Genomic DNA, 72089 nt, shown 5'->3' on the forward strand with positions numbered 1-72089 from the left:
CGTTTAAAGAGTGCTATTATTAATAAATTGATAAGGTATTTTTCCATCATATGGAAACAGCTCACATTTCTCACTACATGGTATCTTTTGCTCCTAAATACACATTTTCCTTTCAGTAGTATTCAGTAGTATTTCCTTTCAGTATAATTAAAAAACAAATAATAAAGAGGGAAATGCTATTTTTTCCATTCTTATCTTGATTACAATTGGGTCTATGCAATGCTTAAATCCTGAAACAGAGGTGGAAGCTTGCCATATTTTATTGCACAAAATATTCTCCAATAATTTAGTAATGCATATGGTATTAATATTGGTATTAATAGTTTTATTTAACTCATATCCTACCTTTCAAACAAAATAGCTCACAACAACAATCACAAAAAGTTAAAATATAGTTTCTTTTAATGTCAGAAATCTATTTGTATAAAAATGTCTTTGCCCATATCACCTCTCTGATCTAGTCACTTGCCACATCCTTGAAGATTTTCACCAGGATCTACTTCAAGATGGCAGAATTATAAAGACCCCTGTCCATCTCCTCAGGTGAGGCCCTAACTCATCCCAGATAACCTTGCAAGATAAAATCCATGACTTCTACTGAACATGTCAGACTTAGCTGAGTGAATCTGAGTGACTTTCAACAAATACTTTGCAGTATCCCACTAAATTTTCTTCTGACCTATCCTTTCCCAACAGGTCAAAAAGAGGAATGTGAATAGCAATCTAGTAAAAACTGAGAGCCATTGCTATTTTGCCATTTTATTAGTACACTGAAGGTTCAGATCTGAGCTCTTACTCACATTCACACTGAATCTTTCTCCAGCGTCACTTTAGGCATCTTTTGCCATTTCATTTTCCAGAGTATCCCTCCTCCAATACCCTGGATTAGTAAGCATGTCCAAGGCTGCAGTTGCCTCCAAAGCATAGCAAGTGACACAATTCTTAGCTGAACTGCCACTGAAAGTTTGGGCAAAGTCTCCAAGCACCCTCTAGAACCCAGAGGATCCTTCATATATTTGGGGCAGACCAATCTTTGAATCCCCTTTATGGATTACTGCCTTGTCATGGCAAAGGGGCTTGTGTAACTCAATGAAGCTATAAGCTATGCCGTGCAGGGCCACCCAAGATGGACAGGTCATAGCAGAGAGTTCTGACAAAATGTGATCCACTGGAGAAGGAAATGGCAAACCACTCCAGTATCTTTGCCATGAAAACCCCATGGACAGTACTAAAAGGAAAAAAGATATGACGCTGGAAGATGAGCCCCTCAGGTCGGAAGGTGTCCAATATGCTACTGGGGAAGAGCAGAGGGCTAGTACTAGTAGCGCCAGAAAGAATGAAGCGACTGGGCCAAAGCCGAAAGGACGCTCAACTGTGGATATATCTGGTGGTGAAAGGAAAGTCCGATGCTGTAAAGATTTTTTCTCCATAGGAACCTGGAATGTAAGATCCCTGAATCAAGGCAAGCTAGATGTAGTCAAAAAAGAGATGACAAGACTGAACATCGACATTTTAGGAATCAGCGAACTAAAATGGACAGGAATGGGTGAATTTAACTCAGATGACCATCAGCTATACTACTGTGGGCAAGAATCCCTCAGAAGAAATGGAGTAGCCTTCATAGTCAATAAAAGAATAGGAAAAGCAATACTGGGATACAATCCCCAAAATGACAGAATGATCTCAATTCGAATCCAAGGCAAACCATTCAATATCACAATAGTCCAAATCTATGCCCCAACCACTGGTGCTGAAGAGGATGAAATTGACCGGTTCTATGAAGCCCTACAGCACCTTATAGAATTAACACCAAAAAATGATGTCCTTATCATCATGGGGGATTGGAATGCTAAGGTAGGAAGCCAAAAGATAACCGGAATAACAAGCAAGTTTGGCCTTGGAGTACAAAATGAAGCAGGGCACAGGCTGATAGAATTTTGTCAAGAGAATACGATGGTCATAACAAACACTCTTTTCCAACAACCCAAGAGACGGCTCTACACATGGACATCACCAGACGGTCAACATAGAAATCAGATTGACTATGTGCTCTGCAGCCAAAGATGGAGAAGCTCTATACAGTCAGTAAAAACAAGACCAGGAGCTGACTGTGGCTCAGATCATGAGCTTCTCGTTGCAAAATTTAGGCTTAAATTGAAAAAAGTAGGGAAAAGCACTAGGCCACTCAGGTATGAACTAAATCATATTCCTGATGAATATACAGTAGAGGTGACAAATAGATTTAAGGAATTAGATCTGATAGACAGAGTGCCTGAAGAACTATGGATGGAAGTTCGCAACATTGTACAAGAGGTAGCAACTAAAACCATCCCAAAGAAAAAGAAATGCAAGAAAGCAAAATGGCTGTCTGAGGAAGCTTTGCAAATAGCTGAGGAAAGAAGGGAAGCGAAAGGCAAAGGAGAAAGAGAAAGATACACCCAATTGAATGCAGAATTCCAGAGAATAGCTAGAAGAGATAAGAATGCCTTCTTAAATGAACAGTGCAAAGAAATAGAAGAAAACAACAGAATAGGGAGGACCAGAGATCTCTTCAAGAAAATTGGAGATATGAAGGGAAAGTTTCATGCAAAGATGGGCATGATAAGGGACCAAAATGGCAGAGACCTAACAGAGGCAGAAGAGATTAAGAAGAGATGGCAAAACTACACAGAAGAACTATAAAAGAATGAGCTTAACGTCCCAGATAACCACAATGAGATGGTCACTGACCTCGAACCAGACATCCTAGAATGTGAAGTGAAATGGGCCTTAGCAAATCTGAGCAACAACAAAGCTAGTGGAGGTGACAGTATTCCAGCTGAGCTATTCAAAATCTTAAAAGACGATGCAGTAAAAGTGCTACACTCAATTTGCCAGCAAATTTGGAAAACTCAACAGTGGCCACAGGATTGGAAAAGGTCAGTTTACATTCCAATTCCAAAGAAAGGCAATGCCAAAGAATGTTCAAACTATCGCACCATTGCACTCATTTCACATGCTAGTAAAGTTATGCTTAAAATCCTACAAGCTAGACTCCAGCAGTATGTGGATCGAGAACTACCAGAAGTACAGGCAGGATTTCGAAGAGGCAGAGGAACTAGAGATCAAATTGCCAACATACGCTGGATCATGGAGAAAGCTAGGGAGTTCCAGAAAAACATCTACTTCTGCTTCATTGACTATGCTAAAGCCTTTGATTGTGTGGATCACAACAAATTGTGGCAAGTTCTTAAAGAGATGGGAGTACCAGACCATCTCATTTGTCTCTTGAGAAACCTATATGCGGGTCAAGAAGCAACAGTGAGAACTGGACACGGAACCACTGATTGGTTCAAAATTGGAAAAGGAGTCCGGCAAGGCTGTATACTGTCGCCCTGCCTATTTAACTTATATGCAGAGCACATCATGAGAAAGGCAGGGCTAGATGAATCAAAAGTTGGAATTAAGATTGCCGGGAGAAATATCAACAACCTAAGATATGCAGGTGATACCACTCTAATGGCAGAAAGTGAAGAGGAACTATAGAGCCTCTTGATATGGGTGAAGAAGGAGAGTGCAAAAGTTGGCTTGAAATTCAACATTAAGAAAACCAAAATCATGGCATCCGGCCCTCTCAATTCCTGGCAAATAGATGGGGAAGAAATGGAGGTAGTGACAGATTTTATTTTTCTGGGCTCCAAGATCACCTCAGATGGGGACTGCAGCCAAGAAATTAAAAGACGCTTGCTCTTGGGGAGGAAAGCTATGGCAAATCTAGACAGCATACTAAAAAACAGAGACATCACCCTGCCAACAAAAGTGCGTATAGTCCAGGCCATGGTTTTCCCAGTTGCAATGTATGGCTGTGAAAGTTGGACCATAAGAAAGGCTGAGCGCCAAAGAATTGAGGCCTTTGAACTATGGTGCTGGAGAAGACTCCTGCGAGTCCCTTGGACTGCAAGGCATTCAAACCGGTCAGTCCTAGAAGAGATCAACCCCGACTGCTCTTTAGAAGGCCAGATCCTGAAGTTGAAACTCAAATACTTTGGCCACCTAATGAGAAGGAAGGACTCACTGGAGAAGGGCCTAATGCTGGGAAAGATTGAGGGCAATAGAAGAAGGGGACAACAGAGAATGAAATGGCTGGATGGAGTCACTGAAGCAGTAGGAGTGAACTTAAATGGACTCCAGAAGATGATAGAGGACAGGAAGACCTGGAGGAACATTGTCCATGGGGTCGCGATGGGTCGGACACGACTTCGCAATTAACAACAAAAATCTTTGAATAGATTAAATAATCTCTTCCCACTATAGAAGGAGGAAGCACCAGTTTGCTCCACAGCAACCAGAGTGGTACCCTGAGATCCCAATGTGTGGGTAGTTTCCTGAGGAATGACCTGAGACATAGTCATAATCATATTCACTCCTAAACCATCTCCAAACACAGCTGCAAGAAATGTAAATTGAAATAAAAACCATAAGCTGGGGGAATTCCAAAATTCCAAAACTAACCTAGAGACAAGATTCAGCAACTTGAGGAGGGGAAAGATATAAAAACAGCAGTTCCAGCTTGTGCCTTGAACTCAACTTCAGAAACAAAGCCTAATGTCCAATTATTCACAGAAGAGAATATCTAGTCATTAGCAGAGCTTTAACATCAAAACAGCCATTCCTCATATCCTGCCTTGGTTTCAAAGCTGATGAAACCAAGATGGTCACATTTTGGGTAGGAGAATAAATCCCTCTGCATCCATCCAAGTCTCCAGTTTTCTTACTTAAAATAATTTATTGTCATTCTCAGTCATGGTGTTGGAGATCTTTACAAGTGCTCTATATATGTCCCATGAAATGATGGCATAGGATGACATTTACCATCATTTTGAACAGTTAGGGAGGGGAGAACATAGTGACAATTGCTAATAAGGGAACTCAGAAAAGTAAAAGCTTTTATTTCCCAGAGTATCTACTGGAATGACCTTAGGATTATTGCAAAATCTGGGGGGGAAAATGGTATTCAGAAACTGGTGATCTTATCTGTAATGGACTTTTTTGATTACCCCAACTCTGTCTTTATTGAGGTGTCTAAATATTTGAAGGAATAAGTGACAATTGGTTGCATATACTGTAGTAGGCATGTAATTTATACTTATTGAATTCTTTCTCCTGCACTGCTAAATGTCTCCAGCTGTCCCTACATTAAAATTATATATACTATACAGTAAAGCTAAGGTGTAAGTAGAAACTGTTAAAATAAACCTGGCCATTTTTCTCCACTAAATTTATTTTGGTTGGGGAGATAGAAATTTTTATGGAGATCATTGCATGGAAATTACAGAAATATCAGATGAAATGGATGTTAGTAGAAATGAATCAGAGAAGTATATTATAGGTAGGTTGAAAGAACTAGCCGAAATCTTAGTTTCATCCCTTCCTGCTGAATAGGTGAGTTATGAAAGACAATGAAACAGACTTCATCTGTTAAAAGAGCAATTTGAAAAATTAAGTAAAGATGGTTTGGCATGACATATGGAAAATTCATTATGAAAAGACTAGGATAGTAAAGGAAAGTTTGTTTGAAGCTCAAATACATGGGGTCCAAAAATGAAGTAGTAGTATGCCCACTGAAACAGGCAATTTCCCCACACTTAATAAACCTCAGTTCTCCTCTTTAGATTACAATATATTTTGAATCCTTTCTACTCACTCTGCTCAGTGGAACCCTAGGCATATGCCCAAAGTCTGGTCCTTACAGTGCCACAGAAGATATCTACATATTCTATATATATATATATTGTTTGTTCATCATGGATCTATATATTTCTCCCTTTTGTCATTGAAAATCTGAAGAAGCCATTTTTATATATTTATGGATTCTGTGCCTTGTCTTTCTGATTGTACTTACCTAATTTATGCAAAGCTTATACTGTGATATCAGTAACATAGTGGCTTAGATCCAGCACAGGCCTTAGCTAAAGTTGTGCCTGTAGGTCAAAGGGATGAAGTGAAGATGACCGCTTTATCCCCTATTACTAATGGAAAGCCTGTTTCAGAATAGAAAACCTTCAATGAATAGATGAGATCATTCCATTCCAGCCAATACATGTTGATACTAATAGCATTCATTCATTCATTTATTCTTTCATTCACAAGTTCAGGGAGAAATGCTTGGAAATTTTAACAATTAAGTATCAGCCTTTTAATGTTGGCCAATACAAACATTTACTTTCTTCTAATAAACACACTGATGATTTCTGCTTTTCAATAACATAACAAAATGTAACTATTGAAAGAGATTTATGCCTTTCTTTCTTTCCCTTTATAAACAATGTGTATGAACATGATGTCTAAGCCATTCTTATATCTATACTGAATTGCTGAATTAATCCTGGCAATCAATTGGGTGACAGATTGCTATATAGTGCTTGGATACTCATGTATTGGCACCTGTTCAGCCTAGCTTCTTCAGATCTCTATCTTGAGTTCCCTATTCTATATCTAATGCATTTCTTCCACTTCAGCTGCAGTTTTGATGACATATCAGTCTCCCTAGAAGAAATGAATAATAGATTATCTGGGTTATTGTAGGCTAAACCCACAATTAGTATTTATGCTAGGTTTGAATGAAGCTTGGCAAGAACACGAGCAAAGAATGTTTGACCTTGTTTTACAAAGAGGTAGAACTAATTTTTTAAAATCTCTGCTACACTAAGCTCCTGTACCCTCAATTCATTACTCCCAAATATCTCTATTAATTATGAGCCCCCACCTCACACTGACTTTCACATTGGCAAATCTGGATGGTCTCTTTTCAATGGTACTGTTGGATAGATTAATTAGTGTTTATGTATCTACTCAGATTCTGAAACTAAAATAGTTGAGTATGTTTCTGAAGTGCTGTATCTATCATGCCTAGAAGCCAGAGTTAATTCCCCCTGTTATTATAAACTATTTAGAAGGTTCTCAAAGGCAATTGTGTACTCCCTACTGAACAACCAGGACTGGAAATTCTCTAGAATTATATATGAATTTTGTACTATAGTCACGACAATTGGAATTTCTTGATACATTCTATCTTTTAGATGTGCAGAGCTCAGGAATGAATAGGTTTTAACAAACATCTGTATTCTTTTTTAAAGAAAACTTTTTTTGTTTGGTGTTTGGTCTAATGACTATATATTTTAATAAATCAATAAAGTAAATTGTTATCTGTCTTCCAACTATGGGGAAAGGCCTATTTATGGGTTTAAAGAAGCCATTATCTCAGTTTCACTAACAACTCAGTAAAAGTGAGTTAAAATGATATATCCAGAGATAAATGTTTTCATATAGGCAAAATATTTTTTTTCCTCCAAGAAGCATCAAAAGGCCCAACCAAGACATTAGGCATCTGAAGGAGATACAGCACTTCTACCCAAAGGCAATTGCTCCCCCCTCCTTCACCCCCCTACACATTGCCCCACTTCATTGGTTGCCATCATTTTCATTTCATGGTAAATTGGCTATATTTTTAATTATGCATGATCATAGTTGCTCTTCAAAACTGCAGAGCAAAAACAAAACAAAATCCCACAAGACAGCAGGAAATATTTTTAAAATATTAGGAGCAATGCTGAATTCCATAGATTAAGTCTGGAAATTAGATTGACTTAAAATTATTTGTTTTATTTCTGTATGATTATTCTGGTATAGGAAGATACTGATTTGGTTAGACATTATTGATTTATGTATCCTATTTTAAATGATGCTGAATGAAAGTAATTCACTGGTACTTATTTAAGATACATTGATTTATTGATTATGCGTCATCTATTACCTCTGATTGGGAAATCAGATATGGAACTTTGATGGACTGTTTCTCTTTGGACTGAACCAGAGATTATCCAGTTTCCATATTTAAAACAGGATTTATTTAAATTTAAATGGAGCTTCCTTTTTCCCATTGTCAGATAAGAAACAAAACCCTGCAAGGCAGTAATTTTGCTTTTTAACAAAATGTCTGATATTCGCAGATAAAGTAGAATTGAAATGGTGCAGTCATTTTAGAACTGCAGCAATAAGATTAAGTCAGACTTAAACACTGATTTTTTAAAAAAGAAATATATAATAACTAGAAGTGTAGTGGCTTGTATATAAAACATTCTGCTTTCTTCAGGAATGGGTCTTTTCCCTATAGAACAGGCCAATGTGATTTGGGGGATGGTTCATGGCAGACCATAATGATTTCTTGTCCCTGATACAGGAATGTCTATGGAGATGCTCAGTCATTCAGTTCTTCAGAAGCTTCTTGGATGAAAAGCAAAACTTCTTCCAGGAAAAACAAAGAAAGTACCATTGCCTTTTGAAAAAGCACTTTTGGGATAGATGCAGAAACCATTTCTGCCAACTTTTGGAACAGCCAGAGGAGGAGGAGGAGGAGGAAGAAGAGGAGGAGGAAGAGGAGGAAGAGGAGGAGGAGGAGGAAAGAAGAAGGAAATTCCAGAAGAAAATACATCCAGGAATGCATTGAGGAGAACATAGATGGCAGCTTCTTCAGCAACTCTTGTGCAAAGGAAAAAAGTGCTACTAATGAGAAACTGGTAAAAAGAGGCAAAGCCACAAGGATCTCTGCATCCATACAGATGCTAGGATTGTAGTGAAGACTGGTACTCGGATTGCAAACAGAATTTTCATTAACTGAAATCCAATATTCTTCTCTCTTCTTCCCCTTCTTTTTTTAATATATAACTTTAGGGGCATTTGTGGAATTGTGGGGTGAAGGAGGGAGAATATCTGAAAAACTATCCCCCATAAACACACATGATAACAAATGTATTTAATATTCTCTCTCTCTCTCTCTCTCTCTCTCTCTCTCTCTCTCTCTCTCTCTCTCTCTCTCTCTCTTTCACATTGGCTAGGGAATTATGGGAATCGAAGTCCACACATCTTAATATTCTTAATATACGAAACACTGATTTACACTCATTGATCAGTCTGGTCTTCTCTAAGAATTCTGAATAATTTTGTCTAGGTTTCTTGGAGAAGACTGGTATCATGTGTCATGTATCTCTGCATTATTCCCTTCAAGTCAGTTTTATACAACTTTCTTGACAAATCTATGGTGACTTCTGCCAAGCACTGCATTCATCTCTCAATGCTCAAAAAATAATTAATATAATATAATAGTAGTAAACTTGGAAGGGACCTTGGAGGTCATCTAGTCCAACCCCTGCTCAGACAGGAAACCCTACACCATTTTGGACAAATGGCTGTCCAGTCTCTTCTTTAAAAATTCCAGTGTTGGAGCATTTACTGCTTCTGGAGGCAGGCTGTTCCACTGATTAATTGTTCTCACTGTCAGGAAGTTTCTCTTTAGTTCTAGGTTGCTTCTCTCCTTGATTAGTTTCCACCCGTTGCTTCTTGTCCTGCCTTCAGGTGCTTTGGAAAATAGCTTGATTCCCTCTTCTTTATGGCAGCCCCTGGGATATTGGAATACTGCTATCATGTCCCCCCTTGTTCTTCTCTTCGTTAAACTAGACATACCCAATTCTAGCAACCGTTCCTTATATGTTTTAGCCTCCAGTCCCCTAATCATCTTTGTTGCTCTTCTCTCTACTCTTTCTAGAATCTCAACATCTTTTTTACATTGTGGTGACCAAAACTGGATGCAATATTCCAAGTGTGGCCTTACCAAGGCATTGTAGAGTGGTATTAATACGTCACCATTGAACAATCTTTTCAAGAGCATTGCTCAGTGTCAATTTAGATTGGCTGGTTTGTATTTGCCTGGATCCTGAACATATGAAAGAGTTAAAGAGCTCTGCCATGTCCCTGTCACTTATTATTTTTCTACCATCTTCTTTAAATAGTGGCCCTACCCTTTTCCCCCTTTTTTTCTTATTTCTTTCTTTTTCTCTTCCTAATCCTGCTTTGCTAAAATGCATATTCTTATACAAGTTTAATTAGAGTTGTTTTTTTTTAAAAAAGAATCCAGAATTTCACTTCTACTTAACTACTGCTATGTGCCATCCATCCTATTTTCATGTTATCTATCTCTTTCATAGGCTTCAGCAAGTGTTGTGTTTGGTTTTTAATATATTTCTGAACTTATAGTAAAGTCTAGAAATGTATAAAGGAAGGAAGGAATCATCAGAACAGTTATATATTGCCTCTATTATTTTTTGGGAATTTTGCCACTCACATAATCTTTAAACAAGTTTACTATGTCAAATACCAGTGGAAAACAATATTATATAAAAGTAAAGAAATCATACGATAAAGAAGGCAAGCATGAACAACTATTCTGTGCATAGTCCACACTGCCACTATTATTATGTTGGAATATGCCATCAACATAATCCTTCTTTATCATTAGTTATTAAAGCCAACAATGGGATTGTATTTATTTGTAATAATTTCCACTATATTAACTAGCACTTATTCCAAAGAATGTCTTTATTGTTTGTTGTCTAAGGCTGTCTATAGTGTCCATATCTTTGTGAAAGGATGTCTTCCCATATTCTGCCAGAAGAATGTTCTGTTAAGTACAGAAGGCTCCCAATGGATCTATGCTCTTTGGGCATGATCAATGAGCTATAGCAGGCATTCAGTATAAAAGGCAGAAAATGCTATCTAAATGCATTTCCCAGCAAGTAAGATTAACTTTTCATTACACAACAGTGTTTCAAATATTCCCAAGATGCAATCAAAGTTGCATAAATGTAGAATCTGCTGCCTTAGCTACCTGGTGAGTATTTTAAACAAAGTCTAGCTATCATTGGTGCTCATACCATCTCTCTCTCTCTCTCTCTCTCTCTCTCTCTCTCTCTCTCTCTCTCTCTCTCTCTCTCTCTCTCTCTCTCACCTTTACAATGTATAATATGGAAATTGGTAGCTTTGTATAGGCAACCTTGGAAAAGTACTCAATCCTTTCAAGCATTGAGATTGTGCTGTATGCCACTGCCCATTTGACAAAGTAAGAGACCAAGAAAGAAAATGGGATGTCAGGGAGAAATTGAGCATATGGAACCAGCTGTCCACCATGCTTGCATGCTCAATAACAGCACCCCAGAGCAAACAACTTCCTCTGTTTTAGGTCATATTACATAAAATGCTGAGCTCTTCTTGTTTGCTTCTTCTGTTGTTTCTTGTAGTCAGATCCTAACAGTATTACTTAGATTATGCCTGGATTTCAAGGACTTTTAGTTTTAAATAATGACTTGAATATTTGATAGTTCAATGAAAGGTGATTATATTATCACATTCTTTGATGAGGTTAATGATATCGGATTCCATTTTTTACTGTTGTTAAGATGGTAGAGTCACCGCATCTTACTTTATAAGAGAGACAACCTTCCAGTAAAAAGTTAACTAGCTCAGGGATGAAAATTTGATTTTTGAAGGCCATACATTCCTGGGGGGTGTGAAATGGGAGAACTGAAGCAACTATTATCTCTCTGACATTCCTTCTGTTTCTCTCTCAGACACTCTTCTTTTGCTTACTCTCATTCTATTATTTTGACACCTTTTTTCTCCTCCCTCTATCCTCTCTCGCTTTCTACTGGCTGCCAGGAAGGAATTGATACCTTTTAATAAGATCTGTCTTCAGCCTTTTTTGTTTTCACAGAGGTCCTGAAATTAGAACAAACCCTGCATGATATTAGCTCAAAGACTGCCTGCAGCCACAGGGCAATCAGGTTGCCCATCCTTGCATTAACTGAGGTGCCCAAGTTTATTGTTTAAAAATCAGAAGAGGGAACTGTCCATCAAAAATGCCTTAATAGTAGACATGTAGTCATACAGTCGCAGTTCTCCCTGAAACAATAAGATAGAGCATAGTTAATTCTTTAATTATAGCAATAATTGTACCTTAGGATATACAGATGTTATACACCTTAACAAATGCAGATGCTATGCAAATCCATCTTTGCCCAGTGCTTAATTTAAAATCAATCACCAGATTCATCCTTTGTGTCTTAGCCAAGAAGGAATCTACCATTTCATATTTACATTGCATACAGCCTGTTAGTAAACTAGTTCAGTGATCAAAAAGTAGACAGGCCTCAACTTGAGTTCTTTTCAAGATAAGATTTGAAAAAAATTCTTAACAGACTAATAAAAAATGTGTATAAGCAAAAGTGTGTGGTGGTAGTGGGGATATGTGTGCAAGAGAAAGAGACAGAGAGAGGAAGGGAGAGAGGGAGGGATGGAGACTGAGAGACAGACAGACAGCGAGTACAATTCCTTTGAGTTCAGGTATGTCTTTATGATCTTTTAAGCCCTGAAAGAAAACTCTCCTTTACCATCAAAAATTGAATAAAAAATTGTGCATTACAACGTCTAAATTCTCTTTGGTCATTCTGTTTAATTTTTTTAAAGTGATGATCTATCAGGTGGACTAGTGTATTTGGACTGTTGTGTTTCAAATTTCAACAGCACAATCTGAGAGGGCTCCATGAGTCACCTTTAAGGAGGAGGAGACATGGAAGAGATATGGAGTTTGAGGATTTCAGATTACCATAACATAGACAATGGACAATTGGATCAGTTAATGATACAAAAACAATGCATTGTATGATGACATTTCTTAACTTAAGAGCAAAATTATTAACTTCTAATTTCTAGATTTTGAATATTGCCATGCTTGGCATATTATACCTGGAATGTTCTACACTTGGAATATTAACCTTTTCTTAGCCACATTATAAGTATACTACATGCATCTCCTCTTGCATTTCAATTCTTTGAAAGTCCTTATGATTACTTTAAAATGACATTCAATTGAAAAGATCTCTCACCCTTATTTTAAACATTAAAAGCCTATGACAGTGATGGTGAACCTTTTAGAAACTGAGTGCCCAAACTGCAACCCAAAACCCACTTATGACAGTGATGGCGAATGACAGTGATTTCGAACTTTTTAGAAACTGAGTGCCCAAACTGAAACCCAAAACCCACTTACGTATCGTCGGGTGCCGGGTGGGTGTGGCCCATTGGGTGGGTGTGGCCCATTGGGTAGGTGTGGCTGAGGTGGTAACGGCAGACTGGGTGGGACTAAAAAGTTCAATCAATCAATTTCAACTTTGCGAGATCTTTTTTTTTCCCTGCGAGAAGTTGAAATTGATTGATTGAACCTTTTTTTTTTTGCACACGGCGGTGGAGGCCTAAAGCGAAAAGATTTTATAAAACCCAGCTGAAGGCCTAGGACTGGGGCAATGGCATGTGTGCCCACAGAGAGGGCTCTGAGTGCTGCCTCTGGCACGCGTGCCATAGGTTCGCCACCACTGGCCTATGAAAAAACACAAATATCTCCTTTTCTAACACATTTCAGCTCTTACATTTGACTACAAAAGAGATGTGAAATCTACATGTGAAAAGGTAAAAATGAACAGTTAAGTGTCGTTAAATTGTAGGACTAGTTCAGCAGCCAAAGCCTAAAATCAACAAATGCATGAGCATAGCAGTAGCATACCTACATATAAAAATAATATTTTTTAAAAAGCAAGGAAGAACCATTTTTCATATTTTAATAGCTTTCATTCTATGTCTTAATAAATGCATGTTTGTAGATTTGTATACGCATGATGTAGGAAGTCTGCAAATAAATGTAATTTGCAGCAGGGGGATAGCTAACCACTAGCAAACACTTTTGAATAATGAATCCCTACTGTATCAGATGGACGCTATTCATAATAATTTCTTGCTTTTTTCATTTTGTCCTATACAGTAGCGATTAATCAATTTGCAATGTTATGTCACCCATAACAAATTGCTAGCACCAAGACAAATTTATTGCTTTATGATAAAAGAACTTGTTTGGGTGGAAATAAATTAAATTTTGGGGTTGTTATTTGACTAGGGTGTTTACATACATGACCCAAGCTGTGCAGGCCAGGTGAGGTGAGAGTATCCAATTATTACTCTTGTGTTTTGAGAATACTTCAAAGACATGCAAAAAGCAAATGATATGTTTGTACAGCTAACTAGTCCTTGAAGAGGAAGGGAACCTTCTGGGAATCAGTACAGCTTAAACTGAACTATGTTAAAAAAAAGTTTGATCATGTTATCTGGGACAAATCCTTGTTTCCTGCAGTTCATCTATTGTCATCTACTTTTCAGGTACTCTTTTGTGCCAGGTGAACTATAAAATAAAGAAAAGTTAAATCATCTGAGGTCATCACAATATGTGTTCCAGTTCTTGCTTTTCTGGGGATACTGCCCAGAAAAGATATCAGAGAAGACCCTCTTTGCTTAACTCTGCCATATTTCTTGGGATTTATCTTAGTTCTGCTTGTTTACTTCTTCTTGCAGAATTTTCTAAGTCAAAAATACAGTTGCGGGTTACTTCTCCCTTTTCCCAAACTGAGGAAATGAATCATCTCCATGAAAGGCCCAAGTAGATTGTTACTTTGAATAAAATGTACATATTTTATGCAAATTGCATAATTTAGAAACAATAACTATAATTTAAATAAAGATACATCTCTCAATAACTGCAATGAGCATCATTGGGTAACCTTGTCAGCCCACCTAGAGTTAACTTTTCATAAGCAATTTCAAGTATGTGGCTGTTCTCCTTGTGTGGGATCCTTTACCTCCAAGCTAGACTTGTTCTAGATAGAACATCCAACAGAGGATCCTCTTTTGTAAAATATATGCTCATCCTTATTTAACATAAAGTTGTATCTTTCCCAGTGGATGAACACAGAGATGAGGAATAACAAGCTGAAATACTTTAGAATTATGAGTTTAAAATGCCAGGTTTAATTAGCAAGATCTGATTCCATTATTGGTATCTGAAACTGAATAAGAAAGGTTGCCTCCAAACTAGTTCTAGATTCATTCTATTGTTTATTTTCTTTTTCATTCCAGGCTCTCATGCTTTGCATGATCAGAGAAGAGCAATAAAGATGATCAGCTGTATGGAAAGCAAATTCCATCAAGTCCTATGAGGAAAGATGAGTAAGTGGATATGTAAGAACTGAAGAAATTGGGAACTGGTTAGGGTTGCATAATATGCCACTCTACTAATACTTGAATACACAGTGCATATTTATACATTATGCAAACGCTGATCTCCTTTGACACTAAGAATTAGATGTTAGAGATTAATAGATTGCTAGATAAACATTATGTCAGAGTTGCAAGGTAGACCAGACAGGAACATAGCCAGATGAGTTTTACTGTATGAATCTTGCAAGTCTGAAAATACATTTCTCTCCTCCCCCCTCTAGAAACTAGGGAGGATCCCTGCTGAGCTACTTACAGTATGTGGTCCACATTCCTAATCTGGGCTAAGCTGCTTTCTATCTTATTATTCCCTTGGCTGCCCCTCTTCTTCATATCTTCTCCCTGTCGTTCCTATTATACCATTACACATTAGGAAAACAGTTCTGGTAAAAACAATTCAACCAGTTACCAATTTTAAGACCTAAAAAGATGGACTTTGAACTCTGTTATCCTGTTATTCTGTATGGTGGACAAAGTTATATTTGTATTAAAAGAGTAATCAAGGATAATCCAGGAAACAGATTTCTGGAGTGTTGAAACATCCAGCAATATATATGTACCTAGGAAAGTAACAATTGAAGTGATGCATCTAAGGAGTTGTGGCAGGACAGACTTAGAAAACTCTTGACCTCACTGTTTAAAATTTGGGCACTGAAAATAATGATGCTGCTTTGATCTACAAAAATTCAAAACCACTGCTTTAAAACTTTAAATTATATATCTGTCCATCTAGCTTCTCTATCCTTGTTTTTTTTTTCCTAGACTCTGTTACTGTTAACAAGCTGTTTTAGAGGATACTAAACCTTGGGGGACTTGGAATCCTCTTCTCTGTTCCTTCAGAAATAACATGTCACTGAATTTTATTTTCTTTCCAATTGAAAAGAGCCTTCCATTTGCAAAACCACAAACTTTGATCACATACTTTTTTGTTTTTTAAAAAAGTAGAATATGTTATTTATTTACTTACTTGTATTGGTGTGTATATCTTAGAAGGCCAGAAATATGTCCATAGCACTCTGCTACATATGCCTATCAGAATCTGGTTGTGAATGAATAGGTGTTTATTTAGGTTGACTTTGGAGATATGTGTTACTAAAATGACCCCAGCATGTAGTCCCTTTTCAAGTAAGTCAGCAAATGACTTTTTAAAAATCAGTAAAGTTTTTCTCCCAATTAAACATGAAAGCATTGGAGAACAAGCAAGTTTGCTAATACAAGCATAGATGAATCACAGAGGGTAATTCAAAACCCTCAGAATCCGTTATATTGCACCCATTTACCATACGGACTGATTGTTTGAAAAGATAAAAACAGATTTCTTTGACCTTAATTTCTCTATAGGATCCAGCTCTCATAAAATGGCTGCATACCTCAAGGCATCTAAATAATGGTTTGCAGGGGTGGAGAGGATTGTCAACATAATTATAAATTACTTCAATGTTTTTTAAAATTTCAGTGACAGAGAGGGAAAACCATTTGTGCATGTGCAACACTCTCTCAAATGCATATTGGAGATATGATGCTAACTCTTCAACAGAGATAGGGAAAAGAAAATGCAGTCAGAATGATCTATGCCCATAAAAGCAGCACAGTTAAATTTCTGTCTGGTTGGCCCTTTGAAAATAGAAGAGAGGAACAAGAAAATAAGGGGCAGAGGAGGGAAGGGTGCTGGGAGTTGGATGGCATATAAATTTAATAAATTGTTACAATTATAATTAGCTATGCTCCTTCAAATGTTGAAATTACTAAAGGTTATCATCATTCTAGGCTGAAAAAAAGTCTTGCTCTCCTGCTAATAATGACTTAATTATATTCAGATGTGAGGAGTGGAATTATATGGATAGAACCTAGGATTTTCTTAATGGTATCAGAAGTTATTTTGCTCCAAAAATCTTGTTGAGACTTTTTAAAAAAGCTTAGAGTTGCAGTCTCTAGTATAGTTACCTTGATATAAACTCACTGAACTCAGTAGAATTCTGTCTAAATAGGCAGAGGATTAAATTGCACTCCAAGCCTGTTCTTAGTAACACTGGCCTCAGTGGCATCGTTCCAGGCTGATGCCAGCATGACAAGCAAAATTAGACCCAAAGGTTGTGTTTTGGGTCAACGACATCGTAAGTAATGCTCTATTAATCAGGCAGTTCATCTGACACCTGTTTTTCCCCTTTATTATCCATGACAACAGCCTGTTCCTGATAGCAATCGGCATTCAGCATCTGATAAGGCAGTTCCCATGCCTTCTAAGAGCTCAGCATCAATGAATATGATGAAATCTAAGAATAATTTGTAATGATTTTCTATGTCAAAATTAATTCTTAATTAGAATGTTTAAAACTAAAGAAACCAGAACTTTCAACTGCTAGAAATAGCTGTTCTATATCCTTCAGTAGATTCAAGTTCTCTGCTGGATATGGAATTTATAAATTGTATCATTTGTTATGACTCATTGAAGGACAATAAAGAGTGTTGAAGCACTAAGAGAAAACATGCAGGATATATTCTTAAATAAGAATAAAAAATAACTAGAGATAAGAATTCATTTCACCCTGAAAATGCATGTTAAGGAATCTTCCACTACCAACATGCAGCAAAAGGATTCAATTTGAAGTAAAAAAAAAAAAAAAAAGAATATACCAACATATAGAAATGCTTCGCACAAGTCCCAGTCAGTTTTAACTATAACTATTATTGTCATTCCTAAAATGCTCAGAATTTATTAAATGCTGCAAATATTTTTTTAAAAAGAATCAAACAGATCTACCCTTGCACTATCGAAGGCTTCAGCTCAGCTCATCTATGACATTCCTGAGAGAAGGAAGAGAGAAAATAAAGAGGAAAAAACTGAACTTAGAGATATATTAGAAAGAAGATTGGGGATAGTGGTGGAGAGAGAAAATAGAAAATCAGATGTGTACATTAAAATATTAAAAGTGGTTCATGTAAAGTTTATTGAAATTTTACATGAACATTATCCATATAAACAAACATAAATAATGATGTCCTGCTTCAAAATAAAGTTGCTTGAGTATAATAAACATTGTTAATATGAATATATAAAAGCAAAATTCTATTCTCTTTATTTATTCAATTAATTCCCACTATCCACTTATTCGGTTTTTCTCCAGTTCTATTTCTAATGCTGTGTCCATTGTTTCCCTTCAGTTAAAGTACATCGACTTGATAGTTTCACTTGCATCATAATTTTGCAGCCTTATACTCCAATCCTGCATCCAAGAGGTAGATAAGAGATGAGATCTCTCTGTGCAAATATGGGCCCATCCTCAGAAGAGATCTGACCTCAGATTGTCTTCCTAGCCACTGTGGGGAAGAGTATCACATCATTTAACACTAGAGATTAGGAAAGATTTGAAAGGGAGAAGTTAGAGGGCCAGCACAGAAGGATTAGGGAAGGCCTGCAGCATCAATGGATGGTCCAAATAATTTCCTTCTATTGCTTGCAGCAACAGGAAAATAGTTAACTTTCCCTATCCCCTAGACCATTGCAAGGGTGACTTAAGGGCAATGACTCTTCAACACCTCTTGACCTACTGACCACAAGAGGGCAATAGGTTATAGTTAGAGAGTGAAGGATTTACTATGTGCCCCCTCTTTGTCTATCATTTCACTTATGCTTTATCTGCGAGAGTGCTATCTCAAATGGTTTTCTTCTTTCTTTCCCCCCAAGGGACTATGACAAAAAGTAGATCCTTTTTGACTTTCTCTAGGCTGTGTCGGTGTCTAGAATGTATTTCCTTAAGGAAATCTCCTTTTTATTATAAATAAAACTTTTCTACTAATCATTACTCAGGTCAAATCCATGCTCTTAGAAATGCTTCCATTGTGCCCTCAACACTTTCAAGACCAATATAACATAGGAAAAAAGAAAAGAAAAGAAAGGACTTACATTCCATTTCTGCCTGAATATCAGAGCTTCCTGAAAGTGCATGTCCAAATGCCTTGCCAATATTATATAGAAAAGAATTTTCTGGTATGTTTCATTTATCATATTTATAAAGCATATGTTCCTGGCATAAAACAGCCTGCAACAGTTTAGAATACAATTTAGGAAGCATCAACAATAAAATGCCCACAATCACAAAATAGAATAAAATGTCAGAACACAGTATTAAATCTGTAAATAACAGTCATAATCGAGTAATTTAACAAACACAACTTTCAACATAAAATAACTGACCTCAAAATAGTTTCCTATGTGAGGTAGGCTTGAGTATAAAATTAAACTTCTAGCTTGCTAAAACGTGAACGTAACTTGGGATAAAAACAATTCAAATGTCTCAAGGATGCCAATGATTTGGGTCTTGGGTACAGAGAAACAAAATGTTTCAGATTCAAAGTATTTCAAATTTGTTTTGTTTTCAAAATGGCTATTTCAGCCCTATTAGAAGTGTTTTAGTTTGAAGAAGAGTGGCTTTAATTTGGAACAGATGTTTGAAAATCAAAACACTTCTAAAACTATTGACAAAGCCTATTCCAAATATGAAAACAGCCACTCAAATTCAAATAACTGTTTCAAGTTTGAATCAGGGGTTTGGAATTCAAAAAGGTTCAGATTTGAAACATTTTGCACACCATTTGTCTCAAGTTATTATATAAACAGAGGATATAGTACAACAATTTCAAATCTGGTCAAGATCAGCATATTTTTCATATTCCTAGTGAGAATCATTCATTTCAAAAGTGAAATTGACTCACCTTTTTCTTGTTCATAATCTCTCTTTGTCAATAATGGAAATCCTTGTATGACCATCTTTCCTGTCTCCTGCTGACAGTTTCTTATCGCATTGTGCTGAATTTTTCTTCCACTTTCTTTTTTTTTTTTCAAGGAAGAAAAATTGGTGGAACTCAGCTAAGAAAGCTACAAAGGCTGCAGACTAGGTTAGATTATTAATGAGACTACAGAACTCTTCAGAGATGTCTCATCATCCAAGGCAATCCAAAAAGATTCCAAATTGTCCTAAGAATGACCGAAAACAAAAAACAAAACAAAACAAAAAAAACCTGAGCAGAGAACTTTGGAGAAATTTTGTTAGGAAACAGGATTTTCTAATGCTTCTCCAAATGTATTCCATAAAACTATCTTATTAGTCACAGAAGGATTTATAGATTCCTAATTTATAACAAGATCCCATATAGCTTATAATATGTAAAAGTGGACATTTCTCAAAAATGTCTTGGATATATTTGTAAATTAATAGACAGGATAACAAGAGCTAAAATAGTTTTTTAAAACACATCAGAAATTAAGTTTCCACATAAAATATTAAAATAGTTCACCATTTAAAATTTACTCAATGCAATTTGGATATAATGATAAAGAAAATTAATTCTTTTTTTAAAAAATAAAATAATATTGATAAAAAGCTTAGAACTCAATGAAGGGGGGTATTTTCCAACTGATCATCTTTCTATAGCCTCTGTGGGTGCTTTCCTCTGTTGCTTTTTAAATAAGATGGAACAGCTGGATAAGGTTAGGAATAAAACCATTTGTGCAGAGTTTAGATTTTTCCATGTATTTGGAGTTATGGGACTGTCTTATTGGAGCTGGTTTCCATGAATCAATACTTTGTTTTAGACAGATCTGCCTGCCTGCCTGCCTTTCCTTCTTTCTAAATTCAGTTGTCCAGATGTATATCTGGGGGTGAATAATTTTTCACTGTGTGTGTTTAAATATCTTCTTCTCATCTGGTCCATGAATTCAATAGTTTTTGGATGATCTGAGAATTAATAATGACATTGTTTCAGCTGAGCTATGATAAAAGCCATGGGTGTAATGGCCTGGTCACTAACCAAGAAACCTTCTACAAAGAGGAGAGGGAACCATTTGGTGTTTTTTTCTCTTCTCTCTCCCTATGTGTGTATATGGAGTATTAGAAGGATGTTTTTCATTCATTATGAGCATTTTAATCACTCAGAGATTCAATTAGGTATAAATCATTAGTATTACTTTCTCCAAAGCTCTTCATAATACACATGACCGGCTTGGGAGTCTAGATTTAGCATATAGCTGAAAAGGCAGACTTATGGGTTCTTTTTTTTTTTCCCTCCTCTCCCCCTTCTCTCCTTGCAATGAAATTGATAAATAGATCCAGCATTCTAGGTGCCGCAGTAATTTCTATAGTGCAGTCAAGTGCTAGCTCCCTTGCCTCTTTCCTGCAATGAGGGCAGAGTTCCCCTTAATACCTCAGCCTTCCCCTGGGCTGCCAAAAGGCCATTCCAGGGGCAGGGAGAGTTTCGTTTTGAGGCAGAAATTGCCTGTAGCATGGAGAAGGATCCTTCAGCCTTATTAAGAAGAGGCTTCCTTTCTTAAGCACAAATAATGGAAAGTTTTAGTTTCTTTCGCTGAAACTGTTGTCATTGTATCCCTCCGGCGTCTGGCCCTCTTCTCTCTTCCCTGGGATAAAATGTCCCCAGCGGCCAAAATCACTATCTGAGAAGCATATTTCCTTCTAATCAGTTTTACGGCTCTTTAAAGTAATATGTCAGATCATTTTCTCCATATACATAGTTAATGAAAGTAACCTACAAGTTCATTTTAAATAGATGGAAGTTGTTATAACCCTGATCTGGAATTTATTATGTTCATTACAATCTTGCTGAAGTGAGTAATGTAATGGACTATTACTTTTATTATCTTTTGAATCCCTCAAAATTATTAGGAACTGACTAATATTTGGCATCACTCGATCGATGTTTAAACAGAAATTGATACTTCATTCACTAATAAATAATTAACTCCCTCCTCCAACAGGGGAGAAAAATCACTTGGAGAGAAAAAAATAACTTGGAAAGATTTCACTGGATTGATTCCAACAATCCCTCCCTTACAGCCTACCTATAGATAGTTTAGAGCAATTATAAGATAGTATTTTATTGATTTCCATATTCTGTAGCTGAGAGATTGTTTTTCTTCTGTCTCAAAAAAACCTGAAAAGGTGCTTTCAATTTTTTTGCAGGTCATATCATTTTTGTATCAAAGGCAGTACATATTTATAAATAGATGGCCTAAAGATAACTACCATTATGTACACAGAGAGTTAGCACTGATCATGCACTTAATTAAAAAAAGTTAATGTTAATAGGTGTGACATTCTGCTCCAATATACTTTTCTAGATACTGAGATCTTACACTGCTGATTTGTTTTCCCATTTCCACACTACTGTACTAATTTGTTTCTATATTATACATCACCTAATAGGAATAAAAATTGGATGAACAAATCAGACTATTTCCAGATGTGTTTATCTGTAAGTTTACTCTGACCCATTTCTACACCTGTCTATAAAGTTTTTAAAAGACATAGTAATGCATTATGTTTAATGTAGTATTAATAAAACATGGATGATTTTAATATACGGTTGTCCGACAGGTCAGTGTTGATTCCTACAAAGGTTCCTGCAGTTTGATAGGCAAGGTTTTTCAGAAGTGTTCTGCCATTTATTTCTTCCTAGGGCTGAGGGAGAGGGACTGGCCCAAGGGCAGCTAGCTGGCTTTGGGTCTAAGGTAGGACTAGAACTCAGAATCTCATAGTTTCTACCTGATGTCTTAACCACAGTACCAAAGTGATGCTCATAAAAAAGTTTCATTCTAAAGCTATTTTAAACTGTATTCAACTGCATTTAAACTTAAAATATTCTTTTTAAGTTTATGCATATTTTAAATCAAGAATTGTATCTGAAAATTCAAAGAATTATGAAAACAAAAAAATTAAATGCAGTAAACGTCTTAGTCTATAAAAGAAAGACCAGATCATTTGCACAAACCAGAATCTTCAAGGATCTATAAACAAAATATTTTTAAAATAGTCTAAAAATAAAAACTTTTTCTTATCAATCTGTTTCATTCTGTATAGGCCCTTTTACAAATACACATTTAACAGGAAAAGATTAATTGTTAATAGATATTGGTTTCAATTGTTTTTAGAAGCAAGGCCAATTTTATATACTTATCATTGATTGATTTATTGGTATACTGTGATTTTTTTTATTTTGTACTTATTCTGTTGCTTAGAATCAAGTCTATCAGATTGTGGTGGTAGAGAAATTTGATGAACAAATAAATGAAAGATAAACAATGAATAGAAAGCACATGGTTTGGATGTAGAAGTGGCTTGGTACAATCTCTGACAACTCCATCTGAAAAGAACTTTACTTAAGATATTGGAGAATCAGAGACAATGATGGGCTAGGGCTAGGCTGACAATAGTTTGACCTAGAATAGGATAACACTTTGTTTGAATATGTATATTACATAATTACTGCACAAAAATTACTGCTGACTCTTTGCATAGTGTTTTTTTCATAATAGTACAAAAGTCTTTATAACGAACATCTCAGTAAGGGTAAGTCCATGTCTGAGGCCTTGCACAACTGCATGCAATCCTAAATAGAAACCTCTAAATTGTCCCAGTTCTAGGAATGATGTTAGCATAGAGCAGGGGTGTCAAACTCACAACATCCTGTGACGTGTCGTGACGTATTGTGACTTTTTTTCCAGTGCCGGCAATGGGGTGGGTATGGTTTCACCATGACGCATCAGGCCCGTGGGCCAGCAGTTTGACACCCCTGGATAATAAATACTACTTTGCATTGAGCTAAAGCAGGGGTAGGCAACCTTGGCTCTTTTATGACTCGTGGACTTCAACTCCCAGAATTCCTGAGCCAGCCAAGTTATGCCAAGTTGAAGTCCACGAGTCATAAAAGAGCCAAGGTTGCCTACCCCTGAGCTAAAGTATCATTCAGTGCACATGTTTTAAAATGAGCTGCACGTGTCCTCATTTCTCCGCCATTTTAAGGAGAAGAGTTTGCTTTCTTTAGGAGTTGCTTTCTTTTGGTCCAGGTGAAGGTTGTTCAGGTTGGCATCATGCTTAAAACCATATTAAACAGTCTTGAGATGACTGAGGCATATGTGAGAAACTTTTCCTTCGTTTGCAATAATACTAGAAATGTGGTCACCCCATGAAGCTGTATGTAAAAAATTCAAAGAGGATAGATTTCTTCAAGCACAATAGAACTATGCATTTAGCATAACCATGTAGTTTATTACAAAGTTTACAGGAATGGCCACAACTTAGAGCATCAGAAACATTCATGGAAGATAAGACAGTTAATTATGATTAGCCATTATGGTTCCATGCTATAGTCACTATCAGTATTGGTTGATGGGAGGTGCACAAACTGAAGAATACTACTATATTCATATTCTTCTTATTACTTTGTTTAGAGCAGGGATGTCAAACTGCCAGCCCGCGGGCCAGATGCGTCATGTGAAAGCCGTGCCCACCCCATTGCTAGCAATGGCAAAACAGTCCCCAAACATTGCATGACATCATGTGACATCGCAGGTTTGACATGTCTGGCTTAGAGGAATTCATCAAGCTTCTTAGGAGAGAATATAGGACTATGTTGGCAATTGGACAGAATCTGCATGCTCTTCTTATTTCTAGGAAAAATGTTAGCCTACTGATGTTGTTTAGTTAAACAGAGCCCTGGATACACGCTTTATTGAATATTCATGATTCACCCCAAATCATCACTTGAAAAAAAATCTTGTTTTAATTTATTTTGTTAATTCTTTTGGACACAATCTTATTTAGAAGAAAGAACAATGCCATTGTAATACCCACTCAGAAAAATATAAAAAGTTGTCATTAAACAAAGATTTCACCTTTCTTTAATCTCTCAAAAATTGTGCAATTTATGGAAAGTTTAGCAAATATAAGTTTACATATTTAATAGAATAGAATTCTTCATTGGCCAAGTGTGATTTGTCCTTGTGTGTCCAATCATACAATATAATGTATAACATAGTCAGTCTAAAGGCTTGTTGTATCTTTGAAGATTTGTCTAGATCAATGAGATGTCACTGCTTCTGTCCAATGGGCAAATAACCTAAAAGTCTGATTAACATCAACCAAAAATATGCACAGCTATTAAGCCAAATCAATAGGTTGCCAAAGGAGAATGGAGACAAGCACAAAGTTGCTTGATGAGAAGCACAAAAGATTGTTTCTACCTATGTTTGAAAAAGAAAGCAAGAAAAAAAAGAAAAGAAAGAAAAGAAACAATTTAAAATTCAAGTTTCAAAATCTATCAGCTCTTGGTAACATATATCTGGAGATAATGAAGGAAAGCTATGTCCTAAGCAGACATACTTAGCAGTTGATCAACAACAGATCTCATGCTTGCTTTGTTGGTGTGTCTCCAATTCCTTGATGCTCCAAAATGAAACAGATTGGTCTTCTTACAGCTGATGGGATCCCTTGGGTTTCTTTAAACCAAGGTGGGTTAACAAACCCTCCCCCTTTCTGATATTCTTCATAAAGTTTGGATTGCATTTCTCATAATTCTACCATAGGCATGATTGCATACACAAATGAATGGATGTTTTGGAAAAACCATATTTAAGGATCCTTAATGTGATCCAATATTTGACCTAAAATTGCACATTTGTTGCAGAGTTGCTCAGAACTGTAGGCATCTACAAGAGAAACAAATGATGCCATGCATGTCATGATGCCATTAGACAAATGAAATCAATTTGCAAATCACGTAGTGCATATAAACACCACAATAATGTCATGACGTGTGAAATTAAAGTAGCTTCTATCAGACACCTCTGACTTTTTTTCTTTTAACAACCCTGTAATTCCTCACATTGGGGTGGAGTTGGGGTGACTAACACCATGACTATACTAATGAAAACATCAGGTGAAGGATGCATTATGATCACTTTATACTAAGTTGATATTTTTAATTGTCATTGTACATGTTCCCCTCATCATGAAGGAAAACACTAGAAAGAAAAAAATTTCTGATTCATGTAATAGAACTTTTATTTTCTAATCTAATGACAATATTTGATTTGTACTTCAGCTGACAATAAAAAGATCCAGAGTTTATCCCTCTGGTATTCCAAATACTGCTCCTTTCTCTTGCCCTAGCCTCCAGACAAATAAACAAAAGTGCCAATCCAATTAAGTTTAAACTGAATGAAAGTGTTCCTTTTGAAACACTCCTTTTGTTTGACTGCTGCAAATGTGTGCTCGTTCCAGTCTGCTTTTGGACACACGTTTCTTCTGTGCTGACATGGCTTTTTACTTGGCCAAAGATTAACAGGGTATTATAGATAGTCTGGATTCCAGAAGAAATTTACTACACAAAATGTAACTCTCTCTCTCTCTCTCTCTCTCTCTCTCTCTCTCTCTCTCTCTCTCTCTCTCTCTCTCTCTCTCTCTCTCCTCTCTCTCTCTCTCTCTCTCTCTCTCTGTGTGTGTGTGTGTGTGTGTGTGTTATTGAACTAAGAAATCACATTGTATAGATTTCATACAAATCTTCCTGCATTTCTGCACTTATTATTTCAGAATATTGAAAGACTCTGTTTTGATTGTGCCAGAATTCTTTACACAGAGCTATGGGGTTGTTTAACATCTCCATTCTGAAGATACAGTAGAAGGTGGAGGAAAGGAGAGAAAGAGAGTGCCAGCCTGCCTAGGGGCAGATTGCCCACCCTTGTTTGAGCAAAATAATCATGTGGCCAAAATCTGAAGCAAGAACTTCTTAGTTTATAGTTCAATTTCTGAACCATTTTCTCTCTTTAAGTCTTAAAACAAACCACCTACTTTTATTTCTGCTTTTATTTTAGAAACTTCACCCATTTCCATCAATGTTTTGACAGTATATAATTGATAAGCTGTCCCAGGGAGCTCTGGTGATTTGATGATTTTAACTGGAACTAATGTCTACATTAAATTAATATAGCAAGCAAGCATATAAAGGTCTAAAGCAAAGAAACCTATATGTTCTTTTTAAGAGCTCTGGATATTTATGAACCAAGGAAACTAAAGTAGAAACTTCTTTATTGAATAACTGATCTTTTGTAAGAATTAGACCATATGGAATAAGGCACATTATACTGCCACCAGTACTGTAAACAATATCTCCTGGGTTTCGGGATGGGCAGTATTGATACAATTGTAGAAGATCAGGTAATTCCATTTTGAATAAAGGCATGTTGTGAATCTCTGTACTGATTACATTGTTCTTCATACTGACTTCATATTTTTACTATTCATGAATTTCTATATATTCCGGATAGGGTATATAATTTTTGTCTGGTTGTATGATTTCTTTCAATCAATGCTTGCTATTTGTTTGGGTAAGCCATCTTAAATTCAGGTGGTCTTATTTTCAGACAAACATAGTGCTAGCTAAACTGAGTGTTATAGTAGCAACTGCTTCTAATGCTCCACAGCCCAATATCTTCTGGAGAATATTAATGCAAGGCCAGTACAGGTGGACCACTGCATCCACACCATTTCTAGTCAATTCAGGACACACTTAGACTCAAACTCCAATCATAACTTGACTGATCAAAATCTACAGTTTAATAAAATTAATTGGCAAACATTTTAATCATACCCAAGACTATTCCTATTATGCCTTAATTGCTTGGGAAAGCATTCTGAAGCTGGAAAAAACAAACCCACAGTCCAGAGGAGATACCCTTTAGAGGCCCAAAAAACCCTAAACTTAAATAAGGGAGGGAAATGTTCTTTTCTGCAGGCTGCATGGACAGAGCTGACGTGAAGGCTCTTGAAATGCATAAGTACAAGGGAATGGAAATGGCATTGGTGAGTAGAACTCTAAGCTGGGGAGGGAGGGGGAGCTTCTCCAAATGAACTGCACACAGTCCGTTGTGTTGGCATGATTGATACTGGAGCATGTAGGTGTAATGAAACTGATGCTGTCTCCTCTGCACCTGTGATTTATTGAGTACAAATTTAAGATGAGAAAAGGCCCCATACCAAGAGCTGCATCTTCCCCCTCAAAAGGAGGCTGCTCATCCATCACTGGCCACTGTGAAAGGCCCAATAGCAAGCTGCTCATCAGATGAGCCAATCGTCCCTTTGTTCAGATTCCTAACAAGTGTTGGATCAGCAAAAGTCTATTTAGGGTTGTGGACTTTTCAGGACCAATTTGTAGTGGGTCACTGATTCTGCTTGTGTATTATCTTCTTTACTTACTAGTACCAGTTGGACAAGCAACAGAGATTAATGGTTTTAGGCTGCCGACTGGTTGTGGCAATCTACTGCTTCTGGAGCCAAAGATTAAGATTTGTGTAAGAGAATATGTGTGTGCTTGTGCACTTACCAGCATTGCTGGGATAATGGGCAAAGGAGTCTCATTTTCCTGAACCAATAATAATACACCAATCATTTCTTGCCTGGCTTCTGTGTTTTGATCACCGTCTCAGGTAGTAGGTTCCGGTATGAAAATTTGAATTCGGTTTGGGTGATCTGATTTTCTAGCCTTGCGGTTCTTCTTAATTTCTAAAGAAACTAGGGAGGAGGGAGAAATATATTTAGAAATGTGTTAAGTGGAAATATCTCTAATTTTGCATTTTTTTGTAGCAACATACCAACAGGAAGTGGGCTACTATGCAAAGTTTACATTTTTCAGAATGTTGCAATGAAATTTACCAGCAATGTTCAAAAATGTAAAACAAGCAAATAAAACTGCATACATTCATGAAAATAATATGAAGAAACATTCTACAAGAGATCTGAGGGATAGGACTAACTAGAATCTTATAAACTAAGTTGTGTATCTTTGGAGAAAATGTGCACCAACATACATGCAATGTTTTATATGAACTTAAGAACAATAAAAACAAATGACATATTTGCAAAACAGATAAATTGATAAAAACAAAGCTAGATGTTTGGGAAAAATAGAAGCTAGGAGAAACCAATATTGATAATTTTGATCATCCCAGGATTGGAGACCTTTTAAAATCACTTTGGTTTAACTATCATTAATGAAAAATATGATTTTTTTTCATTAAAAATATTAATGGAAAAATTTTCATGAAAAGAGTGATGAAAAGGTATGAAATATATCTTTTAAAAGACTCTCTTCCAGCGTTACCTTTTTTTTTAAAAAAAATCAAGTTTTAATTCAGACTTCAGTTATACCATTTAAATTACTTGGCCCAGTTGCTGTTAGCCTCAGCTTTCCATGTGTAAAAAATAGACAGTAACTCTATGAAGAACATAAAATTCATGCCTCAACTTCAAAGAATTGTGTCCCAGAAATGATAGGTAAAATATTCTATACCCATTGCAAAGGTAAGTCAATTTGATGCTCTGCACCTTGGGAGCATCTGATGCTATTTGTTACCCTTAGATTCACTAATAAACAGTGCCAGTTGTGATATAAAAGTTATGCTTGCCATAAACTTGTGTTCATTGTGCTATGTATCCTCATATGTCACGGATGCAACCACTTGGTGCTCTCTATGGTGTTATTGCAATTTCATGTTTAAAAATATCATGTCAATCTGGGCTTCGTAAAGTCAAATGTTCTTATGAATTCTGCACCAGTCACATGGATATCAAAACAGCTTAATTTCCACTTGGTTATGAGGTATACTGGAAACAGAATATGGTTTGAGAATGTATTGTTTGATTTAAGCCATCTTGAGTATTATAAAAATCAAAACATCAAGAAAGTAGGCAAATAAATAGTCCATTTTATTTGTCAACGTAAAACTCCCAAGACTGTGTGATTTATTTTATAGCCAATAAAAACAACTGTTAAAAACATCAAAACAAGGCAGCAAATTTTTCCTTGATTGAATGAATAAATTCCTGGGAGGACCAAAAATAACTCTGGGAGGCTTCATAGATTAAAAGAAATAACGTTACATGAAGAATGATGAATGCCTGAAAGATAACGTGATCTCCAGCCCTACTACATCCAGTTCAAAGGGTGTTGATTCAATACCCAACCCTTGGCCTGGGAAAAAAACAGGGCTTTAAAGATCATTTAAAAGTGGGCAAATTGGGACCCATACAAATTGGGTGAGTGGTGGAGGCAGAGTGTTGCTCTTCCAAAGGACAGATACTGCAACAGAGAAGGCCCAGTGAATCCTACCAGGTGGCATTACTGAACAGATAGGACCTAAAGCAAGCTGATTTTGTTCAATAGTGCATGACAGGCTGCCACAGTGGGAGATAGGCTGATGCACAAATAGCTAGTCCTATGCCACATAGAACTAATCCATAATAACCAGCACTTTTAATTGTACCTGGAAGCAAACTGAGACACAGAGCAGCTCACATGGCAGGACTGTTATGTGGGCATAGTCAGGCTTGCCCATCATTGCTTGTGCTGCTGCATTTTGGACCAGCTGCAGCTTCCAAATCATCCTTAAGGGCAGCCCCATGTAGATCACATTGCAATAATCTACTTGTGAGGTGATTAAGTCAAGGGTAACTGTAGAAAAAGGAGCTCTTAATCCAGAAATGTTCAATTATCACCCAAACTGAACCTATGGAAAGGCCTTTGAGCAGAATCTGGAATTCCAAGAAAGATCCCTAAATTGCACACCATCCCTTAACAGAGATATGATAGGATCAAAGGATGGAAGGCCCTCAGAACTAGAGGACAAAGCACCCATAGCCATTCAGTCTCACTAAGGTTGATCTGAGCCTCTTCCTCCCCATCTAGATCTCAGGCACTGGAATAATATCTTGATCACAACGCAGGGCCAGACAAGGCTTGAGAGGTACTGAGAATCATCAATATACTGATACCTGACCCTGAACTGAGAGATGACATTCCTCAGTGTTAAACAAGAGGGGTGATAGTGTGAAGCCCTAAAGCAATTTGAAAATTAGATGCTTTGGGGTCAGGTATTCTACTTGCAATAAGCCAACTGGAACTGGTTTTGGAGAAAGGAGAAGAACCTTGGTAACACCCCACAGTCAATATAGGACATGTTGATGTGCATAGAGGAGGTGACTTGAAATGAACGCTTTGTGTCAGCAAATCTGTAGCTTTTGCCAATTGCCATAGGTTTGCAGACTTCTATCCCTGATGTCTTTTCCTACACTTCAATCCTCTTTGACTCTTGGGGAGACTGGGATACACTTTTCCTTTTTGAATAGGTTAGTCCACTGATCAACTAGACTGCACAGCCCTGAAATTGCCTGTCCCTCACTTAATAGTGTAATTGAAAATATAATTGAAAGAACTTGTCCCTTGTACTTCTACAGCCTGGCAGGCAGGGACTTTGCTTTCCAGTGCCTGCTGTTGCCAGGAGTTGTAACTCCTCACTTCTTTTCATAACATAATGCTCTTAAGTGTCTATGGAGATTCTCAATCATCCAGGTTATGGTTGTCCCAAAGAGGTAACTGGACTTTCTTGGGTTTTTTTGAAGACATTTCGCTTCTCATCCAAGAAGTTTCTTCAGCTCTAGAAGTGAAATGTCTTCAAAGAACAACAAAAAAGTCCAGTTGCCTCTTGAAAAAGCACCTTTGAGATAATGTTCTTAAGGTAGTTTACAGTTCCCACACTAATCCCTATAGCTAAACTTCTTTCCCAAATACCAGCTCCTATGCAATACTTATGAAACAACTGTACAACTCCAACCACAAGATGGCAACCAAGAGATACAAAAACTCTACCTCTACTGCCATGTAGTGGCCAATAGACCAAACATTTGATTGGTTAGCTCATTATCCCAAAGATGCTTTTTCACAAGGCAACTGGACTTTGTTTTTCTTTAAAGATGTTTTGCTTCTAATCCAAGAAGCTTCTTCAGCTCTGACTGGATGGTGGGGAATGGAAGGATTTATACTCCTTGCAGGCAGCTGGTCATTTGCATTCTTTTAAGAGAGTTGTTGAGGCCACCTGGAGATTTATCTGTGTTGTCAGGGTCATCTGAGTAGCACAAATGGGTGTGGAGCCTTCTTGGAACTACTGTTGTACACTGAAGATAGATAATATCATATCTTCCCCCCTCTGTTTTCAAAGAAAATCAAGAAAGTCCAGTTGCCTTGTGAAAAAGCAACTTTGGGATCACTATGATCTGGATGATTGAAAATCTCCATAGACGGTTGGCTCATTGTTTCATGAAATTTAAAAAAATAGTAAATAAATCAGTGCATGGAGTAACCAGAACCTTGTTCATGCCAGCTGGATGAGTCTTACTCATGGTGAATGTTTGATGGGGCTAGAATTTTAACCAAAGGAACCAGCAATGACATCCTTTAGAATGTTGCATGTTAAAGTGTATGGACAGCGGCACAGCACTGATCTATTCTAAATATGTGCTAAGAGTGTACTGTGAGGGCAGAAAGATTTAAGTATGAGTTCTTTCTAGCCTCAGGACAGGAAGAGAGGAGAGTAACGTAATTGTGTGGATATAGACTGGGTAAGAGAAATCCACACTTCATTTCCCCTCAGCTGTGAAATTCAATGGATGACTCTAGACAAGTCAGGAGTCTCTCAGCTCCCTCCCCCCCACCCATAAAGTTACCGTATTACTGGGAGGATTGAATTAGGGATTAAGCTTGTATGTACCATCTTCTACTCCCGGGATATACCTGTAATCTTGTCAAGTAACTGAGTATCTCATCTTCAACATTTCTAAATTGCACTTTATTCTCCAACTGGAATTGTACAGAAAGAAATATTTCCAAGCAAAAAGCCCTAAGGGCATATGCAGAATATTTTCCCTGTGAATATGGGATTGAAAATATCCTGCCAAGGAAGTTATTTGAACAGTTACTTAAGCTTCATTTAAGATTTCATTTTCTTTGGTGTGCATACAGAAAAGTTTGATGGAATATATAGACTAATAGGAAAACAAGGCAGAATATACATTATCTGCCATAATGTGATGAATTATTGTGCTCTGCTTAAATTATGTCCTGATACCATAGACAGATATTATAACTATTGTTTATAATATATTGCCATTTTGTTATCTGAGTGGAGAAAAATATAATTTTAAAGGGACTAAAAGGGAGCTGGGGAAAATCACAGAAAGAACAGAAAAGGAACATAAATGATCCAGAATAGGACTGAGTCCCATGGGCCTTGCAAGATCATGGGGGACAGTGGTGAAGAGAGAATTTTTTAAAATCCTTTCTTACCCCAGAGGTTGGTACAAGTCTTCCTTAATCTCCTCTACCAGAGGCCTGGGAGTTTGGGGGTTTGGTGCAATATTTTAGCTGATCGTAGCAATGTGTTATTCTGGTCAGAAAGCTGTGATGTTGTTCCTGGGATTTGTTGGAGCCATTCTCCCAGGTTAGGAGTCATAGCCCCAAGTACTCCAACCACTACTGGAACCACTTTGACCTTTATGTTCTACTCTAGTTCTTCTCTAGTTCCTCTTTCAGGCCCTGGTACGTCTCCAATTTCTCATTCTCCTTCTTCCCGATGTTTCTGTCACGTGGCATCTATCACCACCACTATCTTCTGGTCCTTGTTTACTATCACGATGTCTGATTGGTTGGTCATACCTGTCTGTCTGTCTGGATTTGGAAGTCATATAGGATCTTAGCCCTGTTATTTCCACAATGTTCTGTGGAATCTCTCATCTGAACTTGGGAGGATCTAATCCATACATTATGCAGAAGTTCCTATACACAATGCAAGCTACTTGGTTGTGCCATTCAGGGTATGCTGTTCTTGCCTACATCTTACACCTTGCATTATATATTGGCCTGTCTCTGAGGCTTCTCTTTATAGCCAAGTGTGATAGACCCTTGCTTCTATGGATCTGGTGCTTAGTGCCTGTTCTTGTGATGCTGTTATTAGTGCCTCAGTACTCTTTTTTAGTCCAGCTCTTTCCAGCCACTGGTAGTATTTACCAATGTCAACGCCTTACTATCTGTTGATGGTACATCCATGCCAGATCTTGTCTTGCCCCTGCACTTTCTCTGCTTTCTCTCATGTCTGCTGTTGCCTCAAACATTCTCTCATCTTTGGATCCATCTTACTGATGTTTTCCTGGATGTTCTGGTTTCATCTAGTACAGTGTCTTTGACACTCATCAGACCTTGCTCTTCCTCTTTCCAGCTGGTGCACAATCTCTGGGGGTTAGGCCTAGAATAGAAACATTTTGAGGAGCATTCATATGAGCAGCCTCTATGTCATCCTTTGGCTAGCTCATTATACTGGCAGGGTATTTGATGACTGGCAGGGTGTACATGTTGATGGCGAGGATCTTGTTTACCTATTGAGCATACACACATCCATAGACACATAGCATGTGTACATGCGCATACTTAAACAATATGTAAGATATTTGGAATAAAGAATTGAAGCATCATATATAACAAAATTAAGAAATAGTAAATTTGTTCTTATGATTAAAAAAATTAGCAAGTTTAGCACCTCCCCCTAAAATGGGGGAGAGTATTGGTCCCCTCAAAGAATGTCCAAGAAAGTTTGACTGTCACACCTTCTATTCTCGAGATACAATAAATTTGAAAGATATGCTTTTGATATATACCGTATGTTATAGACATATTTATTTCTAGTTAATTGCTGGTTGGAGATTATGAGGATGATAAACTTTCTTGGAAGAAAGTTTATTTATTTTAGTTTAAATACTACTTAATTCCTCAAGGCTCTTGAAGACAAACAAACAAATGCTATAAACCAAAAAAGCAATGGTTGGACTAGTTAATAATTATCTAAGATAGCTAAGCCAGGATATATAACATTTAAAGAGAGGACAGATCAACATCTCTTTCAGGTTAGCAATAAAAATGTTATGAGTCATTAAATCACAGTCCAGTACCTGACAGTTGCGAACAAGATAATTATTTATTCTTGGAAAGATATTTACAGTATGTACCTTAAAAGTTCATTTAATGAAATTAGTCAGGCCTCAGCTTTTGAAATGAGTTTGATTCAAGGAAACTAAGATTTGTCTAACATAATTCCAATCTAATATCCAAGAATGTAAAAATATTGTTATTTTTTTTTTGAACCAGACAAATTTGTAAGCTACTGCCAATCTAATGCAGGTCTATTCTTTATATGTATAGTAAAAAGAATTAATGATAGTTTATTCTGCCCTGTTTGGGAATAAAATAGTATAAGTCACAACTGTGTATAATATTAGCTACAATACAATTTAAAGCTGCGGGAATGATCCATTTCCTAAAGCTTGGGAACCCAAAGACCTTGGAAACAAGTTATTACCAAAGTATAATTTTAAATGTGATAGGAGAGGAAACATAATTAAATAAATGGCTGAAGAATTGTAGCAATATGCAAATAAATGTAATGTAACTATTATTATATTACTATTACTATATATGTTCTCACTGTTAGGAAATTTCTCCTTAGTTCTTGGTTGGATTTTTCCTTGATAAGTTTCCATTTGTTAACTTCTTGTCCTGCCTTCAGGTTCTTGGAAAATAGGTTGACTCCCTCTTCTTTGTGGCAACACCTTAGATTTTGGAAGATTGCTATCATGTCACCTCTAGTCCTTCTATTCACTAGACTAGACAAACCCAGTTCCTGCAACTATTCTTCATGTATTTTAGCCTCCAGTCCCCTATTCATCTTTATTGTGATTCCAGTTACAATAGAAAGAAGAAAGATAGTGAAAAGGAATGCAAATATCTATATTGCCACACTTTAATGTGCAAAAGGATGCAGGATCAGATGGCTTTATGGAAACTTTCCCCAGCTAGTGCTTTCACATTGCTTTGATTGGCTGATCAAATGGTGGTCTTGACTAATGAGAATATCAGGTGGAAAAAAGCTGATTTATATTCTAATTAAACTACAGAATCCTTATGTTGCAGGCCTATACTTGTTTATTTTGAGTAAGCCCCAATGAGCCACTGGGACTTAGTTCTGGGTAGACATTTAGAATTCATTATAATATTCATATATTGTGCCAACTCAATAGATAAAGAATAGGCTATAATCACCTGCTGCATATACTTCCCCTATTAAGAGAAAGAACTTTCACAGAAACTAAAATAAAGAATAGATATTGAATATATCTCTTTATTAAAATTGCTTTCTTATGGAAAAGTTTTACTTAATGATGTGGGGAATACATTCATCTCATATTATATTGTTAAGGAAAGAAGCAATTGCAGTCCTAATAAACAATAGTTTTAAGCTCCATAATTCCATGTTTTGTTTTGCTTAGGGTTTGGTGTGTGAGTGTGTGTGTGTGTGTGTGTGTGCGCGCGCGCGCGCTTAAAAAGGCTTTTTATATTCAAGCTTCAGCCTTCCAAGGATCATTAATTGCCAGTACTGATAGCTTCACCTCCACTGAAAAAGCAGTTGTGCTATTCCTTGCCACCTAGGACAAATCAGGATAATAAGATGTTAAATTGAGATAAGGGAGATCCAGATTCACACACATCTTATTTGTGACTTTGGATAATCAATTTTTTTCTAGTTTCTGATTATGAGAAAAATGGAAGAGGAGAGTGTGTTGTATGCTAATTTGAGCTCCAGGAAGAAAGGTAATATTTAAGCCTAATAAATGAAATGACATGTAAGAATTTATAATAAAAATTGAGTGAAGAAGGATGTTGAATTCTGGAATATTAAAATCTGACTTCTACTGCCTTATACGACTCTACTCCTATACCAGATTTGTGAGTTTTTAACTGCCAATGAATCTCCAGAATTTGGGCCAGATATTTACCCCATCCTACATTACTTAGAGGACTCCAAATTCAGCCTCTGAGTTTTTCTGTGGCTGACTTTTTAATTCTTTTATCAAGCCATAATTTGGCTATCATATTAAAAGAGTTACTCACAAATTCTGGAACTCAGTGCTGAAATTTTGCAATATAGTTCAGTCCTTTCTAGCTTGATGTCCTTCAGTTAGCTTGCATTATAGCTCCCAGAACACCCAACCAGCTTGTCCTTCAAAGAATCACAATACCCACACAACTGGAGAAGGTTTAGCAAATATCATTCATTATAACCACAGAGTAGTCACCATGATTCAGTCAATATTTATTTATAGCCAAATTAATCTGAATCATATATTGGAATCTTCAAGTTATAGTGCAGACAATCTAAAGAAATTCAAAATATTAAGAGGCAATAAAATTATTATTCCAGCAGCAATACGTTTCCAAATATGTTATAATATAATTTTATATCATTATAAAATACATTTTGAATAAAGTTTTCACTATGCTCAGGCAACACACTAACAGCTCTGCTAAAGAAGTAGCAGATGAATGTGTACAAGTTTAGTTACTGTTAACCTTAGTTGGCAGGTTTATAGCTTAACATATTATGTACAACATGCCCATTTGTTAGGTTAGTTAGATTATGGCTCAGTATACTATGCAAAACAGAAAGTTAGTTTAAACAAAGGTGATTTGCATGCAGCTCTGAGAGTGAGCTGCACCTATCTATTTATCTATCAATCAATCAATCAATCAATCAATCAATCATCAATTTAGATAGAAATATCTTGCTTTTCTAAAGCTTTCTGGAAGGAAGAAACACTGATTAGTGAACTCCCTTTTCGGAAATTTAAGTTCTACATATTACAGAATATATTTTTGCAATGTGCTACTTTTTTTGATAAATTCCTGATCTTTCCCCTCTTTTTCAATTGTGTGCCATGGTGGCCCCAAACTCTCAACTGATAGCAACCATTGCATTAGCCCAGTATTTTCCAACGTTAGCCATGTTAAGATGGTCTGGATTTCAAGTCCCAGAATTCTCCAGACAGCATGAATTCTAGGACTTGAAGTCCAGACATCTTATATTTGCCAAGGTTGAGAAACACTGCATTAGCCTGTAGCAGAGGAAAGTGAAGAAAAGCAAGGTCACAACCAGTTCTCCAGAAATATCATCTTCATCAACCAGGTAACTGAGATTATCAGACTGCAGGGCTTCCTAGTCATCTCTGGAAAAAACTCCTCACTTTCTGCTCTTCCTTTCCATAAACTGAATGTAAGTAATTCTGTATTTTTTTAAAAAAAGTGATATAAGAACAGATTTCTGGATTTGTATTTTTATTCTTCCCAAACAATCTTTTTTCTTATATGTCATGCCTTTTAGACTGAAAACCTGGTAGCAGCGATACTCATATGTGGCAAGGCAATTTGGAAATATTTTTCTTTACTTTCAAAAAAAGGAGACTTTATAAATAATCCTAAGAGTAAGACAAATTTCTCTAAGCTGCCAAAATGGTGCTTCCTTAAACTGAACGGTTAAAGTAATTCGGCCAGACATCTTAAGGAGAAAGGACATATTATGCACAAAACTTATATTTCTTTTAAGCAGGAACATCTTCAAAGGGAGGCTTTGGTTTTTTTTTTTTTCTGAAGTGAAGAAACAGAGCTGTGAAAAAAGTATTAACTCCTTCATCACCCACCTTTTCCTTTTCTCTTTGCACATACAGTTATTTCCATTATCTTCCTTCACTCCAACTTTTTTACTCTATCAATGCAAGAATAGCCCACATACAGAAATATTTGGGCAAGGGTTTGTAGAGAATCTCGCCCTGTTTTTTCTTAGTCATATTGTTTCTTTCAAAGCTTTCTTTAGAAAAACTGACCATCAAGGATATTATGCCGTCTTCCCTTAAAATGGAAAATCTGCCACATGCTGCTTAAAGTAGCTATTAACTGTACAAACAGCTTGAATTGCTGTTAAGATGATGCTCTTTCTGGGAGGAATTCACTACTTTTCAACCACAAGTGGTGAAAAGGCAATGGAGGAATGCATGCAGATTGTGAAATTTTATGGAGGTGGGAGGGAAGACTGAAATGAGGTGAATACAAATGTTGGATGGACTAGAAAATCTAATCCTAAAGTCTTCATGATTTGTGCTTGAAAATATTTAGAATGGGTTATGTCAAACATGTCAAACTTGCAATGTCACGTGACATCATGAGACTTATCGGAGCTTTTTCTCCATTGCTGGCAATGGGGTGGGCGTGATTTTCTGGTGACGAGTCCGGTCCGCGGGCTGGCAGTTTGACACTCCTGGGTTATGTAGTCTACACTTTATTACCCAAATGCTATACATTTGTCTTAGGAGAACTTCATGTCCCCAAATATGTTGAAGAATTGCAGGTAGTCCTCAAATTACAACAGTTCATTTAGTGACCATTCAAAGAGTTACACCATCACTAAAAAAGTGACTTTTTCATACAACTGTTATATCATCTCCACGGTCATGTGATCAAAATTCAGAGGCTTGGCAACTGACTAATATTTATGATGGTTGTGGTGTCCTGGGGTCATGTGATCATCTTTTGCAACCTTCTGACAAGCAGAGTCAATGGGGAAGGCGGGTTCACTTAACAACCGTGTTACTAATGTAACAAGTGCAGTGATTCACTTAACAACTGTAGCAAGAAAAGTCGTAAAATGGGAAAAAACTCACTTAACAAATGTCTCACTTAGCTACAGAAATTTTGGGCTCAGTTGTGGTCATAAGTCAAGGACTACCTGTATTTAAGTTTCCCTACATATAAAAGGCATTTCCCAATGAGGAAATACAAATTTACTGCCAAGTATGCAATATGGCATCATGATTTTTTTTTAAGTGCAGCAATTGTACTGACTGGGCACTCACTTCCATGCAACCAATGTCTCTTTGATTTGTGTTCGATTATCAAACTTACCACACACACCTCACATACCCTGTGGAAAGGAACATCAAGCTTAACCGTCTAATATGACAGAAACATTCTGATTGAAGACTATGTATCTCTTCCAGAGAAATTAATATTTTGGAAAGAAATCTATAATGTGTGGAGCAGCTTTAATGCAATGATCCTATAGTTAGATGAAGATCTTAGGAGATTGTACCTCTTGGCCATAGTTTCAAATCACTTTTGTAATTATGCCAATTTTTTTTCTTTCTACAGCAAAAACATATATACATAAAATATACGTGCAGCCAGATTTGTACATAACTCCTTTGTTCCTCACATAACTTTATTGATGTTGCTTCAGTCAGAGTGGTTATTTAAATCATGTGTAGTCTGATCTATTTCTGAATTCTGAGGAGGCTTTTCAAGAAGTCTGTCTTTTCTGGGTACTATAGGTTGGCTACAAGTAGTGCTCAACTTACAATCACAATTCGGATCAGAATTTCCATTGGTGGGCAAGGGTGAGTAAATTACCTTGATTTGATGGCCTTTTTAGCCACTGAGGTTAAGCGAATCCCTGCAGTTGTTAAGTGAATCATGCAGTTCTTAAACAAATCCGGCTGGGAAGGTCGGCAATGGAGACCACATAATCTAAGGTTCTGCAACTACCATAAATACATGCCTGTTGCCAAGCACCCGAATTTTGATCACAGGAGTGTGGGGCTGCCATGATAGTCATAAGTGTGAGAACTGGTCATAAGTCATTTTTTCAATGCTGTTGTAACTGAACAGTCACTAAACAAATGGTTGTAATTTGAGGAATACCTGTATTGGCTGCACCGTTATATGGGTGAATGAATATCCATCATCATATTAGCAAAAAGGGAGTACAGTGGTACCTGAGTACTCAATTAATTCAAAACTCGTTAAATTTGGTACTTGATGCATTTTGACATGAAAATGTTGTCCTATATTTGTTTGTTTGGTATTTGTGATAGGAAGAGGGGGACAGATGCATAGAATGGACAGGATGTTGGCCATGCTGGGAAGTTCACTGCAAAAGGAAGTGGGGGATAGCTGCAGAGGGTGGACAGGAAGTCTGCCATGCTGAGAACGTCTCTAACCTAGGAAAAGGGGAAAACAGGAAGTCCTTACTGGCTGAAACAAAGGGTCATGTGGTAAGTCATGTGGTTTGTTTGGTACTCATCATTTTTAATACTCATTGTGCCTCCCAGAACCAATTAACAATGGGTACTGAGGTATCACTGTATTAGAAATATTTGAAAGCCAAGAAAGCAAAGGTGGAACAGATAATAAACAATACTGAAGCAAAATTGTAAAACTTTTTTGTTAGAACATATTTTAATTAATGCTTCCATTGAGAAATTATTTGAGTGTGTCTAGTTTTTTCCTAGGTCATACCTTGAAGAACACTATTTGCATCAAACCTGACCTATTCCCCCCTCATTGTTTAGGCTCATTTTAAAATATGACTGGGAGAAAAGAAGATAAATGGAAAGAAATCTCTATGTGAAGAAGGTGGAATTCCTCCCACCTTTTCCTCATGGGATATAAAAAAAAACTCAGATCATCACTCTCTGATCATCTGCAGTGGGAAAACTGTTGAATCCTGACTGATACATCAGAAAATATTTGAACAATACTTTGTAAGAAAAAATGCTAACTGTGCATCCCTCTCTTGTAACTGAACTGGTATTAAATCAAGAAGTAGTTGTGAATTAGCATCACAAATGCACACACATACTGTAGAAACTGCCAAACAGAAACCAAACCAAAAATTCCCAATGGGGATGGAAGGTTAAAAAAAGCAAAAGATGGTTATATAAGCACAGGATCAGGGATTATATTTACATCTTTCTACTGCATTCCATAATTCTATCTATCTATCCATCTCCAGTGAAATGACATAGTTGGCTTGAATTAAAAAGGCCACATGCAGCCATTTATGTTTTAAGAAGTAACCAATTGCACCTCTAAACACCCCACATCTGTATAGTATTGTTCTGAATTTCCTGGTAAAATTTTTTTTAAGCATCTCCAAAATCCTACCCCAAAAACCCACCAAGCCTAGCTATCCTTCCTTTATAAACCCCAATATGACAGTCCTGATTAACCTATTTATAAAGCACAATCTTTATAGGCTTTGTTCCAATCTCTCTCTGTACTGAGATGTTGCACAGGGATGACCAGGAATGGTCCTTCCCAAGCCCAGAATGACTTTTTCAGTGGGGCATACCTGACACCCAGTAGATGTTCATTTCAGAGAAAACACATTTTTATTTCCTCATACCTTTCCATATGTTGGCAGTTTAATATTTCCACATTAACTTGGCTATATTACAACAGATTCTTTTCACATTTTATTATTTCTATTTTACTTTCTGTGCTTAGGAAGAATCACAACATGCCATTTTTACTTTAGTATTTTATACAGTGAATTTAAAAACCTTTTTAGGTCACCATAACAAGAGCACTGTAACTTTTTAAAAAGGCAAAAATAGATACAACAACATAAACAGGGTGAACTTGTTGAGATGGTCCCGTTATTACTGACATATCCCCTCTGCCTATTATTTTTCTTTTCTCTATAAAAAGCAAAAGTAATGACTTTTTAAGGTTTTTAATATTTTAAAGAATTATTTATAATGGTTTTTGGTAACAGTTGTTTTATAGTTATTGTTTTACTGGATTGTTGTACAACACCTAGAGTCACTTTTCCTGAGATGGGTGGCCATATTAATTTGTGAAATAATAAAAAATAAATACACCTGAAAATCAAGATTTGGAAAGATTGCAAGGAAGCAATTACTTCAGCTGCTTCAAATAGAGAAGGGCTACTTCTTTGTATAATCCACCATTAGCTTATGTAGTTCATAGACACAATATATAGTATTAGCCACAAATCAAAAAGTCTAATATAAATAGCAACTAGGTACCTTAATGAAAAATGATATATCACTGGGCATTATTAGCTATAACAACTGAAACTGAAACATTTTTGATCAACCTGATCTATTAATTAGTGTCAGAAGCTAACTAGAGATGTCTAACTAATGGGGCTAGTCAGTTCACATGGAAATTGATGGTTAGCTCATGGTTTGCAGAATGATATTTAAATTCTCAAGCAAATTAATTCAACTCATATTTTATTTACAAATAATATTTATTATAATAATGCATCATTCTCATCTTCAGAAAATATTCCCCAAATTTGATTCTCTCTGCATTCCCAGTTTAAAATAATATATTGTTTAGAGAAAAGACATACAAGACACTCTAGGTTTTGCAAAGCGAATAAGTATTTATTGCTGTAGTTATTCAACATATTTTAAAATATAATCATCATCATCATCCTTATATCATCCTAAGAAAAAATGGTAAAAGTGATACCTGAAGTATTCATCATTCAATATTGTATCTTTTAAAAATGCACTTTTAAAATGCATTAACCATAAAGCAACACTAGTAGACTCTTTCACATGTGAATGTAGCATTCAAGACATTGAACCCACCATAGCCTATTTATTTAGATTAAAGCAATGTTGAACCCTCCTATATTTTCCTTAATAGGAAAGATTTACATAGTGAAAACCAGCCATTGTGTGAAAAAGGTCCTTTTGGCATTGCAAATCACATCATTTATTGGATTTTACTATTACCATAGATTTTTACAAAATGCAATGGATTTATTGGATATGTCTCTTTCCTAGTGGCCAGGTCCTTATGTGTCCTTATTACCACCATAGGTATTTTTTCCTAGGTTTGAGAAATTAAAACCTATATGTGTAGCCTGTACAAATGTTTATTTTTGACATATGTGATTCTTGGTCATTTATGGCAGACTGAATAGACTTGCAAAGTGATATCTTTCCCTTAATTAGCGCCCACATAAAGTCAGATACCCACCCCCATCCCCACCCACTGACTTTTCTATCTTGGGGAAAAAAGAAGAAAATTTCTCTAGTCTAGGCCTTTCCTGTGAACAAACAGGGAAGGGAATGAGATACGGAACTACCCAATGAATCAGTGTAAGATTGTTGTGATATTTGTTGTTCATTGCCTTCCATCTTTCCCCTCTAAGTGTTAAGGCCATGTTGGATTCAAGCCAATGGAAACCATCCAGACAACATTATCTATATACCACCAAATATTTAAGTGTTTGGCTATAATATATTTATAGCTCTAATGTAAGGATGCCATGTAATCCCAAAATTTTGTTTTAATTGGGCTGCAGACTGGATTGAGAGGACAGATGTGTTTTTTATGACTATATTCAGAGACATGGCCATAAATATTCTTTAGTAAGAGAAAGACAAAAGAAGAAGCCTGGAACTGAGCCCTATTCACTCTGTTTTCCTATAATGATTATAATGCTAAAGTCTGTCCCCACAACCTTAAGGGCTAAAACAAATCTTACATTTGAAACTTTACCTTCTAAAAGAAAGCCTGATTTTATTTCAGCCTAATGATACATTTCTAATAATCTCTGGGAGCATTTCACTTGTAGCCTAGTTTGTTAATGAATTTATTTTAATAACTGTTATTCAGTTACTGATTTTCAAAGGCTTGAAGAAAGGTCAGTCATCACAAATAAGACAAATAGAAATGTAAGTGTACAAGGGCTTCCTTTGTTGTGATCAGAAGAGGCCAAAACAGCTGACATTTCTCCTTACTCAGTGCAGAGGGAAGGCCAGAGTTAAAAAAAAGAAAAAAAGAAAATGCAATCAAAACTCTGTTCACTCCTGATGAACCTTGTACAGCTTCCCAGAGGTGACACAGTCTTCCAAGCGAAGGTACAGGCCTGAACCAAAAGGCAACCACAAATGCAGCAATTTAAGGTGCACATTCTAATTAAGCCTAAATGCATTAAGCTAATGGATTAATCAGTTGTAGGCACAGCGATATTGCAATGCCTTTGAGCATCTGCGGTTGGTGGGTGGCAGGAAAGGAACTGGAAGAGAGAAAATGCTGCTGCTTACTTGAAGAGACCTACCTTGGTAAAGCCTTTTCCCTAGGATAGATCCACCTGACCCGGGTTGCTTGTCTGGGATCGGATCAGTCAAACTGGAGGGAGGTTCCTGTCTCTCGACTCATTGAGGCCAAAGTCAAAACATTTGCAAGAAGAAGAAAAAAAACATCGGACTTGGACAGTGTCGCCAGGAGAGAGAGAGGGGGGGGGGATGCAGAAAAAAAATCAAAGGTACTAAACTGAAAACTTACATTCGTGGGCTACTTTCCCTTCAACGCCCCCCTGCCCCCACGCCTGATCCTTGCAAAGCGCAACCCCTGATATGCAATCGATGATTAACTAAGGGCGGGGGGGGAGAGAACCCCGTAGCAGAACCAAACCCAGGGGCCGCTTGCTTTCCTTGCTTCTGATATATACAAACGCAGCCAAAGTGGCGCCATTCTTCCTTCCCAATTTCTTTCTCCCCCCCCCCCTCCACCGCCCTTTTTTGACTTCTCTTAAAACCTGCCCTCCGAAACAAGAGTAACCCCTCCACCTCTACCCCTAAGAGAACCGGGCGGAAAAAGCACCGCAGGATTCCGGTCCCCTTAAGCAGCGCTCGCTGGCTGCCTGGCTGCCTGACTGGCCGCATAAGCTAGCAGGCGTTTGCACTGATAAGTAGGGAGGGAGTTAGGTAAGTATCGCAAATGCCCGATGGGGAACGCGGCAGCAGCGGTGAGCTTCGCATCTCTGCGGGGTCCTGGGAGATTTCAAATGGGATTTCCCCCCCCCCCCCCAGTCGAGCAATTGTAATGATGGAGGGGGCGGGGATATAAAAAGAAACTTTTCCTTAGTTGCAAACATGTGTTTTGGGCATTCAATTCCTTCTCGGTTTCAGTGGCAACGCGTTTCTTGATAAGTGCACCTCTGCGCCCCTCCCATTAAATAAACTCTGGGTCCGGCTTTTTTAGACTTAAACAGGTGAGCGCATTTCTGCTGGAAATAACACGGGTGAGAGATCTTAGAGAGTGGGCCTAAATCACTGACCCGAGCGACTGATCGAGGGTATACCCCGCTCTCCCACCGTAGAGGCAGTTAAAGGAGCGAGTCGAAGGTTTTGCAGAGCGGCTGTCAACTTTTTGGGGAGGGTGGAATGAAAGCGGTTTGGAAATACAGGACACCTCGTGTTAGCCTGTGCTAATCTACCCTTCCCTTTAGTTTCACTGGCGTTGCAAACTGAGCAACTGAACACCCCAACCTCTTGTTTTGGACCCGAATCCGAAAGAGTAGACACTGCTATTTTTTTTACCCTTCCAAGGAAAAAGGAGCTGTCCCGTCTCTCAGCCTTGACGGCGCCTCACCCTAGATCGCGAGAGGAGATCGACTGAAGATGTCACTCTCGCTTCTGAAATAGATTTATTTTAAGTGGGGTGGAAAGGATTTCGTTTCAAATTTGCCGGGCTTATCCGCGGCTGCAATCTTCAGAAGACACCCGCCATCCAAAGACATTAGGGGATAGATGGTTTTAACGTTGCTGCGGTGGTTCGGATCTGGTTCCTTTAATAAACGGATCCACTACGTTTAGAAGGACCACACACTGAATAGAAATATCAGATGTCACTCTGGAGTAAAGCATTAACGCTTTTCGCGGGATGGGACAAAATACCCAGAGACCCTTGTAAGAATTACACCGCCGTTCCTCGAAAGCCCAGCGCAATTTCGCTCCGGAGTGCCTCCGCCTGGCCAATTGTGCACTGAACCCGCCGCCCGTAGAAGCTACTCTGGGCTGTCTCACAGCAATCCCTGCTTAGCCGCTAAACTTCCCGGGTTCAGGGAGAACGCGCGCTTGCGTGCGAGACGGCGCTTCCATTCTTCTTTTTCTCCCTCACTTACTAAAGTAAGGCTGAGGTGTGGAGTCTACGAATTTGTAGGTTAGCCTCATTGAACCCACCGCTGGTCTTGCCATCTGTCTAAAGCAGCTGCCTGAGATCAGCTTATGAAACTGACTTAGGTGTGGCAGTAGGAACTGGCGCTTTCCCGGTCTCACCATATCTAGGGTTCGGATTCAGTCCGGAGACCGTGGGACTCACTCCCCATCAGTTCAGGGGAGTGTTAATGTGAGTAGATTAAATGAATTGAGCTGTGGATCAGGGTCCCACACCTGGAAGGAGAGCTCAGCCAGTTCTAAACATATTTCTTAAGCAGAGAAGGTTACCTTCCAGGAAAAACAGCCTGAATCAAAAGGTTATTTTCAATCCGTCGGGCGGTGCATGTGAGTAAGTCTCCAAGCAGCCCTTCAGGATCGCAGGGGGAGAGCTCAGGCGCAAAAGAACTCCCGGTTGTTTTTGTGCAGACTCTCTTCACTTACTTCACTGGGGACCAAGGTACTGGCTACAAGAGGAGGGAGACTCCAAACTCTAGCTTTATTCCTTATGAGTGCACCTAACAAGGTTAAACCGACTTCTTTGGAAATAACTTGCGTGAACGCCGGAACTTGCGCGTTCAATTCAAGTTGCAAGTCTCAACAGACCCCGGATGGAAAAAAAAATCCCAAAGGGTGGCGGAGGAAATCCCAGGTTTAAAAACAAGGCGTGTTTGGAGCAATAGCCACATAACAACTAAGTTATCATACAAATGTCTCTTGGCTTCCAAAACTTCAGGGATGCACTTGTGAACCAAGGACTCAGCCGAAGCAAATCGCTTTGCAATGATTTCCGGAGGACAGCTCTAGTACCAGTGCGACTCCCCACTGAAATCCGATTCATTCTGGCTGGTCTTTGACTTCCGATACCAAACAGTATGAAAGTTTCATTTAATGGATTTTTGAAAGACCGGGGTTGTAAACGTTTGGGTTATTTTTCTCCTCTCGTATTTGTGTTTCGAATCTGGGACGCTCTCATCTTTTATAATTCTGGAGCGGATTCAGCTTTGACAACTTAAATTACAAAGCACCCAGTAAACTAAACCAACCTGTAAATTCAGGGAAAAGGAGACCCAAACATTTGGAAGTTCCAGGAACCTGATTCATAATAACACCAGGTTAGGGGGGGGGAGTTGGTCCAAATGAGCCCGCATTTCATGAAGAAAGTCTCTCTTAAACCGTTAATGAGTAGGAATAAAAAGGTTGTTGAAAAGGAGGGGGGAGAAGCGCATTTTTATGATTGTCTACATAGTTTATAGCGACCGAGAAGAGCGCTAAGAAAAAGCCTATTGAGAGGCTCCAGGAAACGGAAGGAAGGAAGGAAGGAAGGAAGGAAGGAAGGAAGGAAGGAAGGAAGGACCTAATTTATGAAGAATTAATTGGCAGTGCGGGGTTGTTAAGAAAAAAGAAAAGAAAAAAAATCTTCCAGACCTGGTCTCTACCTTTGCCCCTCCTCCCGCTCGCCGCTCCCCCCTGCCCCGCGAGAAGTGGAGTGGCTTGGCTGCTGAATGCTTAAGCGAGGATGCCGGCAAACAGCTCCGCTTTCCCCGGATCGCGCGGTCTGGCTACTAAGCGCCAGGAAACAACTGTGCGGGGGGAGGGGGGGCGGCAGAGAGGTGATGTGCGCTGAAGGGCACTTTCTTTTCCGGCAAGGCAGGCAGGAAGGAAGGGAAGCGCTCGGGCTCCTCGCTCTTCCACCAAGCTGCCCCCTTAACTAAGCGTTTTCTTTTGAGACAGTCTTTGGCGCCCTGGCTCCGAAATATTGGGGTGTTGCGACGGCCAGGCTGCTGCAAACCCTTCAGGAGACACATCTCACGCTGTGCGTTTCAAAAAGGGCTCCCTAGCATTACCCCTCCGCGTAGTCGCAAGAGAGGGACGATCTGTGGTAAATAATAGCCGGAAACGGATTGTCCGCATCCATCCAGCAATAGCTTGATCAATTCCAGGGCAGGAAACTTAATTCGGGTGGGAACTGAACTCGATGGGCATTTCTTCAGAGGACGAATGTTTAGGATCGGGCTGTAAAATCAAAGGAACTATACAGTTCGGAAATGCTATAACAAACAACAACAACAACAACAACAGATATCAATAGGAAGCCTACGGGGATCTTTTTCATACTTTAAGGACATGCGATCCTAACTGGATTGAAGCTGAGGGCGCCGGTCCCAGGCGCAGCCTTCTGGGCAGGTCACTCCCTCTGAACTCGCGAAGAAACGGGGGCAAAGTTAAGGCCTCGATCCCAAGACACCCTTAAAGTGGTGGCCTCGGCATTTCGTTCCCGGTAAATACCCCGAGAACCCACCGCCCGAGTGCTTTGAGCCAAAGATGGGCCGGAGGCGCTTTACTTCCCCGGAACTCTGGCTGCGGAGTTTCCCCCCTCCGCCTATAACTGAGGAGGGTCGGATCCGAGAGGGTTTGGCCCGCCGAACAGGGCTCGCGTCGGCTCCGATCTCAGACCCCTTCCTTCCACGCTCTTACCCGGTGGGGGGGGAGGGCAGTGGGTGGATGGGCAAGACCACTTGCTTGGCAACGGTTCAGCTGATGAGGAAGCAAAATCGAGAAGGAGAAACCTCAACCAGCCGGGAAGGAGGGAAGTTTTTAGGCTCCAGTTCCCTTCCTTGAGAGGCCGCCCGGCTGACCTCCACGGTTTCTCCCTCCCTCCCCCCCCCCCGAGATAGCGCAGGAAGTTAGCTGGGGGCAAAGGAAGGGTTTCTAGAACTAGGAATGTGCCCACTGGCGTCGGAGGAAGGAAACGGACCGGCATCTGTCGCCCGAAAACTCTGAAATGTATCTTAATTTTGGCTTTCCTTTCCGTCTGCCTTTTATTTGGACCGACGCATCAGTAGACGGCTGGCAACTTAGTTACCTTCGGCCTGCAAGTTTTCTCTCGCCTTATAAAGTGGGGAGGGGGCAGTGAATTGTGAGGGCCTCTTTCTTGGTTCCTCAGAAGCAATCGCTCTCGGTTTAAAAAAAAAAAAAAAAAAAAACATCCTTTCACCCCAAGGAGTGCCGGCCACGTCTATCGACCTCCGGAGATCTCCCAAGAGAAGCCTTGCCCTTCTTCTTCCCCCTCATTCCTCAAGTCCCTGAACCTTGAGCAGCCTCCTAAAAGCAAGAACACCCGACCCCGTTGGATGTATTAGCACTCATTTAGAAGCAAGTGTATCTCGGGTTGCAGAGTGTCAGGGCAGGTCGTCAAGATCGCTCACGAAATACACGCGTTTAGGGCTGGGATAAAACAAAAGCAGGGGAGAACCGGTGGCTTTCAGACGTTGTAGCCTGTACTTGAATTCGCTTATGGACAAAGGCTTCTCCATGTCTTCGCTCAATAAAGCATAGCGCTTCCTGAGCTGGGTAAGGTAAACTCACTGGCCTTTCCTGTTGAAAGAAGATGTACTTTGCATCATTAACTTTTTATTTTTCTGCCCCTGAATTAAAAAAAGCAGCACAGTTCAATGGGATCAATATATAGCCACATATTATCTGAATAAGCGATCAAGAGAAATCCCTTTTTGATAGGCGAGCGCATGTGTCTAGGTGGCAGGTAAAGTCATAAAACAGTGGCTCTCACCAGAGCGAAAAGCTTGGTTTTAAAATGCTGCCTGTGTTTTTAGCAAGGATGGGTGTTTCGACGCGTAGAGCCCCTCGCTTCGCACGTCCTTGCAATGTGGTCGCTTTTACACCTGGGCTTCGTTTCATTTCCAGATTTGATAGGGATTCCCCCCCCCCTCCTTTAATGGGTGCGATTTTTCGTGTAACCACTTGGGGTCGCGCTTTATGTCCGTTTGGAGCAGAGCAGCGGGAGAAGGGGGAGGAGAAGAAAACGCGAGAGAGACTTAATCTCCCTTAATCGTTACAAAATGTTCAAACAAAAATACCGACGGTGACCCCCCCTCCCCCGAAAAAAAAACCTCCATACAGAATGAGGTCTTCTTTGCATGCAATAATGGAAGACAAGACCAAAAAAATAAAAATAAAAATCGCAGCCTGTCCCCAGGAGCGAAACGCAATTCTAATTCCACCCCTTCCAGCTTTCCTTTCATCTCAGCCAGGAACTTGTACTGCTGCTTTCCTTGTTCACTTTTAAAGCAATTCCAAATTTAGGATTTCTTTTCTATCCCTTACTCCAGCTTTTATTTTGTACAGTCACAACTTCGTTGCGACTGACAGAACAGGGGAGGCAACTCTCCACCTCTCCGGGCGCTCAGGGGGACATCCAGAAGTATGGAGAGAATTCAAGGGTAAAACCTTTCTCTTCGCCGTTTCTTTACCTCTGGGCCCGCCTTCACACACACACACACATGCGAGCGGGATCCCGCTTTCACTTTATGGGAACTTTAAACTCTCGCCTCCCTTCCGAAGGAGTAAACTGCCACATTTTTTATCATTATTATTATTATTATTATTATATTATTATTATTATTATTATTATTATTATTATTATTATTATTATTATTATATTGTTATTGTTGTTGTTGTTGTTGTTGTTATTATTATTATCATCCCCTTCTTTTCCTGGGCTGTAAAATCACTCTTTGCAGGCCAGGAAGAAAAGCGACCGCATTATTAATAACAAGAATCCCAATAACCTTTCCATATAATAGGTAGGAAGTAGGGCGGGGTATGTGTGTGTGAAAAAGAAAGCAGGGCCAAGGCACCTTTCCTAACTGCGGAGGGGAGCAACGGCCGAGCTGAGACTCGGGAAGATTAAAGCCACAAAGCACAACCAGCGCAGCTGGAACTCCGCTCCGCGGGCTTCTCCTCCAGCTGCTCGTCAGCTGACTGGCTGGGAGCTGTCACTCTCTTTCAAGAAAGGCCCCGCCCCCGGCTACCCCAGGAACTCAGCGTCCGAGCCGCGGTTGGTCGACGCGCTCTGCCGGCCCGGCCCCTTTGCCTGAGTGTCAGCGAGAAAAACAATATAAGGCACCAAGTGGGGAGGCTCGGGCGAATCACAGCTGTTCCATTCCAGCGCTGGAGGCTGAGGCTGAGAGCCGAGCGCGGAGGAGGTGGTGGGGCGCCTTCCCCCCCTTTCCTTCTTCCCCTCCCTCCCCTTTCCCAGCGCGATCCTGACGGCAGCCAATCACCCACCTTTCGCCAAGCTGCCGAGCGAGCAAAAAGTTGCTCGGGAATCGCCGCCGCGGCGGGCTGAAAAAGAGCCGGACTTACAAACAAAAGCAAGAAAGAGCCAGAGAGTTATAATTGTTTTTGAAACCCAGCGAAATATTCCCCCCCCCCCAAGGGGGAAGGGGGCACCGCAGCAGCACAGCAGCAGCAGCAGCAGCTCAATCCGCCTCGCAGGATTTTTCTTCCTTCTGCCAACGGGTTACTGGCCAGGAAAGCAAATCGGGCAAGCTGCCTTGCCTGCTCTTTTTTTTCTTCTTCTTCTTCTTTCTCTTTTGCACAGCGCTGCGGTCTCCGTTAGAGAGAAGGCGAAAGCAGCAGCAGCAGCAGCAGCAACCAGCAGAGCGGCCGCAGCCGCCTTGGGTGCGCGTGTCTCCCGGGTTGCCAGGCTCGGCGGCTCCCGGCCTCGGCGGCGCGCAGAAGCAGCAGCAGAAGCATAGAAGAAAAGTTTTCTTCGGACTGGCTGGCCGCGAGAAAGCCGAGGCCCTGGAGTGAGGGCGACGAAGCGGCGAAATCCTCCTGCTTTTCCCTCCCTCTCTCTCCTTCGCCGTCTTCAACCGGAGGGGAGGCGCTCCTACCGCTGCACGCCGCGATGGCTGCCGAGCTGAGCATCGGCCCCGAGCTGCCCACCAGTCCCCTGGCCATGGAGTATGTCAACGACTTCGACCTGATGAAATTTGACGTGAAGAAGGAGCCGCTCGGCCGATCCGATCGCTCGGGCAGGCACTGCACGCGTCTCCAGCCGGCTGGCTCGGTGTCCTCCACCCCTATCAGCACCCCTTGCAGCTCGGTGCCCTCCTCGCCCAGCTTCAGCCCCACCGAGCAGAAAACGCACCTGGAGGATCTCTACTGGATGGCCAACAGTTACCAGCAGATGAACCCGGAGACGCTCAATCTGACGCCGGAGGACGCCGTGGAAGCCCTCATCGGGTCCCACCAAGTGCCCCAGCAGCTCCAGAGCTTCGAGAGCTTTCGGGCCGCCGCTGCCCACCACCACCACCACCCCCATCATCACCCCCACCCCCACCCCCACCATCAATACGGAGGGATCCCCCACGAAGACATGTCCGGCGCCGGCCACCCGCACCACCACCACCACCACCCGCACCATCACCAGGCCTCTCCTACGCCCTCCACTTCTTCCAGTTCATCCCAGCAGATGCAGAACGCTCACCCTCCTCACCCTTCCTCCGCCTCCTCCTCTTCCGCCTCCTCCTCCAGCAGCGTGGAGGACCGGTTTTCCGACGACCAGCTGGTCTCCATGTCGGTGCGAGAGCTCAACAGGCACCTGAGGGGCTTCACCAAGGACGAAGTGATCCGCCTTAAGCAGAAGAGGCGGACCTTGAAGAACCGCGGCTACGCCCAGTCTTGCAGGTACAAGCGGGTCCAGCAGAAACATCACCTGGAGAACGAGAAGACCCAACTGCTTCAGCAGGTAGAACAGCTCAAGCAAGAAGTGACCCGGCTGGCCAGAGAAAGAGACGCCTACAAGCTCAAGTGCGAGAAACTGGCCAGCAATGGTTTTCGAGAGGCTGGATCCACCAGCGACAACCCGTCTTCTCCCGAGTTCTTCATGTGAGTCCTTAAAAAAACAAGACCCCTTACCCGCCCACCCATCCACCCACTCCCCACTCGCTTCCCTTCTCCCCCTCCACTGACATCTCCATCCATCTACCCTCCCGAGCAGCAGCGAGAGATTAAGGTTGAGAAAAAGTGTCAGAAGAATGACTGCGAGGCCTGGGAAGGGTGGGCTTCCTCCAGGCCGGGACTGTGGGGGAACCTCTGCGGCGGCAGCACCTTGTGTTTCTAGCTTAATTCCGAAGGGCAGAAGGGGAAGAAGGGTGCAACTTTTCCTCTTAATCGGGCCCTCTTGATAGCCAAAGGGGGCTTTGGGGGAGGGGAGAGATAGGTGGGGAGGGGGAAGGAAAGGCCTGGTAAAAGTTTTTTATACAACTTAATTGCTTGCTTGTAGAACTTTATCCTGGACTTTGCAAAACAAAGGGACGGGCACCGGACAAGCCATCTAGAATACCCACTTTGGAGTTCCTAAAAAACGGAAGAACACATGGCGAAGGGGGGAAGTGCATCAGTAGCCTGGAAAAGGAGCAAGGACAATATATGCAGGTTTTTCATAGATTGCCTGCTTTGAAAAAAAAGGGACAGAATTGAGATGGGACTTAACCATGTGAGCTAGTAAAATAGGAAAGGAAATTAAAGAGAGGGAGAGACTCCTCCTCAGTTTTATTGCCTGCTTGATTATATAGGAAAAAAAATACAAAAAAAATCTGCATTAAAAATATTAATCCTGCATGCTGGACATGTATGGTAACTTCTATTTTGTACCATTTTCTTGTTTAAGAATTTCGCATGTTGTTGATCATCGACCATACTTCTTTTTTTTCTGTTGTACTGTTGTTTGTTTCTTTGAATAAGAAACTGTCACAAATTCTATATAAAAACCCCTTCTTTTTACTTGCACATGCAACTGCTTGTTCTATCTCTCTATTAGCTTTATTTTTCTTTTTTAAATTTGGGAACTCAATCCACTAAGCATGTCTCCTGTGCAAGTTTCACAGAAATCAAGGAGGCCACTGCATAAGAGAACAGCTGGGGGTGGATTGGGCCCTCTGTTACCTTGTAAATATCAGCCACACCACATAAATCTGCACAGGGCAAAACACAAGAACATTTCAGCAGGCTGGTTTTCAGTGATCATTTGTTGCAGAAATAATAACCTACAAAATTCTGGGCATTTTTGCATTCAGAAAACATCCTTGTATATTCGGTGCACTTTTAAAAGCTGTAGGTTGTGGGTTTTTTGGTGGTTTTTTTTGTTAATTTAGTTTTCATTTTGGTTTTTGTTGGGGCAGAAAGAGATTTGCTTTTCCTCTTTTAATTCCCCAATCTTAATTAAATTACTTGGAGGTCAAGTATGCTGAAATTAAGGAGAGCTGATCTTCAGCTCTCTGTGACTAGAAAGAACCAAGTTCATTTGTATCCAGTTGGATTTAACTTCCAAGTAAGTTTGCTTATAAGTCACCTATTGAAATATTTTTTAAAAAAAATATTAATTGGAGAGGAATATAATTTTAAATGGCAACAATGGATAATTTCAGTGGCTGGGACTTGCTGCAGTCCATCATTCGTGACCCAGCATCTGCATGGGCCACCTGATTTTATTGCTGGCTCAGAAAAAAAGATTTGCAATTATTTTTCTCTCTTCTCCAAAGCAACAATTGGCTGCTTGGTTTCTTAACTAAAACATGAGTCAGTTTCACTGACTGCATCCAAGGCAGCTCATGTATTTTACAGTTAAGTTGATGCCTCTGTAAAAAAGGATGAATGAATTCATAATGCATAGGGGAAAAAACAACTTTCCTCTTTTAAAAAGGTGGTTTTAGCTTTGCAGCTTCCAAGTTTAGCTTTTGCAATGTTTAATCTGCTTTTTCACGCAGCCAGTGAGTGTAGCCAAAACTTTTAGTAGTTTGGAAATTTATGGGTGTTTATTATAATTATTATTTCTTGTGATTCCCCCCCCCCTCCTTTCCCCTCTTTTTTCCTCCTGCAGGTCAGTAAAAGGATTTTACGTTGCACTGACAAAAATACCAAAATGAAAACCTTTATTTTTTAGTTTCCTTTTCGAATTTGCTGGCACTGCTGGCCGGATGCATTTTGAGTTTGTATTAGTTTATAAATTAACAGTAATACCAAGAATCATGAAAAATGAAAAGCATGGTGCTTGCAGTTTTAAATATTGTGAATATTAATAGTCATGCATCAGAAAATACCCCTCTAAGCTTTGGGTTTTTATGGATTCAACTGTGTTGAAATCACAGCATTGCAGCAGCAGAAAATGTTTTTATTTCATGTAAACGTTCTGAAGGGATCAATTTCAAATCCTGCTTATGATATGAAAAATATTAAAAAAACACCTCTTGGTCTTATTGTAGTTTTATTCAGACTGGTTTCTGGTTTTTGTTCCTCTTGGTTATTAAAATTGTTTCCTATTTTTGCTTACTAATATTGACATGGCATTTTTTAAGGGTATACTTTTCTTGAGGGTTATTCTTGAATGTGGGAAATAAGGATGCTAATGAAGGCCATCATCACCAATCAGGCAAATTATACAGAGTTGCAAGAAATGCAGTTCAGGGCTTGATCTATGAACTGATTAACCCTCACATTCCTGAAACACCACTGAATTCCCTGGGCTTGTTTGGAAGCAAAGATATGTGCAAACTGTATTACATGAATGATAGCCCCACATATACAGGAGTTTGGTTGAAAGTTGGGGGCCTGAGATTATAATCTTATGATTAAGAAATAAGGCAAATCACAGGGGTAAATACTTTATAATGTAGACCATGGTAATGGTAGAATACACAGAAGGGGGGTGGGTGGGGAGGCAATGACCCATAATATTCCTCTTCTTCCTAATGTTCTAGCTTCTTTACATTTGGCAGGCCTTTCAATTCTAATGAGTTTTACCTGAAGGCCGAGGGAAGGGTCCTTGTATTTTCACGACAGCGGTTCCACTGGAAAGGTGTTGGGCACCTGGAGGAAATATCAACTTGACCTTGCTTGAGACGAGTGACAGAGGAAAAGAAATCCCCCAAAGCAGGCAGAGGTATTTGTGTGTGTGGTTGTGGTGTTCATTCTTTGCTTGGAGTTGCTTCTCCTCATTTCTACCCGCTCCCCTTCTGCTAAAGTCCATTTCTGTTTTAGGTCCAAGGTCTGCCTTCATCTGTTCTCCAATGGAGGATTCTACCTGAGCACAATATCACTCTCTAACCTCCGTCCCCACTTAACTCCCCTAACCAGCATCTCCTAACCAGCACCAGGTTTAAAATGGTCACCACACAGACTAGCTTCCCACCGAGGTCTGGGGTCAGTAGAGGCTCTGGTGTCCACTCTGAGCTCAATTGCCCGGAGCTTGAGGGGATAGTGAGACAAAGTTGCCGACATGAGCAGGCCCGGAAGTCCTTCGAGCGCACTTTTTTTGCGGGACAGATTGCATTCTTCCCAGCTTTGTTATTTTGCCCCCCGACACAATAACAACCGCAATCTTGAGAAGGACTGCATAGGTGGATAAAAATGCCAAAGCCTCTGGCTGACTGCGTGACCAACCATAATAAGTCACTGCCACCACAGCGGTCTAGGGTCCTAACATCTCTGTGGAGCTGGGCGTCCTGGCGACGCCTCTTTCCTGAGCAGCGAGCTTTTCCCGGTTCTTACCTGGCTCTCCAACAGGAAGGCAGGGATTTCGGTCTCTCTGGAAGTGTCGCTTTTCCAGTTTCCCTCTCCTCCGCCGGCCGGCTTCTCCATTAAGCCGCCAGCCTTGGCGGCGGCAACTACTACAATACTAAGAGCGGGAAGGGCCGAAAGGCAAGCGCTTAATTATGCTTTCCCCTCCCCAATTTCCCTCCGCCGAGACTCCGAGATCAAACAAACGAAGCGCCAATCGGTCAGAAACCGCGACCAGCTGGAGCCGAAGCCGTTTCAAGCAGTTATTTCCCGCCTTTAATTTCACCCAAGAGCGGTGCCCTCTGGCTGAAAGGAAAGGGGGCTCCGTCCCAGTTCGCCGACTTCAAGGCCGGCGGGCAAATGTGGGACCTACCCGGTGAGTGACACTGCTCTCCCCACCCCGCGCCCCCCCCCCCAATGAGTCCCGTGATTTTTGTCGCTCCGACTAAGCCACCTTCTCTGACCTTCGTCTTAGGAAAGAAACGCTGGGCACCTGAATCACCACACAAGATTGATGCCATTACAGATCACCTCGGGTCCTTAAGATGTCCCAAATCGCCCTTAGTTTGTCGGCCACAGACTCACAGGGTTGCCTTCGTGCAAACAAACAAACAAACAAAAACCAACAGCAGCAACAACAAAAAACCCAAACCAAACCAAAACAACTACTTAGTTTAGGATGATCTCGGTTTACTCAGCGAGGCGGCCGCTGAGAAACCAGCGCTCGGAAATCACCTCAGTTAGGCTGGTCACGATTCGCCCAGACCATTTTTACTTAATAGAGAATCTCGGAGTCTAGTTCAACTCCCGGCGATTCCCGGACCCCCAACTGGCAGCGGTAGGGTTGGGTTGTCCCAGAATAAGGGGGTGGCCACAGCGCTCAGCCTGGCTAGTGCAATCTGCAAGAGCTAGCGGGTCGCTGGACGCTCCAGTGGGAGACAGGCTCTCCCTCACTTTCAATTTTTCCCCTCCAGGTTGGGGGAGAGCTCTGGGGAGGCAGGGGAAAGATTTTGTGAGCAGTGAAACGGGTGTGTGTGTGTGGGGGGAGGGTTGGAGAAGCACACCGCCGTCCGTGTCCAACTTTAGATTCATTGAGCTCCTGCAGAGGTGGGCGCAGCTAGCAATGAGCTGTGGTCAGCAGTGGTTTAGGAAAAAAAGCACGGAGGGCAAGAGCGAGGCCAGGATTAGAGAGGGAGCCCTTCTTACCCTACGGAGGAAGGCACGCACGGCCAGTCGGAAGGCCTAAGAGGAATATTGTTCGTGGGAACTGCCACCGCATATTAATGTCCTCTCATGCGTGCATTGAATACATCACAGAAGCTAATTGAGCAATCTGTCCCCCCCCCCAACCGGCCCCGCTTTTTTTTTTTTTTTTTTCCTACCGGGGAAACTGGGCCTCAGAAAAGCACAGGAGGGCCTTTTGGCACCCGGACCGCTTTCGCGAAACTGTGTCAGCGGGTGGGAGGGCTGCAGGGCACACGAGAGCCCCCTTTGCATCTCTGCCCTGGACACGTTTCAATTCCTTCTCACACTGCACGCCAAAATGCCGGCGAAATTGGACCACTGAGGTCAACGGCCCGTTAAAGGAAAGGGAAAGCCCAAACAGGGTTATGATTATCGGGATGGAGTTGAACTCATTTGTTTGACTGCCTTGAAGGAAAGGAGCGTTCCCGCTGATCCTGTCGAAAGCTGAAGCGCACTTTGAATGAAGAAGTCCAGGCCAGGCTGGAGAAGCCAGGAATGCGGGCTTCCCCACTTGGGGAAAATTGGTTGGGCCCCGCGATGAGGTTTTGTACATGAACGCAGGGAAGACATAATGCGAGCAACCAAATAAAAGCTACCCTTCTTTTCGTTGGAGGGTTGTGTGAAGTCTCTGGGACCGACAGTGCTGGGCAGATGTTAATGGCTCATCCCTTGAAGTGCCCGGACTGTGTGTGTCTAAAGCAGTGTTTCTCAATCTGGGCAACTAGGGGAGGACTCCAACTGGACAACTGGAAGAGGGTGGAGTTGCAGTCCACCCATCTTCCAGTTGTCCAGGTTGGGAAACACTGAATTAGAATAAGGTTGATTTCTGAGAAAACACTGCTTGAACTGTCAGCCTGCATGCAGATAGTTGGGGGCCATTTCGAAATACTCCCCCGCCCCGCCATCAAAGTTGCTGTCCGCTTCCCAAAGCAGAGGGAGAAGTGAAACTTTAAACTGGCGGGGCGGCCGGGTGTGTTTTTCTAGAAGCCGGGCGTGTTCCGGCGAAATAGGAAAAGGAAACGGAGGGGAGGGCCGCCAGGTTTGGGCTGCGTAAATCGGGACGAACCCTAGATGGCAGCAAAGAGCCAGGGACTTCGACATTCCTTTCCAGCAGCGCAACTGCCGCCGGGAGATTTGCAGCCCAAATCTAGCAGCCCGTAAAAGTTTTCTTTCTTTTCCAACCTTCCTTTTGCACGCGACGGAGCACTCGGGGGCTGCAAAATCGCAGAAGGACTACAAAAGCGAAACGTGTTGACGGGTGGAAACGTGCTCTTGAAACAAAACACAAACACAAGCGCACCCACCCACAGATCAATTGTCGGCGTTTGAGTAACTCTGGGAAAGGGTCCCGGCAGGTAGCCCAAACCCAAGCCCAAACAAAGAGGGCTTATTGTTCAGTAATTGAAATTTCAATCAGGAATCATCCTGGGCGATTCAGATCAATCCAGTTGGGGGGGGGGGAAGGAGGCAAATATCACAACTCTGTTTATTCCGACCGAGATGGTTCCGTACCGATTTGATTCCGGACCGGGACCGGGACAGCTGTGGTTTGTAGATGCGTTGCGTAAAACCAGGACGGAAGGTGAGAGTTAGAGGCGTCGAGGTGAGTCCTTCACAGAACCATGCTGCCACCCCCCCCCCTTCCTTCTTCCTTGAGGCGATTCGATTTACAACAAGCAGCTTCGGCTCCCCCTCCCCCCCAATAGCTAGCCGGTCCTGTCAGGCTTCACTCACCTTTCTCTTGGCAGCCTCCCCCTCCTCCCTACCTTTCAGCAGCGAGAGGGTTAAATGTGCACCTCCCCCTGAATAGGCTTGGGCGGGCCTTTAATGAAAGTGAGGCACGCTGACTTCCAGCTGAGCCTCCATTCAGCAGGATTGTTGACAGAGGCAGCCACTGGGGGAAAGAAACAGGGAGGCACAATTCTCACTTTCTGGGCTGGCGCCCTCGCCAAGCGTGGCACAGGTAGTCCTCAACTTACGACCATGAAGGAACCCCAAATTTATGTTGTTAAGTAAGATATTTGTTAAGTGAGTTTTGCCCCATTTTACAACCTTTCTTGCCTGGGTTGCTAACCTGAATCACTGCAGTGGATAAGTTAGTAACCTGGTTGTTAAGTGCCAAAGGTGATCACATGACCTTGGGACACAGCAACAGTCATAAATATGAACCAGTTGCCAAGTGACTGAATTTTGATCACGTGATCATGGGGATGCTGCAAAGGTCATAACTGAAAAACCGTCATAAGTAATTTTTTTCAGTACCTTTGTAAGTTTGAATGGTCACTAAATGAATTATTGTAAGTCAAGAACTGCCTGTACTTTGACCAGTTAGTCACATAAATGCCCCTTTCCAATTATATATCCTTGGACATTGCAGGTCATACTTCCAAGATATTAATACAGGCCTGGCTGTGAATTAATGAAAGAATAAATAAAAGATATACCTGTGATACAAAACAGGAAAAATATGGGCACAACCACCCAAGAAGAATCCCTCAAGGTGTGTATCTGCTTTATTTATTCTGATGTATCTCTATACAAGTGAAGCAGGTGCTTATTACTCATTTCTGAAGGAAAGGCTCTTTGCACATGCGCCAGGGCATTGAATGGTTGGACTAGAGTTAGATAAAAAAATGCCCTCCTTGTTAAATACAGGCTTCTGAGGTTTATAGCATTCTCAAACCAGTGTAAGTATTCATCCTCCCCAGCCAGCTGGGATGCCATCCTGGCAGTGAATGATGAAAATTGTAGTTCAGCCTATTTGGAGGCACTGGAAGAAATTGCTTTAAGGATACTATACACAGGAGCCTTCCCCCACCCCCCCACCCCGTCCCCCATCAAAATTGCTTTCTTCCATTTAAACAGGCACTGGTTTTGGTCTTGGCAGTCTGATGTTCTGCAGGGCATCATAATCACCAACCACAAGATAGTGTGAAGTATGGGACTTGTAGTCCAAAGAGCATTGGGTTGCCTTCCCTGAAAGCTCTTTTACTGCCTTCTCTTCCTTGCTCTGCGCAAATTGACCCACATTCATTTCCTCTCTTGGCAAGAGAAATAGGAAGTGTTCCGCATGAAGGAGGCAAATGTAGTAGAGAGGAAAATATAAATATCAGCCTGGAAAAGTAGGAAGAAAGAGCTGCCTCAGATCAGTCATCCCTCCCATTGTTTTTCAGTAGCACTTTCTCTCCATCCTTACTAAATGTGTAAAGCTCATCCAGTATGACTTCATGAATACTTCTCTGGAATTTTTTGGGCAGCAATATGGAATTGGTTCATGACTGCCCTGTTCTGTGATTAACTGATTGATTTTGCTTCCTATTCTAGCTTGTAGCTCTGAATTTTGCTAGAAGTTTCTTATGCAAAGCCAAACCAGGCCCAAGTGTGCTTGTCTGCCAGATTAGCCAAATGCTGCCCTCTGCTGAGACCTTAAATTTATTGCCCCTTCCTCACAATTCTCTCTTAAGCAAGTCAAGAAACTTGCTTGTGTGGATACTTGCCCCGGCACTGGCATCAAATGTGAAAATCTACTAGCATCTTTCAGATTATTATTTATTGGATTTATATTCCACCTTTCCTCTAGGTGCTGAAGGTGGCATGCTCCTTATTTTGAAAAATTGCTGTATCCAAGCAAAAATCACTATTAGCCTAGAATAGAATTTCCCCAACTCAGCACTTTGTGTGTCAAATTCACTGAGCAATATATACACTCTAGTTTGGTGTGTTTATTTGCATCTGTGCTGTGAAATGAGTCATTATGGTTATTATTATGTGTGTGTGTGTGTGAGAGAGAGAGAGGGGGGGGGTTGGGCCAAAATGCTTTTCCTTGGGATTGCAGAAATCAGACAATTTTTAATAAATTTCCTAGATGCTTAATTTGACTTAGTACCTTTATACTCATATGTGAACGAAGAGGTCATGGACTATATATGCCTATCAAGACCTACCCATCTTCAAATTCATAAGACTTACTTTGTGAAAGAGGCTTTGGGGCAGTAGACTGAAACCTGATCCATTAGAAAAACAGTGGGACATTCAAATAAATATGCTCTTAAATATACCAGCCTGCTCACTTACACAAGCAATCTGTGTATCGCACCCAAGAATAGGAATAGATTGTCTTTGAACAGCTGGATTTAATTTTTCCAAAAATGTGAATCCACCGCTTATTTATTTGCTTCTTCTTCCTTGCATGTCTTAAGAGTGTCTTTAATGACTAATAGCACTTCTGTACTTATAGGATCATGATTGCACAGCACACCAACTAAACTCTGGCCAGACTGTAATATAATGCAAACATATTTTAAAATACTGTAATTTCCATCTTTTTCCTCAACCATTTTGCTTGATAAAGAGCTTTTCACCTCTTTTCATGCTATTTTATTTACCATACGTTGGTTTAATAAAAAGTATTGTTTCAATATTAATTTGATATCTTTTTGCTCTGAAATTTCCTGCAACATAAATGAAGTTGCAGCATGAATAGCTTTTTGAGGGGATTAGAAAAACTATGCAGAGCAATGCTTTTCAATGACGGCTTGTTATTAGAGCTGTATGGTGCCTCCAGATCAGAACTCATGTTCCCATGACATAATGAACTACAAAACACACACACACACACACACACACACACACACACACACACACAACTTTTAACTTTGTTCCTGTATATCCCCTGTGTTTAGTTTATTATTTATGGTTCAAGGGAAGGTGGGAGGCCATAAAAAATATGCAGAGACAACTAATATTAGTTGCTATTCTGTTTGATCATGGTAGAAATAAGATGCCAGACTTATCCAACAGGATATACAGTATATTTCCTTTTTACAGATGACAATAGGTAACAGCCAAGTTTTTGTGCTGATCTTTATTCTTTGCCTCCTTCCTTTGACATAGATCAGCGGTTCTCAACCTATGGGTCGCGACCCCATTTGGGGTCGATCGACCATTTTTCGGGGGTCGCCAAAGGCGGCGATCCGCCATTTTCTCCCCTCCGGGGGCGCCCCACACATGCGCGCCGCACATGGGGGCGCCCCGCGCATGTGTGCCGCGCATCGGGGCACCCCCACGCATGCCCACCGCGCATGGGGTGCGCATGCCCACTGCGCATGGGGCGCGCTGCGCATGCCCGCTGCGCATGGCCCCCGCCCCATGCGTGCCGCGCATGCGCATAACGTTTGTGTGACGGGGGTTGCCGTCACACAAACGTTGAGAACCGCTGACATAGATAAATACTATTGAACTTTTCTCTACAAGGTAAGTCTAGCTGATCTCTGAGTGAACATACATAAGCTCATAGTATAGGTCACTAAAAGATCTGATCATGGTACCTTGGGTCTTGGATGGGGTTGTTAATGATTGTTGACCATTGAAGTTGGGCAGCTAATACATTTCAATCAATCACTTAATCAATCTTAATTTTTGTAGCTGAAAAAAGAAAAGAAATTTTGGGATCTGCAAATGTACCTGTGATTACTATCTGGGAATTGGATTTAGAAAATTCTAAGTATTATTAATTGTCATCCAACTTAGGTGGCCATTCATCTATCCAAGAAACCTGGGGTTTCAAACTAAAACAGAGGATTATATTAAAAAAAAAAAACTAAAACTTCACTGAGTCTCAATAAAAACATGAAGTCATTAGACACAATAAGGCTGAACCTGATTAATACTTGGATGAAATTCCTCCAGGGAATGCAAAAGCTGTAGACTAAAGATTTAAAAAAAAATCCTGAAAAAGTCATTTGTACATTGGCACATTTCTGAGGGTATCCATGACATCTAAGAATCAAGCTTTCCTAAAAGGAAAATTTGTATTTTTTACTACCAAGTGTTTTTGTATAATGCAGCTTCAGAAAGCCTGCATTATACAAAATGAACTTATTTTGTTTGATCACCCAGTTTTACAAGAATGATCATTAAGAGACATCAAGAAATTTACATTGCTGTGAATTTAAAACAAAATTTTGACCCAAGAATAAGAATCAGGATCATGTGAAGTATTAATATGACTTTATAATGCCTTGGTAAGGCCACACTTGGAATACTGCAAGTGTTATACTTATACCACAATGTAAAAAAGATGTTGAGACTCTAGAAAGAGTACAGAGAAGAGCAACAAGGATGATTAGTGGACTGAAGGCTAAAACATATAAGGAACAGTTGCTGGAATTGGGTATGTCTAGTTTAATGAAGAGAAGGACAAGGGGGGACCTGATAGCAGTATTCCAATATGTCAGGGCCTGCCACAAAGAAGAGGGAGTCAAGCTATTCTCCAAAGCGCCTGAAGGCTGGACAAGAAGCAACGGATGGAAACTAATCAAAGAGTGGAGCAATCTAGAACTAAGGAGAAACTTCCTGACAGAACAATTAACCAGTGGAACAACCTGCCTCTAGAAGCGGTGAATGCTCCAACACTGGAAGTTTTTAAGAAGAGACTGGAAAGCCATTTGTCTGAAATGGTATAGAGTTTCCTGCCTGAGCATGGGGTTGGACTAGATGACCTCCAAGGTCCCTTCCACCTTTATTATTATTATTATTATTATTATTATTATTATTATTATTATTATTATTAACCAAGACAAGCAGGAAATGCAACTGAGAATGTGGATAGAGAGACAATCAATTAGCTGATTAACGTTTGAATTAAAATATTCTACTTCTTTTAAAAGAGGTTGACTAGAAAGTCAGATGCCCTGGTATAGATCGCTAGGAGTGGAGAGAAACCTAGTACATAAAATCATGCTTATATATATACACGTGGGAATAAAAACTTTCTGGGTTAGAAAACCTATTGGGTATTAGTTTGCTGCTTAGGGCTTTTTCACATCTGCATTATAAATATATATTTCCAGTAAAAGGTACTGAACCAAGGAGAATTTAACTACATTTTAGCTAAGGATTTTAGCTTTTGAGAGTTCAGACCTCAATCTGGTGATGAGTCTGTCATTCAGTGAAACCTAGGAACTCTGAAAAATGTGGGTTGAGTGAACCATGATTCATATAACCTGGGGAAAACATGATATGAATTCAGTTTAAAATATTGATATAAAAAGATATCCAAGGGCAAAAATTTATTCCTGGACATTTTCAATTTTAACTCTACTCCCAGCTGATCTTGGCCAATCTCAGAAAGTTAAGCAGGGTGAGACCTGACCAGCTTATGATGGGAAAGCACCAGGAGATCCCAGGGTTATAGCCAGACAGGAAAATTGAAATAAACATCCCCAAAGAAGACAAAGATAAACGACATAAATACTGTTGTCAAGAAGTCTATTTCTGAGATATCGCAGGAATTGAGCTTAACCTGAATGAAACTTTCCTTCCAAAGAAGTGTTGTTAAAATTGCAGCCTCACTTGGAAGTAAATCCAAAGTATCAAATGGGACTAATTTCTCAGCAAAGAGGCTTAGGAAGCATTGTGGCCTTGGAACAATTGGACCCGTTTATTATGGGGAGGGAATAAGCTTGCCAATATTTATTTATGGGAATTTAAAGCTAGAAAGCCTGTACAGATGTCGCAGAGATATTTTCTCACTGCACATTTACTTATTTAGTACAATTATAATACAAAACTGCCCCAGATTCTTAGAAGGCAGCAGACAGAGTATGTTGTATCTGGCTGCTGTCCTCTACTGGGCATCCAGGGGGTTGCAGCCTAGACACAGTAGCCATAGAATTTAGCTTAACTGGGATTAGGTTGGCAGTGTTCCAAGGATGAAGTAGGGTTGTTAACTGTTTCCAGCAGTTTACATACTTTAGAAATTGGTAAAATGATGCCATCGCTTGAATTAAATAAGGTTTTTTGATGCAATATGTCGTCACAGCTCTTTGGGGCACCTAGCATCAGATTTCTGACTAAGGTTCCAAAGCTCCCATATTCCCTTCTCTCCTTGCTCTTTTGGTACAGCGTAGCTTCTGTCCCCTGAGTCTTGGAAAGGCCATGAAGCAGTTCGCTTAAGCTTCACACAATCTTGTTGTGAGGTTGGCAATTCTTCCAGCATTGCAAAGGCTGACAGGTTGTTGTTTTTTTTGGGAAGGGGGAGGGGGAAGCTGGAAAGCAGGCCCAAAGAGAAGGAAAAACCAGCCAATCTTGGCTCTAAAGAAAACACAATTTTCATATCTTCCTGTTTTGAATCTTGCTATTGAGCAAAAGAATAGCAAAGGCTGACTTAATCAGGAAGCCATCAAGTTGGAAAATTCATCTGAAGTCTTAACAACATGATTCCTCTGAGATTAAAACCCAATTTTCTTATCACATCACCTCTACAAACTAATTATTCAAAGCAAGAATGTCTATATCATAGTTCATTGATGCTGTTAGGAGGAACTCCCCCGTTCGGTCCTTCCAGCCGGGATTCCCCTTGACGGCACAGTGCAGAAGAAATAGATCGTGAAGCCAGCTACCAGAAAGAGGTTTAATTTCGAGGATCAGCGTTGAGTGACAATTCAGCTCGAGTCCCCGGCTAGCTAGACAGAGTGATCTTTAAATAGGGGTTTTTATACCCTTTTGTGGTTTCCAAACTTGTCATTTCTGATTGGTAACAAACTTTATCATTTCTGATTGGTAACAAACTTATCATTTCTAATTGGTGAGTTTGAATTTGCCTTTTCTGATTTGTTGGTCAGTGACTATTGTTGGTTAAATTTCTTTGCTAATCCTGCCTGAAAGGTGTTAATTACTTTATTGTTGTGTCCTGATTGTTGCTAGCTGGTTCCTCATTGTGTGTCAAGTGTTTGCCATTTAGCCTCAGGCTGCTGTTGACCCAATTTAGTTGGGGTGTTCCTAGATTATTTCTTGGTTGGGCTGGGGAGGGGGTGTCCAACTCTCATCAATCCCCCCATTTTGGGCTATCACTGGAGTATCAGTGATTAGCCCAACTGGTTCATATATACGGTAGTGGTGATCAATTTGGCACATCATGAGAGATGTTTTCTTGCTTTGTCCCTTGCTCCTGATGGGAGTTGTGCAGATCTTTAGGCATTTTAACCCTAAAGGAATTAATTGGCATAGGCAACAAAGGAGGGCTCCACCTATTATGACTGTGATTATACTACCAATAAGAATTTTCAACCAATGGAAGTCTGGTAACCATGAAAAGAGCCAGGAAAGGTCCCAGGATGACTGGTTGTGCCCAATGTTTTGTGCTAGTTCTTTTAAATGTTGGATGTCACCTTTAGCTTCCAGTCAGGTTTGCATACCCCCCAAAATTCTTCACAGCCATGGCTCTCCTTAGTACATGACCACTGGCTGCCCAGTTTCAAGGGTTGTTTCCTGCCTTAGCTCTTAATTCAGTGCATCCAGGTTTGTAATGCCCAACTGCCAGGCTATTAAATTTTCTTTAAATTGCACATAATGAGTTCTAGAAATCCCAATCTGAGCTCAACAGTGCAAAATATTCAGGGCATAAGTTTGGGATTTTTCCTATTGCTTCCTTAGTCAGGGCATATGAATTGCAAATCACCTGAGGGGGCCTAGTTCCCTCCCCCTTGGAATCTGTTGGAAGTTGGTCCCACAAGGCTTTGGTGCAATAGAGCAAAAATCAGCCTGAGGAACTTTACTAAAGGTAGGTGGAGGGGATAGACTCAAGTGTAATTCTGAATGGTGTGTGTGTGTGCATGTATGTGCAGCTACTTTTACAAAATAGTCACTACAAACATTCTGGATCAATTTTTCCTCCCACCAGATAGAAGTCCAAGGTGTTCAGTACTTGTTTTCCCACCTATTCCCAAGTGCCATCTCTCCATTAATACATTCAACTAGCTTGTTACAATACAAATGGGGCAAGAAAGAAAAGTTTACAATGAGTTTCCACCCTCCCCCCACAGTCTTAATTTTCTCTTCAGGCTTCACATGGCACCACCTTCCTTCTGCAGCTCTCACAGGCATCTGGGTAAATGGTAGGACTTGGAAAGATGTTCCCCACTCAGATTGCATGGTGGCTTTTTAGTGGATGGCTGGATTCAAAACTCAATTCCATGGCTCAAATGGATGGAGGCAGCATCTGGGTCTGTGTGTTCTGCTTCCAAAGGCTTGGGAGAGGGTTTCAGGACTGAAAGATACAAGAACAAGGTCTCCCCCCTTTCTGGATGGACTCTCCCAGGAGAGGAAGACAAAAGGTATGGAGAACAAAGGATAGGAAAAGAATTGGAAGGGGGGTAGCTTGCAGACAGTTTGAGAATGCTGAAAACTCCAAATAATTTTAAAAGCCTAATATTTTAAGGTGTGCAACTTTCCAGAGGTAGGAGAACATTTATTCTAAAATAGACCACATCGTTTTAGAGATTGAGAAATGCTTATATATTTCGGATAAGAAAAGTTTCATAGTAGCATTACCAATAAGTGATAGGATACGAAAAGTAACTTTAAAAAATTATTTCCCCACACAAGCAGATTTGAGTTTCAAAAGGCTCTTGTAGATAGACACACATTTTTCAGGAAAAAGATAGATAAAACACATACAGTAAATGCAAGTGAAACTTTTCCAACAGATAAACTTAAAACAATCCGTCCTGGTAACTTAAGGCTGTTCTTGAGCGTACACAGAGAGAAAGAGGAAAACAAACAAACAAACACAATTTTTTTTTCTTCACTCTGTTGGCCAGACAGAGTGAGGTTTTTCCTTTTTGTGGCTTATTTTAAGCAGAATTTCTAGCAGACTTTAAAATTCTTTTTCCTTTAGATTTGAAACAGTTAACAGTCACATTTACCTCTCACACAGAGACTTTGACAAACATATATACACAAAGACAAGCAACAGAAGTCTTAGTTTTACACATCCTAGTCATTCCCACCATAAATTTCAGATAACTCAAGTTAGGGAAGGCACACATTTTAAACATACCACGTGGTTGCATAGAGAAGAGAGAGAAGAGAGAGAGAGAGAGAGAGAGAGAGAGAGAGAGAGAGAGAGAGAGAGAGAGAGAATCACTATTTCTTATTTTCCCTTTTAAGTACCTTTATTTAGCCAAATTGATTTCCCAGCAAGGCCCTAAGCAAAGTCTTTCTTTCATACACTACACAGTCGAAGTCTCCTTGTGAGACTTCTTTCCAAACAGTCGAAGTCTCCTTGTGAGACTTCTTTCCAAACAGTCGAAGTCTCCTTGTGAGACTTCTTTCCTAACAGTTGAAGTCTCCTTGTGAGACTTCTTTCCAAACAGTCGAAGTCTCCTTGTGAGACTTCTTTCCAAACAGTCGAAGTCTCCTTGTGAGACTTCTTTCCTAACAGTCGAAGTCTTCTTATGAGACTTCTTTCCAAACTTTGCTTTGCTTACAGGGCCTTACCAGCTAGTTGCCCAAATCCAATTCTTTCATTCACTCATTCCATTTCATTTTCACACAGTCTCTCCCTTTTCCCTAACAAAAGGTTCTGTGCTCTGGCCAACCCCCATGCTTTCCAGGTTCTGCCAATTAAACAGATCCTTTCTGTGGCTAGGAAAGGCCAGAAGCAGCAAAATCCAACTGTGATTGGGAAAAAAAGATCTTCTCACTCACACAAACAGAAATACACACATTTTCTTTGTTCCCCTGGGCTTTTAACTTAAAATTTAGAGGTACTCACCTTCACCTTCTTTCCAAAGCAGCCCTTAAGCTCAAACTCTCAAAACTCCCTTTACTACCCTAGGTCCACATGGGCAAGGCCTGGGAAACCCATCCACAGACACAAGGGGGTCTGCTGCCGGCAAGATGGGGCTTACCAGTCTCAGTCCATTGGAGAGGTTAGCTTGGAGTCCCATCTCGGGGTGCCAAATTGTTAGAAGTAAAGTCTTCATCCTGGTTCATCCAAGCCGGGAATAAATAAGCAAACATGGTGACTGCTTTGGGAAGAAGGTTACAGTTTATTGCAGAAAGATGGTTCTTCAGGAAAGTGCAGAGGAGAGAGAAGGGAGGCAAAGAGGTATTGCGATGCAGGGTCCACAGGGATGCTGAAAAAGGCTGCACAGAGATCAATTACTGTGAAATAGGTGGCTGACGCTGGTACTTCTGTAATTATGGTAGCTGGGTTTGGTACTACCGGTGCTCTGGGTATTACATGATTGTTCACGGCTCTCATATCATGTACAAAGCGGTAAATGGGGTTCCCTTCACTGTCTACCTTTGGCTTTCGAACCGGAAAGATTGGGGTGTTGCAAGGGGAAGTGCATTTACGCAGCACCCCCTGCTCTAGGTATGCTGTTATCAGTTTTTGAATTGGTTCTATCGCTTCCGGTTGTATCTTGTACTGGGGAATACATGGTGGTGGTCCTGGCTTAACTTGGATCGTAACCGGGGTAGCTGCTTTTAGCAGCCCCACTTCGGTAGGGTCCCAACCCCACAGAGAGGCTGGCAAGCTTCGGAGATCCATAGGCAGCTGGATCTCCTTGCCAGTTGAACAAACCATGGAAAAATGTGCCCATTTGACTGGGATGTCTAAGTGGAGCCCTTCTGCAGTACATTTAATAGTTGCCCCAAGTTTGCAAAGCAAATCCCTACCTAGGAGGGATAAGGGGGATTGAGGACAAACAGTAAACGGGTGTTCTAAGGAGAAGGGGCCAACTTCTACCTTCAAGTTATCTGTAAATTCGACTGGGATAAGTTTTCCTCCAACCCCCATTACATTGTCTTTGGCCCCAGGCACTATTGAATCCTTAAAGGGTGCCGTTGTGAGAAGGGAGGAGGTTGCTCCGGTATCAATGAGGCATTCATATGTCTTTCCCCCTACAGTGATTGTTAACAGGGGTTCCCCATCAGGGCCGCCCTTTAAGGGGATAGCTAACCCCTGAAATGTAGCCTTATAATCAATTTCTAGTCAGGCTAGGTCGTGTTCTGGCTGTCCCCATTGGGGCATATTTTGGCCTCTTTCCTCATTCTGACGATGAGGGGCCATCCTTGGGAAGGGGGGCCTTGGCTTGTGACGGTTCCAGGTGTTCCTCTCCGGTTCCCCCCTGCAGTATCTCATAAGATGCCCTTCCCTACCACAATGGAAACAATGCCGGCAAAAGGGTTGTCTCTCAGTCTTGCACCGCTGGCACATTGCTTCCCTTGAGGTAGGTTTACGATATCTGCTCCCACTTTCCCTATTTATCATGGCAAAAGCTTGCAAATCCTCCCTCCTTTCCATTCTGTGTCTTTTCTCTTTCTCCCTTTCTCGTTCCGCTTCCTTCCTTTCTCTCTCTTCTTCTGCTCGCCTTTCCCTCTGGTCAAATACAAAGTTCGCAATCCTGCGCAACTCTGAGATATCTAAGGTGGACCAGTTGGAGACTATCTTCTGAAAGTGCCCCCGGATATCGCTTGCCGATTGGTTAACAAAAGCGGCTGCAAGAATGTTCTTATCCTTTGAGCAGCCTATGTCTAAGTGTGCATATGCGGTTCCGGCCTCTAAGAGGCGGACCCAGAAGGCATCAGGGGTCTCTTTGTCTCTCTGTGTGGTCTTTTGGAACTCAGCCCAATTGAGGGGCTTTTTTCCTATTTCCTGTAGGGCTTCCATTAAGTTGGTTTTTGCCCTAGTATAATCGTCCCAGTGGTTCTGATTATTATAATCCCAATCTGGGCGGTCGAGGGGCCAGGCTATCCTGGCAGGGGCTCTTTGCCCAGGCGTGGGTATTACGGGACGCCGGGCTATTTCTTCTGTTTTTTCAAAAAGTTTTATCAATTCGTCTTTGGTCAGAAACACGTGTAGCAGCTGGGTCATGTCTGCCCAAGACGGATTGTGAGTGTCTACAATAGACTTTATGGTCTCTATAACGGTTTGAGGGTCCGCTCGGAAGGTGGGAGTATCTTTCTTCCAAATGACCAAATCAGACGGAGAGAAAGGGGTGTGGGTTAAAATGTGTTCAGTCTGGCCCCTCTGTCACCCGGGTACGGGCCTGTTTAACAGGGGGGCCATGAAGGTCGGTTTAGGGTTATCTAAGGGAGGCTGGGGGTCCAAGTTGACTTGGGTTGGGTTCCTCTGTCTGGACAGTTCGGCCCAGCAATACCAGTAGGGTAGTTGGGTTGGCTCTATCCTTGACCTAAGTTCTTTTAGTGTTCTGATTTCTAGGGTGCCACCTTCGGGCCAAATTTGTCTCCCGCGGTCATCTTTAAGCAAAGCCCATTTCCTACATAATTCCTCTAATCGCTTCTTCTTCATTCCAGCCTGGACAGGAAGCTGATTCCTGTCCCAGGCTTCGAGCAAGCTCTCAATTGGGAAACCCACTTCGGCCCTTGAATTGGAACTCCCCA

The 72089-nt window shown here is 40.4% G+C and overlaps 1 protein-coding gene and 1 long non-coding RNA gene across 2 annotated transcripts; one reads left to right on the forward strand and one right to left on the reverse strand.

The window, feature by feature from the left end:
* Positions 1–11136: 11136 nt before the first annotated feature.
* LOC120305638 lies at positions 11137–47301 on the reverse strand. Its single transcript, XR_005556080.1, has 5 exons — positions 44405–47301; positions 28135–28322; positions 19678–19939; positions 18869–19004; positions 11137–11769 (listed from the first exon to the last, which is right to left on the reverse strand). It is a non-coding gene; the product is annotated as an uncharacterized LOC120305638 (long non-coding RNA).
* Positions 47302–50932: 3631 nt separating this feature from the next.
* On the forward strand, positions 50933–55359 carry LOC120305637 (transcription factor MafB-like). Its single transcript, XM_039337813.1, has 2 exons — positions 50933–52979; positions 53377–55359. Exons 1-2 carry the CDS (start codon positions 51997–51999, stop codon positions 53429–53431), a joined length of 1038 nt encoding a protein of 345 aa, XP_039193747.1. The 5' UTR covers positions 50933–51996; the 3' UTR covers positions 53432–55359.
* The last annotated feature ends 16730 nt before the right edge of the window (positions 55360–72089 follow it).

Source organism: Crotalus tigris, unplaced genomic scaffold, assembly GCF_016545835.1.
Source record: "Crotalus tigris isolate CLP2741 ecotype Arizona unplaced genomic scaffold, ASM1654583v1 scf7180000017687.564601, whole genome shotgun sequence".
In the NCBI taxonomy this organism is placed as follows: domain Eukaryota; kingdom Metazoa; phylum Chordata; class Lepidosauria; order Squamata; family Viperidae; genus Crotalus; species Crotalus tigris.

Bases quoted from the DNA above. Each gene is read 5' to 3' on its own strand.
- LOC120305637 (XM_039337813.1), top strand. From the start codon at position 51,997: ATGGCTGCCGAGCTGAGCATCGGCCCCGAGCTGCCCACCAGTCCCCTG. The intron at 52,980-53,376 runs GTGAGTCCTTAA...GCTTGCTTGTAG, and splicing joins TCTTCTCCCGAGTTCTTCAT to AACTTTATCCTGGACTTTGC.